This window comes from Magnolia sinica, chromosome 7, assembly GCF_029962835.1.
Source record: "Magnolia sinica isolate HGM2019 chromosome 7, MsV1, whole genome shotgun sequence".
Lineage (NCBI taxonomy): Eukaryota > Viridiplantae > Streptophyta > Magnoliopsida > Magnoliales > Magnoliaceae > Magnolia > Magnolia sinica.
In genome coordinates, this window is record NC_080579.1 from 81,520,269 (window position 1) to 81,592,357 (window position 72,089).

Consider the following 72,089-nt stretch of genomic DNA (forward strand, 5'->3'; position numbering starts at 1 on the left):
AAATCCTCTCAAGTCCATACAAAATCAGTGCCCACTGATCGGGAGACTGACGTCCACCAGTGCTCATCCTCACCATGGAGGAGAAATACGGCTAATCGGACTCACCGCTCGGTCGTGCATCCCATCGTCTCAAATATCTTCTTCACATCGGCGTGCCATCTCTCAGCTACGGTCGGGTCTGGCTCACCCTGGAAATACGGGGGATCGAGTCATCAAAACTCACGAAGGAGGGCACTCGGGCCGTCCTGCTCTGCCTGGGCTGGTGAAACAACCGGGTGTCTGCTCTGACCCTGAAGTGCGGCAGTCACAACCTGCAACATCTGCTGTAACTGGGAAGCACTCATGGATACGGTCGGATCCGCACCGGTCTCTGGTGGAGGACCTGCATCCATAGGCTGAGCAGTAGAAATCTCTAGTGGTGGAGAAGGGATCATAGGTGGTAGTGTGGGAGCCACAGGTGGTGGAGCCGGAGTCTCAGGTGGTGGTGCGAGAGTCGATCAGGTCACTCTCCTGCGTGGCATGTTCTACAGAAAAGAGCGAAGGTGCCTATCAACTTAAAGCTCGCGAAGGCACGCACGTTACAGGTCTGTAATAAAAGATCGCTAGGCTATCCGAACTTAGGACTTAAATCATTCATAGTAGACATGTAATGTTGTTCTTGGTTATTCTCGAGTTATGCTCTGATACCAACTTCTGTCATGCCCCAAACTCAGAAATCGGGCTCACAAAATTCTCGATCGTCGAATCCGGCACCGACAGCCTCCGTAGAACCCCATTCTCGGCTCTCATCGCCCATTCGCCAGGTTCCGTTCCTGGATGGCTACGAGGAGAATTTTCCCCATCAGTTTGATTCGTAATAAGCATAACCAAAGGCATAACCCACAAACAATAACCAAAAACTCCATTACATTTTCACTATGATAAAAAACTTTACAAGTACAATGAGCATAAAGGGAAATACAATGATGATGAACAAAACTCTAAAATAATCAACCACGTGCCCAAGCCTCAACGCTGCTGCGATCCAACGTCACCTGCACGCAACAGTCGTGCATAAGCTTATAGAAAGCTTAGAGGGTGGTGAAAGTGTGTGCTCAAGGTGGTAATGCAGTTATGCAGTATCAGAGTAATGCGAAACATGCTGATGAAAGCCAAGAATACCATTAGCTGTACCAAGGCCATGTGGTGCAAAGAATGATGTCGGTCATACGAAGGCTATGCAATGCGAAATGCAACTCAAGCATACAAATCCTCATCTAAGTCCACATATCAATACAGCTCAAAATCTGGAATATCACCGGGGTCTAGTACACTCCAAGTCAGATTGCCGCCCCATCACGCGCAATAAGGTGAGTGGAAAAGACCTCACTATTCGCCTGCCAATATCGGGTTCGGCTCGTCCATAGCGGACCCTTTCCTCGAGCTGGTCAGACTCAGCCTAGCATTGCCCCCTACTCTCGGGCGGGTAAGGTCGCACCCCCTTCCAACCGACCATGACACAGTGGAAAGCGCAACCGTCTGGTAATCGACACTCGGCGCTCATGCACCCACTCGGTGTAGACGTTGGAGCAACCTCTTGGTACCATAAGGGTTTAGGAACTTTTACCCAGGGATATCTATAGCACCCTATATAGAACAAGATTTTCGGTATCCAATCCTGCTAACCACGATACGCCTGTGGAGGCTATGGCCTTGATGTCACTAGGGCGTATGGTAACCATGTCACACAATGCGAATGCATGAATCACACTATTCAGTCATGCAGAAATCTTGCGCGTGTCGTGCGCTCATGTAGGGCAACACCGCCTATCTAGGAGTCTCTAAACAATCTACCCGAAGGCATTTGCTATGATCAGTCATTTCTCATATCAAGCATACATATGATGCGTATGATTATGAATCATGGAACTATACTAATCATGTTATGAAGTAATGCATTATCCTTACAACGCAAATGGCCTAGACGGCCTACACACAACGAGTACAGGCCTATCAATGGGCCCTAGGGAGAGTCGTAATGTGGACGTTTAACCAACATTTAAACGTACAATGTGGACGTCAAACCAACATTGCTCCCAAGGCACGACTACAATAAACATCATTACCTAAACCATGTTGGGATCACACATTGGAATGGACCTTAGGTACATCCCATTGGGCCTTAAATACATCAAATGGGCCAAATCACATGGGCCTTATATTCATCAAGTGGGTCACATCAATGGGCCACACCAATGGGCCTTATGTACATTACAATGGGCCATAACCCGTGGGCCTTAAAATGCATCAAATGGGCCTAATCTCATGGGTCTTATGTGTATCAAATGGGCCACACCAATTGGGCCCCATATGTACATCAAATGGGCCTCAACCCATAGGCCCCAATACATCGAATGGGCCTCATAACATGGGCCTTACATCCACATCAAAGTGGGCCCCAATGGACTGCCACAGATAAATTAAGATGGGCCTCATCCACATACTAAGGTGGGGTCCACTTGAGCTATGGATCTGGCTCATTCTTTATGCCCATGTCATAAAATAAACTTTTTAAAATGGGTGGACAGGTTGGATGCAGCACCTGCCTCATGATGGGGGTCCACATGAAGGCCAACCATCAAATATTTTATATTTATATTATAATATATAATCTATATAATATCTACACACACACACACACACACACACACACACATATTCACACCCGCCGTCCCACACGTGGGGGATGGGTCCCACTGTCCAGCCCTGGACGGTGTGGTGAAGACACATGCACCATGGTGGACGGTGTGAATAAAACAAATACATCACTGTGGGTCCCATGTGGGGCCTACCATAATGCTTATATGCCATCCATTCTGTCTATAAGGTCACGCAGACCTAGATGAAGAGTAAAAACAAATTTCAGCTTGATCCAAAACTTTTGTGGACCCAAAAAAAAGGGTTTCAGTGGTAGAGTTCAATTCACACTATTTCCTATAATGTGGGCCACCTGAGTCTTGGATGGACCTGAATTTTAGAGGGTGGCCCACTGCCCTGAGGGCCCACTATATGAATGGTTTGGATGACTAATAAACATCAAGGTGGGGCCCACGGCTAGGGCCGTGGGTGGTGTCCGCCCGCTCGTCCCTGTGCACAGGCAGCGCCTGCTGCTGCTGCTATATATATATATATTTAATTTCAAGCCTTTTTTTATGGTTTTCACAGGTGGGGTCCACATCTAGAGAATCCACTCCGTCCAATGGCCCTCTATGGCTCCAGACAAGCAAAACAAGCCCAATGTTGGGCATATTTTGGCGTATAAAAATATTAGGGAAGGTTTCAATGGTGAAAACCACCATTTGCTACGGTATGGCTCGTCAGGACCTCGGGTTGACACCATTTTTCGGTTCAACGCCTAAAATGAGGTTGGGAAAGGAATGGACGGCGTGGATTGAAGACATACATCAAGGTGGGGCCAAAATAAGTGGGCCACCCCCATTGGCTTGGAACCAAGCAAATATTTGTGTTTTCCATGCACGTCCAGCGTCCCTAGACGCTGGACGGTCTGGGCCTCACACGCACGAGGTGGGCCCTGTTTAAGTGGGCCGCCAAAGGGTAGGTGGTGTGGGTGCAATACATATAAGGTGGGCTCCACTTGAAGATGGTTTGGATAAAATACATGTTTCAGGGTGGGGTCCATCCAAGTGGGCCATACAACCCTGTTATGATCACATAAAAAAATGAAATAGAGAGGGAGAGAGAGAGAGAGATAGAGAGTAGGACACGCATGATGGAGGGACCCCGACACTATGGGCCCTCCCTTGCAACCAAACATACATCAAGTGGCTCCCATTACAAATGGGCCCATTAAATCAAAATCCAACGGTGGAGATCCCTTCTCCACTAAAATAGACGGTCTAGATAACCCTAGGTATGCAAGGAAAATAAACATCATGATGGAGTCCATAGAGAATGGCCCCATTATGGAATGATCATGATGATCCAAGTGGGCCTTCGCCCACATCTTAGGGTCCAAAGTGAGATCCAAACCATTGATCGGTTGGCCTCACTTGGCCCATCTTAAAAAAATTAAAACTACCCTATCAAAGCACTCACCGCTTGATCTTATTGCTCCCTTAGCTTCCTTAGCTCCTTAGTTTTGATTCCAACGGAGGAGATGGGGTTTGGATGGTTGAGATGGGAGATGAAGGGGTAGGAAAGGTGGGCCACACTTGTTGCTTGGAAAAGTTAGAGAGGCTCATATGTATGGATTTTCTCTTGCTTGGGAGAGTTGGTTTGAGAATGAATGAGAGAGAGAGACTTGTAAAGGGAGAGAGATGGGTGATGGATGTGTTGATGTGGTGAGTGATGGGTGTAAGAGCCCTTTTTGACTTTTGTGGCAAATGGTGTAGGAAAAGTATGGGCTTTGTAAAAACTTTTTGACTTTGGGGTTGCTTGGGGATGGGTGAAAGGTGATGTGTACTTGACATGATGGGATTGATGGGTTGATTGATTGATGTGATATCTTGTAGAGATTCTCTCAAAATTTGTACGCGCGGCGTTTTCTTCGCACCGACATTGGCCCACATCTCCTGGCCAGAACATCGCATCGGCGGACGAGTCGCAGCATCGGAACCGCGGCAACGGCGTGGTCGCTATGGTAAAGGTCTTAGGTTGAGTAGACTCGGGTTGACGGCATGAGAATTAAGGTCGCGTGCAAATACTAGTTAAGGGTCGAAGGTTATCGAAATTCAACCGAAAAAATCGCGAAAGTCTATAGAACGGTACGATATAGGATACGGGGCTTACAGCTGGGCAATCAACAAAATTATCATCAAATATCAGTTCCTAATGCCATTGTTGGACGACATGCTTGATATGTTAGAAGGGCCAAGGTATTCTTTAAACTAGATCTAATGAGTGAGTATCATCAATTTCGTATATGACTCGGTGATGAGTGGAAAACGACATTCAAGACCAAGGTAGTGTTGTATGAGTGGCTAGTCATGCCTTTCGACTTATCGAAAACACTAAGTACTTTCATGCGTTTGATAAATCAAGTTCTAAAACTGTTTATTGGCCGATTTGTGGTAGTATATTTTGATGACATATTGATATAGAGCTAGGTTGAGACGGAGCATAGGAAACATCTTAGGTAGGTGCTAAAGGTCCTACAAATTAACAAGTTGTACCTGAACTTGAAGAAGTATAGTTTTTTAACGACCAGCCTGTTGTTTCTAGAATTTGTTGAAACATTCATGGACATTCGTGTGGACGATGAAAAGGTGCAAGCCATTGGAGAATGGCCGAATTTGACAAACATTCATGAGGTGAGGAGTTTTCATGGGTTGTTGACCTTTTATCGGCGATTCATGTGAAATTTCAGTACAATAATCGTGTCTATTACAGATAGCATGAAAAAAGGACCGTTTCAGTAAACCGATGAAGCTGACAAGAGCTTTCATGAGATCAATCACCATTCATCTACAACACTGGTCTTGGTGCTTCTTAATTTCGACAAGCTATTTGAGGTTGAGTATGATGTTTCATACATCAGAATTGAAGGAGTATTATCACAGGAAGGCAGACCGATAGCCTTCTACAGCGAGAAGCTCAGCAAGCCCGAAAGAAGTGGTCGACGTATGAGGTTGAGTTGTACACAGTTGTTCTTGCACTGCGACATTGGCGACATTATCTGATTTAAAGAGAGTTTATTTTATACACTGACTATCAAGCATTAAAGTTTATTAATATTCAGACTAACGTGAATCGTGTGCATGCTAGATGGGTTGCACTTTTAGAGAAATTCACATCATTTTGAAGCATAAGTCAGGGCAACAGAATGAGGTGACTGATGCACTTAGCCGTCGTGTATCATTACTTATTATAATGAGCAACGAGGTGGTCGGCTTCGACTGTCTCAAGGAGTTGTATGCCGAGGACAAGGACTTCAAAGATTCTTAGATGAAGTGCCAAGAAGGTCACCCCGGTGACCTTCATATACAGGATGGTTTCCTCTTCAAAGGGAATCGATTGTGCATCCTGTAAAGTTCTCTGAGAGAGCAGATTATTCAGGAGCTACATGGAGGTGGCCTTGGTGGACACCTTGGGTGAGACAAGACGCGAGCTTTTATGGAAGATCAATATTACTGGCTGCAATTGGTACATGATGTGGAAAAAGTCGTACAACGTTGTCATATTTGTCAGACTTTTAAGGGGCAATCTCAGAATATGAGCCTCTATACCCTGTTATCTGTGCCTGACGGTCCTTGGGAGGATTTATCTATGGACTTCATGCTTGGTCTCTCACGAACACAACGTGGTATGAATTCGGTGTTCGTGGTGGTAGATCGTTTCTTTAAGATAACGTTCTTTATCCCATGTAAGAAGACCTTTGATGCAACACACGTAGCGAATCTATTCTTCAGAGAAGTTGTATGGTTACATGGGGTCTTTAAGACCATTACTTCTGATTGTGACATAAAGTTCATTAGTTACTTTTGACAGACTTTGTGGACTCGATTCGATATACAACTTCAATTTAGTAGCGCCTACCACCCACAGATTGATGGGCAGACCGAGGTTGTGAATCGTATGTTGGGAAACCTCATTCGTTGTATTTCAAGAGAAAAACTAAAGCAGTAGAATTTGGCCTTATTTCAAGTAAAGTTTGCATTCAATAAAATGGTGAACCACTCGACAGGGAAATCACTGTTCCATATTATCTACAGACAAGTGCCTTGCCACACACTTGACTCAGTCCCTCTACCCATGCTCCCATGCATGAGCATTGCAACAGAACATATGGCAGACAGGATCATGGGCATCCATGTGAAAGTGCAAACCAAGCTATATGCCTCGAACGAGAAGTATAAGGAACAAGCGGACAAGCATCGACGACAAAAAGTGTTCGAGGTGGGCGACTTCGTTATGGTCCATCTGCGTAAAGAGAGATTTCTGACCGGGACATACAATAAGTTGAAGAATAAGAAGATTGGACCTGTCCCAATCATTCGAAAAATTAATGACAACGCTTATGTTGTTAATCTTCCAAATGACATGGCGATCTCACGGACTTTTAATGTCGCGGACCTAACTGAGTATCATGAACTAGAGCAGGACGAGAACTCGAGGACGAGTTCTTTTGACGTGGAGGGGGCTGATGTAGAGTGGGTCACAGATAATTTCACGGCCAAGATGGATCAGAAAAGGCCCTGTTGACAACAGAAGTGATCCGGACCGTCGGACCTTAGATCGGGCGTATCTCACAATCCGGAATGAGTTGTCGGGCGTAAAATATATGATTTTAGGGTAGAACGAGCTACTTTAGCCAACCAACCCTACTATGCCAGATTACCCAAGCTAGATTTGTGAAATACCCCTGGATCAACAATCGTTTCCCTATTTTAATTCCATTTTTACTATAAATAGTAAGTTTTAGTTTGGTTATAACTCTTCATTCGTTAGGCTTTAGGAGTAGCGTACAACGTGAAAAGAGCATAGAATAATTAGTAGGACAGCTTGGTGAAGCCAAATAGGGCACTTACTATTTTTGGCTGAAAACCTTGCGCACTAGTAGACATCATGATCATCTACAAATAGTAAGTTTACTACTTATAGTAAGTTGCCAATTCTAGGAGTTTTACTTGTAGTTTGCTTCCGATTTCTCTCTCATTGCTTGGTATCCCTATTTAAAGGGTTGTAAACTCGTTTATTTCATTCATTAATCAATTTCAAATTTTATAGAATTTATTTTTTATTTTACTTGCTTTCTTTCTTGTGGATTCGAGAAGTTTCTATGAGGAGTCCAGAGAATTAAGTTCCGTGCATTCGGGACAGTTATCCTCTTAAGGAAGAAAGGTGCTCGACCTCATCACGTTCATCCCTGCATTAGAAATAGACAGATGCAGCCTACAAAGTGGGTCGGTTTATCCCGTATGGCCCGTTACAATAAAGATTGATAGGTTGTGCATCCCATTACGAACAATATAAGTTCCTATTGTCCAACCATGCCAAGAATGTATCTGTGCCAATCTAGGGAATGACTCCAAAATGAGGTGGATCCAGGACTTGAGTGGACCATACAACAAGAAACAACAAGGATTCATTGATCACTGTTAAATCTTATAGAAAAATTGTTTTCCTGTGTTTTCCAGAAGTAGTGCACTTTTCACACAAGCAATTCTGAAGAAATGCCAAACAGGCCACGAGAGTACACGGCACTCCTTTTTCCGGTAGAGAGTCATTTTCTCTCAAAACCAGCTACCATTCATCAGTGTAGCATGCCAACTTGGAAACTCTAAAAATAAAATAAAATAATAATAAAAGAAAGAAAAACATGTACCATTTTAGCCGTACCTGCGCAGGTTGGCCTTGCTGTCCATGTGTGGTCGATAATCATGATAGTCTGATCATTTAGTGGTCCAACATGCACGAGAACTGAATAAGCTAATATTTGGGCGGTTGACATGCCCTATGGGACCCCCTTGATCCATGGCCCGGATTTCACACGTGCGCACCATGTTAGCAGCGGCCAGTTGCCTTGCAGTTCTCATAACTACCATTACCACCTAACATTCCCATACCCGACAGCACTGGCACATGGATTTTCTAATGTATTGGAAATGCTGGTATGGTGAATGTATGGTAGCATCTCAATTATAATACCATGAGCAATGCTAATTGCACCCGCTTGAGTGCGTTTTCCTGCTTGCCTCGCACGTGGAACCGAGTCCAACTTGTGTGAGACTGGGCAAGTTCACCAAGCTCCATGTATCTAAAAATCGGGCGATTATGATCATCGAGTGGGCCACACAAGTGCAAGGATTTTGAACCAGTGGTCAATTTCATTTATTTTGTTTGGGTATGACCCACCTTATGATCATATAGACCTGATCTTTTAGATATGGTCCACATTGTTGGGATCGTCTGATGAGTGGATCAGATCTCACACAAGTGTACCTAGTTTCCACATGTGAAGCGAGTGCACTTTGAACGATCACTCGTGCTAGTGCAATAAGCATTCGCTAAATACTATTGTGAGGTTCTTTTGAGAGGGATAAGCCAAAATGCACATACTGCTATTGGATTATTTGAATGGCTGCTACAATACGATAAACAGATACGTTGAAATATGTTAAGTACTATGATTGCTTTAGGAGAAAATGATCTCTCACATCAAGCCTTAAAATCCGCTAAGTAATATGATTGTCTTGAAAACTTGCACAGGCTAAGGAAACTGTTGGTCACATCTGACTCACAAAATCATTAAATTATGAAAATAAACAAAGCTTAGGGCCCGTTTGGCCGGGTGGATTGGAAGGGATTGAATGGCATTAGGGTGGATGGCATGGATTTCAAGGTAATGATGGTGTTGTCCGTGGATTGTCTTAAGATCCATGGGATTGCTATATCGAGGCTGTTTGGCACACCTGGCCAATCCTGGGATTAAACCTTCCCATCCTTTTCAATCCCTCAGAGCAAACACATCCCAAGCAAATTTGAAGGGATTAGGGTGGATTGGATGGGATTTAAAGGTAATGATGGTGTTGCCAGTGGATCATCTTAAGATCCATAGGATTTCTATATCCCAGGATCAGGTCACCCAGTCTGTTTGGCATGCCCAGCCAATCCAGGGTTTTAACTTCCAATCCCTTCCAATCCGCCCGGCCCATTAGGGACTAGAGCTGGGCAACGGACTGAGTCAGATCGGATTCAGCCCAACATGACCAGGTTCGAGTTATGCATGGCCTGACCCGAACTCGGTCAGATTCGGGACCGAATCCGGGTCCTTTGACCCAATCCGATCCTAAACCCTGCTGACTTGGATCGATCCGAGTCAGACTCGGTCAGGAAAACCGAGTCGGATCGGATTGGCCCAGGTTTGGATCACATTATATACAGTGGTAATGAAGATGTAGATGTTTGGCTGATGAATGAATTCACTTTTGAAGAGCTGAAAAATAAAACAAAACCCACAAACAAGAGCAATTACACCAGTTTTTCCTCTACCTATTGAAGGTGTTCTGCAGGGAGAGACTACATGTGTTGTTGTTGCAGCCAGGATGAGGTCCTGGGAAGCAATCCTCACAGCTGAAGCAATCGCCACAGCTGTTAGCATTGGCTAATGAGCATTGAGAAGAATGGCAACGGGACAGACGGTAATAAGATGACACGTAGCCTGAATCGCAATCAACCCAAAGGAATCGACCGCTGAGATCGATGACTAGCTTTACAGAGACAAGTGGGGTCCGTTGATTAATGTGGGCCACGTATTGGAGGGTTATGGCGTCTTTGAGTACTGGAAGAACGACGACGTCTGGTTGGAATGATGTTTGAGCGTGGTTGGAATGATGTTAAATCTGACATTTTCGTCTGGTATGCAGTGACAGATAGTACGGTTCTTTCTTCCGCGCCTTTTTTTCAAGTGACTACGCGGTCCTCTACTTTACTAAAAAGAGCAGAAACGTTGATACTCTGGAAGAATGTGATGCTTGATATACAGGCACTAATAAATTCCTTTGGCTTAATACTCTGAAAGAATGCGATGCATGATACACAAGCACTAATAAATTCTATCTGAAACTTTTAGAGGATGACCCGTTTACATCAGGTCCATGACACACGTCCTTTTGATGTGTGACTGCACATCAACCATCACAGTATGCACGCAAAAGAACCATATCTCTCTTCCTTGAGTGCACACGCCTCGCACGTATAAAGTAAGAAATCATGTGGAAGATCAGCACCACTCGTCAATCAATCCTAACAGTTCAGTGGCCAGATGTAGATAGAAAGGCCCTTTTGATCATCATGTGGGCCATACCTGGACGAATAAGAGAAATTGACATCTTTAAAAAGTTGTCAGCCCACTTCATGAAAAGGGCCGAGGCGTGATGCGGCGATCAGATCTGACTCATCTCCGCAATGAATATATGTTGACAGAACACTCCCGTACCATGCACTATAGATACCTACCAGGGTTCCTTTTTCTACCTTGGGAAAAAGACTTAACATACATTAAATCCACACCGTCCATCAGGCACAGAACCCCTTTTTTGCTTTAATGCCAAAAATCAGTTGTTTCAACACTAACATAGGCCACATCAAAAAGTTTATTCGTAAATCATCTAAATTCATATGATATGGCCCACCTAAGTTTTGAAATGATGTGATTCCTTGGGAATTCTTTAATTCTGGTGATTTACAGAAGATGAATGGATTGGATGGTATTTAAAAATCATGATGAGCTCTAAAAAAATAATGGTGGGCATTCCGTCTTGTAGTTTTGGGTTATGAAGATTTTTAAATGCAACGTTTAGCACGAAGCGTCAGTAAGGATGGACGGCGCGGATCTCATGAAAATTCCACCCACGTGATACGTGCGGCCCCCCGACCTCACCCAACAAGGTGCAGCCCTTACCGTGGGCCCACCTTGATGTATGTGTATTATATCCACACCGTCCATACGTTTTTCCAGATCATTTTTGGGTATTATCTCAGAAATGAAGCACATATAAATCTCAGGTGAATCATGCTACAAAAAACAATGGTGACTGCAGAAAACAATTATGGGTTTTTCACAGAAAACCCACCAAAAAACAAAGAACAATTACGCCACTTCCTCTGCTACAGAAAACAATGGTGACTGCAGAAAACAATTGTGGGTTTTTCACAGAAAACCCACCAAAAAACAAAGAACAATTACGCCACTTCCTCTCTTCTTTTTATTTAAGTGCTGGAAGAAGGAAAAAAAAAGAAGAAGAAGAAGAAGAAAGAAAGAAAAGAAAAGAAAACTTACTTGGCAGCAGGCTCATTTGCAGCAGAAATCTAAGGCTTCTTCTCATGCAAGACGACGCCAACTGCGGACTTCTGCGATGAGCCACAATCTTTCAACGCGGAGAGAACAAAACGCCCCCTTTCCCCAAATCAACCTCAGACCCATTCCCCAGCAAAAACCCACACTATCTTCGGGTGCGGGTAGGGTAGAGAAGCCGAATACGATTTGGAGATTTTTAGGGTTCGGCGCGGCGGCAAGAGGTGCGGTTAGGGTAGGGTAAAAAAATAGTCGGGTAAGATAAGTAAAAGTTATATATATATATATATATATATATATATATATATATATATATATATATATATATATATATACACGGTCCGGATCGGGTCGGTTCGGAACAGGGCCTATCTGGATTCGACCCGAAAAAAATTCGGATCTGGATTATGCTACCCGATCCTGTCCGATCCTGACCATCGGTTCTATTTGAATCGGGTCTGATCGGGTCTGATCGGGTCGGATCCACCTGTTCGGGTATAAAATGCCCAGCTCTATTAGGGACCAAAAAAATCTTAAAATATATCACAAGACAACGACCATGCTACACCATGTTTTAAGGACTAGCTTCATATCCACAGTACACTTTACAAATGTACACGTCAATCCAGCTGTCCAACTCATAGCCTCACTTGAATGGGACATTCATAATTTTTTTATTAATTTTTTTAAATTCCACATTGATTGGACCATAGTTTAAAAAACTCAGAAATAAAATAAAAATAAAAATAGACCCAAGTCATTCAAGTTGACTCGAGTTGACCCAATTTCACCAAACCGGAGAAAAACTCAACTTAGCACGAAAAATCTAGAACCTTGTTATCCGGTAAAACATGTTCATATAAAAGAAAATAAGGCTTGACAAAATTAAAAACTAGAGACACAAAGAAAGAAAATAATAATAATAATAATAATAAGTACATATGAGTTTCAAAAGGCACAATTAAGTTCCCTAGTCAACTTCGTATGATTAGTTAAGTTTTTATGTTTTTAAACAATGGATCATAAGATCATAACCAACAAATTGTTGGCTTTCAAATCATTACAATTTCAAGAATACTCCATCCAAAATGAGTCTGAAAGAGGTGGGAGGGCTTTTAGTTAGAATGACTTTTCCGGCCCGGGCAAACGATCTATTCACTAGGATGTGATGGATCTAAAGTTCAAGTAGTCACAGCTTTATTGTTCCAGTCCCTCCAGTCTTTTCAAAGGGCTGGTTATCCATGTAGTAGTTTTTACTACAAGTGCTCTCCCACTCATTTACCGGTGGTTGACACAGGGCCACCTATCTATCTTAAACTTAGCAATTTGGGCAGTCCCGATTCGCTTGAATGTGTGCCACAACATAAAAATGGTGGTCAACAAAAGGACCCTAAAATAAGAAGCGTGTGTTGTTATTGGCCTTCGATATATTAGTAGGGGGAAGGTAGGAGTCCTACAAAATTTTCATTTTTTTTTTCCGGTGGCTTGTGGTGGACCATACGTGCGGGTGACGAAGGGAAGGGCCATCCACCACTGTTCCCCGAAGACATTAGGAAAGAGATGGGATTAGGACTGTCACACTCAATCATGTCCTTATTTTAGTTATGGTAGTTTGTCTTCCATCTCAAGTCCCCACGTACCCTTCTCATTCAACACCCGACATCTTATTGTCATTTTGCACCCTAGAGATAAGGTTCTCATGTGTGGTGTACGTACTTTTGTGTGCCTAAATCTTTTTCTGACCTAAATGCCTTTATTATTATTATTTTTTTTCAAAAAAAAAAATTTGGACCCACATGAATTGCCTATATCTTTTTTCTGACCAAAATGCACTCATTATGTATTTATTTATTTCAATAGGAATTATGGGTACTTGAGGGCACATATGATAGCAGTGAACTGCATTTTTTATGGGTCAAGCCCATGTTTTAGTAATCCGAACCGTTAGTCTGTTGTGTCACACCCACGATTTTTTATGACCCAAAGTTCTCCTAGATATGATAATCCTAACCTATCTTTTTTTTTTTTTTTTTTCTTAAAGGTAAACGGCTATAAGAAGAGAAATATATCAGTGGTCCGCTGAAAATGTTGCCTTTTTGTGGTTTAAAAAATAATTAAAAAATGAAAATTCAAATTTTTAAAATTTCGAGATTTTCCCGCCAAAATACCTTTTTGAATTTTTAAATTAAAAAGTGCGGTGTGTGTGCTTTGTCCCACATCGGAAATACAAAGAAAAGTTTTGTGGTTTATATGAGATGTTGAGAAGGGTATTCTTACTTGGAGCTTTTTGAAAGAGATGAAACACAGGTTGCGTGTTCCAGTGCGAAGCACTGGAACGCACGCACGCGCGCCCGCTCTCGCACTTCGCACATGCGCATCGTGTCGCAGAGTGGTCGCTCCCTCGCGACCTTACGCGAACTGGTGCGACCTCGGTGCGATGGGTCTGGTCAGAGCCTTAGGGCGGTGTGGATCTGAAATGTTGGAAATGAGCCTGGGTTTTATAGGTGACTGAGAATGGTCAGATCTTAAATCCGAAACGTCCAGCCGTTTCTTAAACGGATAGCTACCTTAAAAGCCACAACGGTTCGAAAACGGACGGGCCAGGATGATCCAACGGTTAGATGTACAGATTTAATGACCAGAAACGTCTAAGATTAATGGACAACGGCCAGAAACGTTTTTCAAACGTTCTGGACCATTGAATACCACACAGCAACGGGTTTAAACCTGAGGCCTATATAAACTGGACCATTCCAGTCCGATTTCATCATCTCAATACACCATCTCCCCATCAAATCAGATACAGTCCATAGCTTCAAATTAGAATACTGTTGTCATCTCCATAGTCTAAGTCTGCCAAAATTAATCGACTGCGTTAAAATTGTTCCATAGTGAACCTATCGTGATTGCCGCACGCTAGATCCAGATAAGGCTTGTCTTATCCTGGAAGCAATTCGCCTGTAACCCATCAACAGTTGATAAGGGGGCGAATCACGCTTTAAGGACAGCGTATTTTATACGTGATTCAGCCTAGTGATAAATTTATTTTATTATTTATTTTTCGGTGTATCCAAAAATAGTTTTTCTAACAGAAAATATCATAACTACACTTGATGGAATCTTTCAATTTATGAGATTTTTAGAAAATCGTCCATCGCCTGTGGGATTCAGTGGACAAATGGTCTTGGTCATTACCAAACATGGGCCCCAGTTGTTATAAATATACAATTTACGTACACTGTGTAGAGATGCAGGGCTGCGTATTAAGGAATTCCTCATTAAAAGCTGGCGGGGAGTCATACAGCATGCAGGCATGCAACCTACAGAGTTCAAAATATCGCAATGAGCAAATGCTAGAAGCCATCTAGTTTTGTCCCAATTTGGACCACTAATGCCTACTTTCAGCCGTCCATTTGGTAGCCACAAGTTGAATGGTTCATATTGCTTGAATTTTGAGTTCTGGAACAGCCATGTCCATGGTCAAGTGATACAGACCATTGGCCTGCTTGCCCTCAATGTGGATTGACTAAGCCAATGGTCCCCTTGATGAGACAATCATAAACTTTGATTTTGTGACAATGGTCTGCAATTAAGGGCCTTTATGTTTTGCCCAATTACATGGTAATTATGTTATGTGAATAAGCCATTGATAATATTTATTTAAGTAAATATTACGGCATATAATTTAAAAGTCAAAGATAAACCAAAAAAAAAAAAAAATTATAATTATTTAATTTTATATTATATAATTATCATTTTTACAATTTCACTACTTGCATAAAAACAAACCGTTTAAGCGGTGCTTACGTTTATGGGCAGTTAATTTGTAATCACTACCCATATTATTTTTTTTTACTTTTATTACTGTAACTAGTAAAACAAGTAAGTCCCAACCGTAAATAATGTAAGATTCTTATTAGGTGAGATACATATGATCATCGGTTTAAATCTGACCGTTGGATTATTCAGGCCGAGCTATTCAGTGGGTCTGATCACTATAGTTGTGATCATTAGCTATATTTTTTTACTGTAATATAACTAGCTATAAATAAGTCCTAAAATATGAGGCTAGGATCTTCCAATTGGAGAGAATTTTTTCTGGCATTATCCAAACGGGGTGATGCCCATCAGAGCAACGGTCTGGATCATTAAACCGTGGTCCCTACTCTTCCTAACCGAAAACCAAAGTATACAGTGGATATATCTGCGGGTCGAGGACACTACAAATCATCTTCAGACAAACGGTGTGCCCAAAGAGGCGTGCTGGGCTCGCATAATGTGCACCTTTACACGTGTCACACGTGCCAACGTAGGAAGGGTGTGGTAGTCTAGTCCATGAAGGCAGGAAGGACGGTGCAGATGACTTGGAAATAAAATCTATAAGCCCAGTCCAATCATGTCCAGACTGGTACATTGTATGCAGCCCGTTGATAAGTTCGTCCAAAATCTCCCCTATTTTCCGTACAAGCATGGCACGTGCGTCCATTGGACGTCATCTATGTGTTGTACGGCTTAGATGTTGCATACACATGACTAATACGTGTGGGCCAGCAACAGCAGCACTAACGACGACAGCAGCAGCAGCTGCTGCAGTAACGACGGCATCAGTTGTAATTGCAACAGCGACGTCACAAGCAGTGACCTGTGATGGTAGCCAAGGTTTTTAAACGGCGTTATGATTTTGATAAATGATCGAGAACGGTGATTTTTTTCCCGCCTACATGTCACACGTGTAAAATATCCAACCCATGAAAATGGTGGGCCACACCATGATGGTTACCGATTTGAAAAAATCAGGCCAATCCACTCAACGATGGCGGCACAAATTAACGGTGGACAGTCAATGAGTCGATTGGCTTGGTTTTCATATCAGATGATAACTGTGGTGCGGCTCACCTTTTGAACGTTTGATATCATTCACATGTGACATATGCACGGCCACCATATTTTTAAAGAATTATTTTATTCGGTTTAAAAATTGGCTACAAAAATGGAGACTGATCACCACTTACAAGGGATCACCTAAAACCGGTTATACTCTTCACTAACCAACGTAACTTTTACTGGCGAAAATAATTTTCATAGGTAAAGATATTTTTGTTATATTTTGTTTTAAAATAGTATTAAAATTTGAATTTTTAAATTTTTCGTAATTTCCCTCCATTTTTGAAAAGTTGTAGTACTTTTGAGTTATGGGTTTTATTCCACATCGGATTTGACATAGTAAACTATCTTGTATATAAGATAGTCTTTTTGCCTAGGGCTTGAGCCCCTTTCAGGGGGCATGTGAATTTGGTCCTATGGGGGGGCTATACCAATAGCTCTAATCTATGCCATTGACCACACACGCGCGCCGAGCCGAGTCTGAGTCCGTGTGTGTGCGCGACGAGACAGGCGTGGGCGCGGGTGCGGTGTGTGTATGGGTACTCGCAGGACTGTATGTGCGGGAGTGTACTCGCGCTTTTTCGTTTTAAACCAGAAAGATGCGTCCCTTCCGGTTGGTCGCCCCTGTTGGGTTTAAACCCAATGGACCTAACCTTTTGTAAAGGGTGCTTATGCACCACTTCGGAGTCTATATAAAGACTACCGATTCCAGTTTTAAATACGAAATTATTATCTCTCTTATAAAACTCTCTCTGATACAATTTTAAGAATTTTACTGAGTTCATCGCTGAGTCAACTCAGCACTTTCGGATTAAACTGCAAGTGGTTCCAGCCCGTGTACAGTGAGTTCACCGCTGGGACCGGGTCATAGTCGTTGTATCCTGGAGGTCGATTGCTCTGGAAACCTGTTGTACTTGGGACGCTGTCCAAGGGGAGCAAATTCGATTTCAAGCCGAGTGACTCAGTCACGCCTCGACTCAATTCAATAAGTTCTTCTTTCTCAAAATTTATTTTCCTTTATTTTTTGTTCTCAATTTTTAATAGTCTATTTAATTCAACCAAATATTCCAACAATCTTGAAATCGAATTGTTGAATTACATAGACTATGGCTACAGTAACAGTAAATGCTTCTACTGAGTTAACCAAAATCGAACCGTTCGCTGGACAATGCTTTAAACGGTGGAAACAGAAACTGATGTTCGCTCTGACCACCCTGAAAGTTTCATACATTTTATCTGAATCATTTACTATAGATCCAGCAAATCATACTGAAGTAACAGATGAAAATAATTGTAAAAATTATATTCTAAACTCTTTATCCAACGAACTATATGATGTGTATGCTTCTTACGTGTCTGCTAAAGACATATGGACTGCTTTGGAAAAGAAATACATATTAGAAGATGCAGGCACTAAGAAACATGTAATTGCTAATTTTCTTCATTATGAAATGACAGATGACAAACCTGTCACAAATCAAATTCACGATTTTCAAAGTCTAGTTCATGAACTATCGACAGAAGGAATTAAGTTGGATGAAGTGTTTCTGTCAGGAGCACTAATAGAAAAGTTACCGCTCTCCTGGAAAGAATATAAGAATAGAATGAAACATAAAAAGAATGGTGTTTCTTTGGAAACCACTATCGTACATATACGAATAGAGGAGACTAATAAAATCAGGGACCAAAAAGAAAATAAAAATGAGATAGATTCAAAGGCGAATCTTGTGGAATTAAGTCGGGCAAATAATAAGAAAAAGAGCAACTGTCATAACTGTGGCAAACCTGGACATTATGCAAATGAATGCAGGCTCAAAAAGAAGAATTCAAACAATCAATTCAAGAAAAAGGAAAACTGCTACAACTGTGGAAAGCCTAGGCATCATGTCAAAACCTGCAAGCTTAAGAAAAACAAAGATAAGCCGCAGGCTAATCTTACAGAAACAGGCAATGAGTCTGACATGATAGTAGCTGTGGTATCAGAAGTCTTCCTTGTAAACAACTTGGAGTGGGTACTAGACACTGGTGCAACTAGACACGTGTGCAAGGATCGTAGATGTTTACCTCCTACCAAGTATCAGGAGATGATGAACAGGTGTTCATGGGTAATGCTAGAACGTCTCCAGTTGTAGGGAAAGGAAAAGTACTTTTGAAACTCACTTCTGGAAAGACTCTGATGATGAATGATGTTCTACATGTGCCCAACATTAGAAGAAACTTGGTTTCTGGTTCACTCCTCAATAAGGTGGGTGTTAAGTTAGTATTTGATTCAGATAAGCTTGTAATGACTAAGAATGAAACCTTTGTTGGTAAGGGGTACTGTAGCGATAGTTTATTTATTATAAATGTATCCAATGATAATAATAAGAAGACATTCAGTTCTGTTTATATTGTTGAACCTTTTTACCTATGGCATAGTAGATTAGGTCATGTGAATATAACATCTTTGAAGAAAATGAAAAGATTAGGTTTATTACCTAATATATCTAATGAAGAATTTGACAAATGTGAAACATATGTCGAATCAAAATTCATTAGAAAACCTTTTAAACAAATATAAAGATCATCTGTTCTATTAGAGTTAATACACAATGACTTAGGTGATTTTAGAAATCACATGTCTAGAGGTGGAAAAAGATATTATATAACTTTTGTAGATGATTACTCTAGGTTCACTAGAGTCTATCTGTTAAGGAACAAAGATGAAGCTTTAGATGCTTTTTCTAAATACAAAATTGAAGTTGAAAATCAGTTAAATATAAAAATTAAAAGACTTAGAACAGATAGAGGAGGTGAATATGAATCTTCTCAATTTAGAGAATTATGTGAAAAGAATGAAATAGTTCACGAAACTACAGCTCCTTATACACCAGAACAGAATGGAATAGCAGAACGTAAGAATAGAACTCTAAAAGAGATGATGAATGCTATGTTAAATAGTTCAGGCTTACCCTCAAATATGTGGGGAGAAGCAATTCTATCTACTTGTTATATTCTAAATAGGATTCTTTCTAAATCTTTTGAACAAACACCATATGAACTTTGGAAGAATCATGTTCCTAGTTACAAATATATTAAAGTGTAGGGTGTCTTGCTAAAGTAGGATTACCTGAAACTAAGAAAAGAAAGTTAGGTCCTAAAACGACCGACTGTGTATTTATAGGTTACGCACAAAACAGTGCGGCCTACAGGTTTCTAGTTTTAAAAACTAAGGATAATATTGTATATCCTAATACAATTATAGAAGCTAGGGATGCAGAGTTCTTTGAGAACGTATTCCCTATGAAATCTAAATCTAGGAATAGAGGAAGTCAATGAATCAGATATTGCGTCTACTAGTAAAAATGCATACGAGAAAGTAGTAAAAGAGATACAACCAAGAAAAAGTACTAGGGTTAGAAGAGAAACTAATTTAGGAGATGGTTTTTTCACTTTCTTAGTAGAAGATGATCCTATAACCTATATAGAAGCAATTCACTCTCCAGATGCAACCTTTTGGAAGGAAGCAATAAATGATGAGTTAGAATCTATTATATCTAATAACACTTGCGAAATTGTAGACCTACCACCTGGAAATAAACCAATAGGTTGTAAATGAGTGTTTAAAAAGAAACTAAAACCAGATTGGACTATTGATAGGTTTAAGGCTAAGTTGGTAGCGAAAGACTTTAAACAAAAATAAAGAATATATTACTTTGATACATACTCTCCTGTAACTAGAATTACAACTATCAGGGTCTTAATAGCGATAGCCTTCATATATAAACTGGTGGTACACCAGATGGACGTTAAGACAGCTTTCCTAAATGGAGACTTAGAAGAAGAAATATATATGGAACAACCTGAGGGTTATAAGATATCAGGAAAAGAAAATAAAGTATGTAGACTAATTAAATCATTACATGGTTTAAAACAGGCTCCTAAACAATGGCATGAAAAATTTGATGGTGTTTTAAAATCAAATGGTTATCATATAAATAATGTAGATATATGTGTATATAGTAAAATTTCTGGAAATGAATATGTTATTATATGTCTTTATGTTGATGACATGCTTATTTTTGGAACTAATATTAAATTAGTTAATACAACTAAGAAATTCTTGTCATCTAAGTTTGATATGAAAGACTTAGGAGAGGCTAGTGTAATCTTAGATATTGAAGTAACTAGGAAAAATGATGTTATTATATTATCTCAATCTCATTACATTGAGAAGATATTGAGAAAGTTTAACCATTTTAACTGTTTACCTGTCAGTACTCCTTATGATTATAGTGTGACTCTCATGAAGAATATAGAAAATAGTGTGTCTCAATTGGAAGAATAATTGGTAGCCTTATGTATCTAACAACTGCACTAGACCAGACATAACTTTTGCAGTAGAAAGGCTAAGTAGATATACACATAACCCTGGAAAAGAGCATTAGAATGCTTTGTCTAGGATTTTGAGATACCTAAAAGGCAGTACAGCCTATGGTTTACATTATAATGATTTTCCTGCTGTATTAGAAGGATACAGTGATGTTAATTGGATTAGTGATTCAGATGAGACAAAATCCACGAGTGGATATGTCTTCACTTTAAGTGGAGGAGCAGTCTCTTGGAAGTCTACTAAGCAAACATGTATCGCTCAGTCTACTATGGAATCCGAGTTTATTGCCTTAGAAAAGGCTGGAACAGAAGCCGAGTGGCTTAGAAATCTCTTAGCTGATATACCATTAATTGTAGTCAAAGCCTGTATTGGCCATATCTATTCATTGTGCTTGTCAAGCAGCTATAGCGAAAGCAAAGAGTAAAATATATAATGGAAAGAGTAGGCATATTAGACTCAGACACAACATAGTGAAACATATGTTGCGTGATGGAGTCATATCTATTGACTTTGTGAGGTCAGAAAAGAATCTAGCAGATCCTCTGACTAAAGGACTATCTAAAAGGTTTGTCAATGATACATCGAAGGGAATGGGGCTGAGCCAAATATATGAGCTGCCGGTGTCGGCAACCCAACCTATACAAGTGGAGATCCCATGAGATAGGTTCAATGGGTAAACAACAAGACACGAGGTAGACGATTGCACTGAGTTATATGAGCCCCTTCTATGGTGTACAGTGCGAGCAGCAACGCAGAAGGATGAGTTGTTAGAACTCTTAATGAATCCATAGTCATATATTTGGTGGTGTATACAGTTACTGCATACACTTGATGGAATTCACCTATATGGGTGTGGAGGTGGAGGCCGCTTCCTATGAGAATCTAGGCGAATTCTCTAGAGCACTCATGAAATTCAGGTAATGGTGTATGGTCAAAACGCACCGAACCGCAGAATCACTTGCAGAGGAAGAGTTGTGTGAGTGGCATGTACTTGCGATCTACATTAAAAGGATTCAGGTTCAAGACTATGGTGTCACCTGATTCCTGTAGACTTGTCTTGCTTACTCTAATGTCGGTTCAAGTCTATGGTGACACCGGCACCATTGCACAACTATTACGCTTTAATCCGAAAGGGTTTTATTTTAAAACATGTGGGAGATTGTTATATTTTGTTTTAAAATAGTATTAAAATTTGAATTTTTAAATTTTCGGTAATTTTCCTCCATTTTTGAAAAGTTGTAATACTTTTGAGTTGTAGGTTTTATCCCACATCGAATTTGACATAGTAAACTATCTTGTATATAAGATAGTCTTTTTGCCTAGGGCTTGAGCTCCTTTCAGGGGGCATGTGAATTTGGTTCTGTGGGGGGGCTATACCAATAGCTCTGATCTATGCCATTGACCACACACGCGCGCGCGCCTAGCCGAGCCGAGCCGAGTCCGAGTCCAAGTCCGTGTCCGTGTGCGTGCGCGTGCTCGTGCGCGACTCGACGGGACGGGCTGGGCTGGGCTGGGCGTGGGCGCGGGTGCGGGTGCGGTGTGTGTGTACTTGCGTGAGTGTGTGTATGGGTACTCGCAGGACTGTATGTGCGGGAGTGTACTTGCACTTGTGCTTTTTCGTTTTAAACCAGAAAGATGCGTCCCTTCCGGTTGGTCGCTCCTGTTGGGTTTAAACCCAACGGACCTAACCTTTTGTAAAGGGTGCTTATGCACCACTTCGGAGTCGATTCCAGTTTTAAATACGAAATTATTATTTCTCTTATAAAACTCTCTCTGATACAATTTTAAGAATTTTACTGAGTTCATCGCTGAGTCAACTCAGCACTTTCAGATTAAACTGCAAGTGGTTCCAACCCGTGTACAGTGAGTACACCGCTGGGACCGGGTCATAGTCGTTGTATCCTAGAGGTCGATTGCTCTGGAAACCTGTTGCACTTGGGACGCTGTCCAAGGGGAGCAAATTCGATTTCAAGCCGAGTGACTCAGTCACGCCTCGACTCAATTCAATAAGTTCTTCTTTCTCAAAATTTATTTTTCTTTTTTTTTAGTTCTCGATTTTTAATAGTCTATTTAATTCAACCAAATATTCCAACAACTTTTACCATCATTCATATAATTTTAACTTAAAGTCATCTTTTACCTACGAAAATTTTTGTACGCGAAGGGTGTTGTCAATTTTCCCACCGGCCATCTTTGCTTGAATTGCTCATCTTTACGAAAATTTTTGTAGGTGAAGGGTGTTGTCAATTTTCCCACCGGCCATCTTTGATTGAGTTAAGGTCATCTTTAAATCATATTTACCTACGAAAATTTTCATAGGTAATAACTAAAAGTCATCTTTTACCTACGAAAATTTTTGTAGGTGAAGGGTGTTGTCAATTTTCAAGATGATTGAGTTAAGCTGAAGATGAAGGCAAAAAATAGCCATCTTTACCTACGGAAATTTTCGTAGGTAAAGGATGTTTTTAAAGAGAAAAATTTCGTAGGTAAAGGGTATTTTGAATTCAAAGAATCAAAAAGTTTACTCTTGCGTAAGGAACTAAGTAAAAGTCATTTTTACCTACGAAACTATTCGTAGCTAAAGGGTGTTTTCAATTTTTAAACAAACTTAAAATCAAAAAGTTTGCTTTTACCTATCAAAGGTTTTGTAGGTAAAAAACGTGTATGAGACTTTTACCTATGAAACATTTCGTAGGTAAAAATATAATTTTTCATTTCAACTTTTACCTATGACTATTTTCGTAGATAAAAAAAGTGTATGGGACTGTTACCTACGAAATAGTTCACAGGTAAAAATATAATACTTAACTATAAACATAATTGAGACTTTTACCTACGAAAAGTTTCGTAGGCAAAAAACGTGTATTAGTTGTTTACCTACGAAATGGTTCGTAGGTAACAATATAATATTTTCTTTTACCTCTAAAACGTTTTGTAGGTAAAAAACGTGTATGAGACTTTTACCTATGAAAGATTTCGTAGGTAAAAGCTCATATGAGACTTTTAGCTACGACTATTTTCGTAGCTAAAAAAATGTATATGAATTCTTTCATAGATAAAAATATAATATTTAACTTCAATGAGACTTTTACCTACAAAATATTTCGTAGGTAAAAAACATGGTTGAAATGTTTCCCTACAAAATATTTAGTAGGTAACTTGTTACAATATAGTTCATCATATTCTTTCTGATATACACCTGTGATATAATATATTTCATCATATTCACATTCACATCCATCTAAACCCAAACATATATACTACAAGAAATTTCTCAATAACTTATCGTCATGCTTGAGCAATCAATACAGGAATGTACAAGTAAAATCATAAAACCAAAGATACTCAACAACTTATAACTTCTATTCAGAAAATAAAGTTTACTAACTTGGAACACAAAACAAATTGAATCAAGCAACAAGCACAAACACAAGTAAATATGACTAACCATCCAAGTCATCCAGCATGCACCTATACTACCCATGAGTATGTGTATCAAAGCCAAGACAGGTGGAAGTGCATAGACCAGCATCCAAAACATTGCAATGTTGTGTACTTTATTATGCGTTGTGGACCCGACTTTTTTTTTTCATCTGATGCCCATTCATCAAAGAAACAATGGATGATATTAAAAAATCTCAATCAATTGTTTCAACTTTCAACAAACATCAGTGTTTTCTAAACATAAATGAAGCTAAACAAGCAGAAAGAAACTTTGCAAGCTTGGTGCATGACTAACTTATGGATTCCGATGACTGGGTCTTGCATGTGTTCCTCGTGATTTATCCAATTTGGCAACATACACAAGACTCTCAAGTGGCAAACTCAGAAATTCTGCATTGCCAGCTGTAATAGGTCATGAGAATCAAGGCCCAATAAGTAGGGGACTTTGCTAGCTTGGTGCATGACCTGTGCAGTGCAGATGCTGCCCCATAGAATTCTTTTTTTCACCTTTGCTTTATCCTAGAGGTAAAAATGAATGGACAGCCTGGTTTGGCGATTGCACATTCCACACATCAATTAAAAGCTCTTGGGATATTGCTAACACTAACATTTCCCAATTGTAAATGGCTTATGAAAAGTATAAAAGTTACAATTTAAGGGATGTTATATCTCAAACATAACTGTAAATAGAACTATATGATTGCTTGAGAAATGAAAATTGCATTCGTAAATACATATTCAAGTTGAAGATGGTGGGACCTCCACCCAACATGGGGAAAAAACGATATATTGCTAGGCCAACTATATATATATACACACACACACACACACACACACACACACACACATATATAAAGGCCTCTCCTGTGCTAAGAACTCTTTCCAATATTCAAACAAAAGAACTGGATTCTTCAGAATAGCTTTCCTGGTACCCAAACACCACATACAATCTCTTTCACTAGGAATGTATTCCTGGAAATCGATTCACGCCTCTTTAAAGATTGCAGGAAGCCAAATGACCCCACTAATCTAGTCGGCCACATATACATGGGAAAGTATGACTAAGGACACTATTAAAAGTGGGGAATTTAGTCTATGAAACATCATTGTTTAGTCTATGACTAAGGACTAATCTAGTCGGCCACACATCATTGTTTGCCAGAGTACAAAACAACTCCAATTTTCCTAAATTTAGTCTATGAAAACGATTTTTACATCCCTAGTTAATGATGCATACACTGCCATTTTCTATCTTTTGGTATTATTTTAGTGCCGAAAGTGGAAAAAAGAGGTGTGTGCCTTAAAAACATGGGATAAAAATTACATTTTTCCTTTCTTTATCTTTGTTTGGAAAGGTAGGAAAATTATAGATGAATGATGAATCCTATTGTCAAGAAAACCCTGGAAATAAATTCAAGTAACTACAAGAAATATGGTTTTGACCGATGAAACTTTTACCTACGAAAATTAAAAATAATTTTCGTAGGTAAACTTTTACCGACGAAATAATATTTCGTAGGTAAAAGTCATCTTTACCTAGAAAACCAAAAATCGAAAAGTTTACGTAAAGAAAAATCGAAAAGTTTACTTTTACCCACGAAAGATAAGGACGTAGGTAAAAGCCATCTTTACCAACAAAACGTTTCGTAGGTAAAGGGTGTTTTGATTTTTTTAAAAACCGAAAATCGAAAAGTTTACTTTTTACCTACCAAAGGTTTCGTAGGTAAAAGACGTGAATGAGACTTGTCCCTACAAAATGTTTCGTAGGTAAAAATATAATTTTTTTCATTTCAACTTTTACCTACGACCATTTTCGTAGGTAAAAAAATAGGTCAAATGTATGAGACCTTTCCCTACGACTAGTTTCGTAGCTAAAAAATGTATGACACTTTTACCTACGAACGGGTTCGCAGGTAAAAATTTATCATTTACGGACTTTTACCTATGAATGGTTGAAATCAAAATGTTTCCTAAATAAAAGTCTCTTTTTTTTTTTTACACCTATTCCAATATAGTTCATCATATTCTTCCTGATATACACCGGTTGCATAATATATTTCATCATATTCATATTCACATTCACATCCATCTAAACCCAAACATATATACTACAAGAAATTTTTCAACAATTTATCGTCATACTTGAGTAATCAATACAGGAATGTACAAGTAAAATCATAAAACCAAAGATACTCAACAATTTATAACTTCTATTCAGAAAATAAAGTTCACTAACTTAGAAAACAAAACAAATTGAATTAAGCAACAAGCACAAACACAAGTAAATATGACTAACCATCCAAGTCATCCAGCATGCACCTATACTGCCCATGAGTATGTGTATCAAAGCCAAGACAGGTGGAAGTGCATAGACCCACATCCAAAACATTGCAATGTTGTGTACTTTATTATGCGTTGTGGATCCGACTTTTTTTTTTTCATCTGATGCCCATTCATCAAAGAAACAACGGATGATATTAAAAATCTCAATCAATTGTTTCAACTTTCAATAAACATCAGTATTTTCTAAACATAAATGAAGCTAAACAAGCAGAAAGAAACTTTGCTAGCTTGGTGCATGACTAACTTCCAGATTCTGATGACTGGGTCTTGCATGCATTCCTCGTGATTTATCCAATTTGGCAACATACACAAGACTCTCAAGTGGCAAACTCAAAAATTCTGCATTGCCAGCTGTAATAGGTCATGAGAATCAAGGCCCAATAAGTAGGGGACTTTGCTAGCTTGGTGCATGACCTGTGCAGTGCAGATGCTGCCCCATAGAACTGTTTCCTAGCATCCAATTCTTCTGGACGATCATTCTTGAAGCTGATGCCCAAGGATTATTATTTGTTAATAGCTATAAAGAAGATGCAGTTCAAAACCCCAACTGAATTAGTCTCACTTCAAAAAAGAGGTGGGGACACCCTGTGTCTTCAAAAAAAAAAAAAAAAACCCAACTGAATTAGAATTCCAAGTCTGTGTGGCAAATACCTTACACAAATATCCAAGCATCTGAGTTGGGTACTCCAGTTTTACCAAATGATCCAATTATTGTAGGTTGTCCATATCTATCATCTATATCAGAAAAAAAAAATTTGTTGGTACTCCTTAAGCTACAAAACAAGAACAAAAAGGACTGAATCACAATCTTTGCCCCATATGGTATAAATGGAACATAAGTTTTCATCAAGGATTTTATTAACATTTTTTAATTACAAGAACACAAATACTGGCATGTCGGAGTATTTTCCAGCAGCAGTAGAGGACCCATGACTTCAGGTTCCATTCCCTCCAGCTTCCCTTGAAATTGGTCTACCTAATGAAGACGGAACTCACAAAATTTTGTCTTCATTGGGTAGTTGAATTCAACCTCTATGTTGATGTAGCCGAATTCATAGAATTTCTAAAATTCTAATAGAAGCTTCGTAGATTTTCTGAATTTATATAGTTTTGCGAACCTGGTGGAAACATAACAAGGAAGAGAAGAAGCAAAGAGCCATCTAATCCTGGTGGTCAGTTTACCTCCGCTACTGTACACAAATTCGATGATCAAGACCGTTGATCTTGATCTTTCATGCAAGAGATAGAGACCCATTTCAAGTTTTTGACCGATGGGAAACAGGGCAGGAATGTAAGGTTTAGAAATGTCCAGAGACCTGAAAAACAGTGATATTACTTTTGTATGATAGTGGTATTGGTGTGGCTTTGGGAAGGGTAGAAACTGCAAACTAAGACCAGTGTATATTAACATTGCAATAGACATTTCTGAGTAACATTTGTTAGCTATAACTCTAACCACATTTCACTGGAAGAAATCATTATCCTTCATGTCTATCTTATTTGTTGGGTTTAAATCTTCCATTTGCATTAAGGGCCTACCATTGGCGAAAAAGAGACAGCATTTGATGGAAAAAATGGAAGGGCCATGATGCATTCGGTAGTACATCTGACGAGGAACAAAAAATGGATAGTACACGAGTTACAAGGGTAACCAATAAGCATTTAGAATTCCAAACAAAGAAACAATGGTTTACTACTGCATAAATATATTTTTCGGCTCGAGAAGGCAACCATTACGAACTTTCTAGCCAACAACTTTTCAAAGCATTACCGCTTTGAACTGGGATAGGTAGTGGTTGAGCAGTGCATGATCCCCAGTGTTCTTTGCAGCCACGGCACCAATGGTGCACACACCAGCCCGACCACAGATGACTATATATACAAAGATGCACACAGTAAGCAACAAGATGATAATAGTGCAATACCCGTCAAGGTCAACCTTAAAACAAAATGCTCCTTCTAGAGGCTTCTTTCACGCACAATCCACAGCATATCCCAAGATCGTTTGTTATTACACCATATAGTCACCCAGGCAATGCATATTTTTTATTTTATTTTGAAAGATCAATGCAGAGTTTTTCAATGATTTCTCATACTAAACATTCTTCAGAATCATTTTAGAGATAGCCGGGATATTGTGCCTATGCAAAGATTCACATCAATCGAGTAAGATAGGTGAAAGATATACGAAATTAACTTAGAAAAAGATTCACACAAGTAACCTGATTCTCGTGAAGCAGTATCACAAGCCCTCACAATTTCAATGCAGAGATTGAGATCATTCTTGTTCTTGGTGACTTCGTATGCTTTGAAAAGTAAGAATGCTGTCCCAAGGGAGCCAGTGTAGAGAGTGAAATCCCTGACACACCGTCCAGCCCGTACCCAAGTCTCCTTCACAATCTGAAAAATAAATAGGTAATGGGAATGATGTAAAGGCAGAAGTCACCAAGCCTTGAAAGTGAAATCCATTTTTCAGTACGAACAAATCTCAAGCTTTTTATGTCTGCATTCAATGAAAATGTGACCATCTAAATAAGGGGGTCACTAAGCCTGCAGGCATGTACAAGGCAGCTCATCTACATGCAATCATGGCATATTGGTACAAGATTCCCACTGTAACAATGCCTTGCCCAAAATATCCAACCGATTCACTTATTATGCAGGCAATAGCCCACAGTTTATGAGACATTGATGGCTACAAAAACTAGGCAAGGTTTTGCTCCGCCATCTGCCTATTTCTAACATTGTGGCCTAACCAACTCGTTTGTTGAACCAGTTCATCAAAAAGGCCAGATCCATCTAATCGACGGCTTGGATCTTGTTCCCTCATGCTGAACTGAGACATGTAGTGGCTTGTGGATGGGAACCTTGTACATGTTAAAAATGGTAATAAACTCCCATAAAATTTTTAGGAGTGAATCTTCTCTCTTGAGTAAAGCCATCCTCAAGTTCTAAAGGTAATAAACTCCCATATAGTTTCATACTTTTTCATCATTCCTCTCTATGGATTTTTCATGTTATTAGAATGGGAAAGAAGAAATAACCAGAACAAGGGAAGAGAGAGCTTTGATCGACATGAAACAAAGATACTAATCGTATGAGAAGTGCTTGACCTTTTTTTTTCTTATTAATTTTCTCAATGCAATAGGGAGATCTGGAGTAATCAAGTGCATCTGGACAAGGAGGAGAACATTGACAACAATCGATGGCCCCCAATATCGCATGCTTAGATTTTCTCCAGTGAGATATTTTGAGTGGGACTTATTTGGGGGGGATCATTGGAAGAGGAAACAACTCATCTGGAGACTCGTTGTAAGAGAGATTCTCTTGTGAAGAACAATAAGGTACAAGAAATGTGACATCTTTGGTAACAAACTTAAAAAAAGAAAAAAAGAAAAAAAGAGGACAATAGCAGTTATATCTTCTTTGAGTTTTGGCATATCCAAGAAAGACACTCTTTTAGAAGAAATTTGGTCAAAAGCTTGAGTTCTACAACAAGTTTTGTGACTGATATGTATAATCATCTATATACATTTTCCCACAACATCTTATGAGGAGCTTTTACTTGATATAGTCTACATGTGACACTTTTGGGATGGTGAGCAGATTTCAATGATCCTATAGCAGTAACATACATGAGTTAATAAAAAAAAAATGGTCCACGAATAAAACTGAGAATAATCAAACTACACATACGAAATTCAAAGGGACACTATAAGAGAGGAAGCCTCAAAATCCCAAATGACAAGAGGAAACCAAATTCACAAGAGATACATTTTGACTGCACTCTCACAATGAGAGCATTAAAATAACATCTTTATGAAGAGGGGATATGCAAAAATGAAACCGACTAGCACAAAACCACTCATAAATAGTCTACCCATGAAACTAGCATTTCTAGATTAAAGATGAGTTTGATTCTTCAATTGACATAGACACAATGTCCATGTTAAATCAGTTTTTCCATGTTATCCGTACTACCTAGAGTTCAGTACCATCTCATCAGTTTAATAACTGATATGTGGGCTGAATTTTAAAAAAAAAAAAAAAATTTTAAAAAAAAAGAAAAAAAAAAAGAGAAAGAAGAAAAAAAGAGAGAGCTCAGACCATTACAGGGTAACCATATTTGGAGATATATATCAAAATGGAAGAACTAGTCTAGTTTTGCAAGATTTCACCAATTCTCTAGATTTACGACTTCATATTTACAAAATATGAAATCCATAGCATGAAAATTTAGCACAAAATGGAATCAAGTTATATCTTTTCAGCCATGGAAGTGTTATGACGAAACTATATAGCAGTTTGAGTCATAGATACCTATAACAACTGTTATGCTTGAAGTGATGACCTCGGTCACTGATAGACCAACGAAAGCCCAAGCATACTGAGTAGATAGGTTCCCAAGGCTAAGAACTATCCCGCCAGCCATTGCAAACAAAACAGAGGGCCAATTGTCCTGCATCAGCCACCAAATTTGTACTTTAGAGGGTAAAATGACATGTTCTGTCCCTATTCATGTTTAACATAAGAGTAATGGGAAAGTAAGATCTAAGGAGATAAGTGGAAAAGTAATAAAGAGGATCTTTGTGGCTCCATTTATCAGACGGACCACAGTGGGTAGGTAAGAAGTAAGGAGATCGGTGGAAGAGTAATAAAGAGGATCTTTGTGGTACACATTCCATGTGTACAAGATCCTGTCCATTCATCAGATGGGCAGCATGTTTATGTTGCAGAAATTAGGCTGCTCCACTCATGACTCGTCTGGTGGGAAGCATGTTTATGTTGCACAATTGAATGTTTTCTCGTACTGTTGCCTTATAGATAAGTGGTCCAGCCTGATTTTTGGGCCAGTGAATGTATGTGGTGAGCCCGCCCAACGAATGGTCAGGGTATTGAATAGATGTGCTGCGAAGATCGTCTTCACTCTCTTCTTCACATTTGTCGAAAACCTTTTCATACCATGAACAAAATGCATCTCAATTGATGTAATTTGAGGACTATAAAAGAAAAGGATATACAAATTCAACAGAAAATTGGCCATGGCAGCCGGTGACAATCGACTGGAAAAAGAGCATTCATTGTTCTACTGAAGGGTATTTCTCATAAAGACCATCCAATTTCAGGAGCTGAGGATCATGCATCATGCTTATGTTCAAAACATGTTTTGGAATTCTGTTAAGGCCATAGCTAATGAGATATTTACACCTTTCACTGATAGGATATATTTGCATTCAGAGATATGTTAAGGCTCATATTTTAGGCTGCATCCAATAATAAAATATGAGCCTTTTTTCCTCACCAGATACAGTTAACATGAATGTGGCAGACGCTTGTATATTTACGCCATCTAACACAACCATTCGTATAACCATGAATGAAAGCATCATTGATTTTGCAATAGTTCATTACCAATAAATTGAAGAAAAACATTCATATCCTTCTCTTAGATGACATAAAGCTAGAGAATATTGTAGTCCAATATCTATTAACAGATCATTTGTCAATAGACAGTTACCCTCTGCTGTGCACAGAGTGCGGAAAGATGGTCTGATTGATATAAGGATATATACGTGTTCCATGGCACCTATAATTGTACAAACTTACCAATTTACTAGCCACATGTGGACACTTGGATGGTCCAATGCCAATCTAGACCGTCCATTCATTGTAGAACTCCCTACACAGTGCCACCATGTAAAAATCACACCGGTAGGATGTCCTAAGTTCCTTGCCATTCACTTATTATGCAGGCAATAGGCCACAGTTTATGAGACATTGATGGCTACAAAAACTAGGCAAGGTTTTGCTCCGCCATCTGCCTATTTCTAACATTGTGGCCTAACCAACTCGTTTGTTGAACCAGATCATCAAAAAGGCCAGACCCATCTAATCAACGGCTTGGATCTTGTTCCCTCATGCTGAACTGAGACATGTGGTGGCTTGTGGATGGGAACCTTGTACATGTTAAAAATGGCTTTACTCAAGAGAGAAGATCATCAAAAAGGCCAGACCCATTCTCTTTTCTTTCTTTTTTTTTTGTATCAAAGTCACCATTTCTAAATGTGGTAAATGTGTATGAAATCCGAAACAATCATCCGGTGGCGTTGCTTAAATGGACCATATATACCCATAAAAAACAACAAAAGACCCATAAAAACAACAGAAAATGAAAAATACCCAGATTATAATTAATCCAGTAACATTATCTCAGCACATTCCAAATACAAAACCCATAAAATCAACAAAATAAAAAAAAAAACGATAAATACCCAGAACATAATTCATCCATATCAAGCAACCAACACAAAAATCCAAACATGACGTGCTCGAAAAAGCAAAAAAAGAAAAAGAAATCTCGAAAACTACTGTTCTTCGATCCAAACAATAATAAGAAGCAGAAATCGCAACATAAATGAGAAAAAAAAAACCTAAAAATTTCTCCTATCATTTCAAATTCGAAAACAAACCCAACAAAGGAAATGAGAATCAAAGCAGTATCTGGTGATTTTAGCTTACCTGAGAGAGAGAGAGAGAGACAGAGAGAGAGATTTGCCATTAAAAACCCAACGTAGGGTCCGTGGACATCATTAAAAACTTCCTAGGGTCCAATGTAAGGTTTATTTGCCATCCAACCCTAAATCCCTAAATCCCCAAATCCCTAAATCGGTATTGAGATTGAGAGAGATTGAGAGAGAGAGAGAGAGATACCTCACGGTTAACCGAGCTTCAAAGAGAGAGAGAGAGGGCGTGCGTGGGTAGGGCGCTCGGCAATGGTCAGCAAGAGAGAGATCAGAGAGAGAGGAATAGAGATACACACAGAGAGAGAGAGAGAGAGAAGATAGAGGATGCGAGAGAGACAGAGAGGGGACAGGGTCGAGAGATCAGAGAGAGAGGAAGAGAGTCAGCGAGAGAGAGGAGGGAGAGGATGCGTGAGCGCTGGGAGAGGATGGGCGAGAGAGACAGAGAGAGAGAGAGAGGGAGTGGCGTTGGAGACGCCCTACTTTGACTGACGTCACCAAGTTTTGTGGGCCCCACTATGTTGTATTTGTTATATCCACACCGTCCATCTATTTTGAGATATCATTTTAAGCCATGAGCCAGAGAATGAGGCAGATATAAATCTGTAGTGGACCCCACTATAGAAAACAGCGGGAGAGTGATTCCCACTGTTGAACCTATCTTAAGGCCCCATCGTAATGATTATTTGAAATCTAACTTGTTCAGAAGTTATAAAATATATGAAGGGAAAACATAAATATCACCTTGATATAAAAATTTTGTGGCCTTAAGAAGTTTTTAACGGTGGGCGTCACTGTCCCACTGTTTTCTGTGCTGGGGTTCATTGGAGCTTTGGATATAACTCATGCTTTGGATTTTGCCCTAAAATGATCTCTCCAAGTGGATGGAAGGTATGGATATAAAACATACATCATGGTGAAATTAGAGGTATATAAATCTCAGGTGGACCACACCACATGAAAACAATAGTTATTGGTAATCCATCATTAAAATCGTCATAAGGAAAACTGTACTGTTTATTTGACATCCAATCTGTTTATTAGGTCATATAGGCCTAGATGAAAGGGAAAAACAAAAATCATCTCGATCCAAGACTTTCATGGCCCCCCAAAATGTTTTAAATGGTTGATGCTCATTCAACACTGTTTCCTGTAATGTGGCCCTTTTCATATTGGGATATGCCTCATTTTTTGTCTCATGCCGTAAGATGATCTTTAAAAATAGATGGATGGCATGGATTAAACACATACATCATGGGGCCCGCAGAGCACCAACCACCAATCATTGGATGGTGTCAGGGGGAGTAGCCAATCTGTTCCCCTTATTTGTGGTATAGTCCATTTAATCTTTGGATATGATTCATTTTTTAGAAAATTCTTTAAAATGATCTCGAAAAATGGATGAACAGCGTGGGTCAATCTCGAATTTTCGGTAAATTCGAAAGTCAAGTGGACCATGCCACTTGAAACAGTGTGGAATAATGACTTCAACTGTTGATACCTTCCATGGGTCCACAGTAATTTTATTTGACATCCAACATGTTCATTATCTGTTAACATAGATTAATGGAGTGGATAAAATAAATAAAAAATGGTGGGCCCCACAGAGTTTACTCTAGTAAGGGTAATGATGAGTTCTTTTATTTGACATCCATCAAGTTCTTTTATATTATTGATAAACAATTTCCATTCACAATACCAAACCTAAATCATGGACGTTCTTGATCATCAAATCATCTTGGCATATGGGCCCTAGTGGGGCAATGCATAGACAAATGATGTGGTTAATGCAAACAGCCAATGTATAGTTCAAGTACAACCATTTTTTTCATGGATCAAGTCTAAGTCCTCCTACACTTAGACTCAACCTATTAAAACTATTTGCAGACATCCTAAAAAATATAAAAGCACTTGGTGGGGCCCACATGAGTTTTGAATGCGGCTGAAACTCATTAGCCGCATACTAAAAAAGATATTGGGCATATTAAGATTGATCAACAATTTCAGTGAATTTTAATTTAAACATTTGAAGTTATTTACTCTTCAATTTGAATTAATTAGATTGTCCAAAAATAATTAAAGGTTGTTTATAATATCAAAAATACATGAATGAATAGAAAACACAAACATCAGCTTAATCTAAAACTTCTATGGCCTACATGAAATTTTAAATGGTAGAGGTTCAATCACACCACTTCCTGTGGTGTGGTCCACTTGAGCTTTGGATATGCTTCCTTTTTGTTCTTCAGACTGAAAATTTGAGATTAACCCACACTATTCATCCATTTTTCGAGATCATTTTATAGAATTATTCAAAAAATGAATCATATCCAAATATTAAATGGAGCACACCACAAATAAGGGGAACGGATTGACTACTCCCCTACACCATCCAATGGCTGGTGGTTGGTGTTGTGTGGGCCTCACCATGATTTTTAATCCCTGGGCCCACCATGGAATGGTGCATCTAACTGATGGGGTAGATGTTTGCTTCTTTTTTTTATTTATTATTATTTTTTATTTTTTAAATCTACTATAATCTAAAATGATATAATAAAAAAAAATGGATGGACATTATGGATATAATTCATACATTTCTCCAAATTGATAGATGGTGTGGATACAAAACACACATCATGGTAGAACCCATATAAACAAATTAGCTATTCCCCTTGCCACCAGCCAATGGCTGGTGGTCGGTGCTCCGTGGACCCTACCATGATGTATGTATTCCACGAGGTTCATATATTTTTCTATATCATTTTATGATATGAGATGAAAAAATGAGGTATATCCCAATCTAAAGTGGACCACATTAGAGGAAACGGTGTTAATTGAACGTTGACCATTAAATTTTTCAAGGGGCCATAAAAGTTTTGGATCAAGCTGATCTTTGTTTTTTTTTTTTTTCCCTTCATTTGGGTCGGTATGACCTAATCAACAGATTGGATGTCAAATAAATAGTAGAATGTGCCTTAGGAGGATTTTAACGGTGGATATCCAATCACTATTCTTTTCCTGTGGTGTGGTCCACCTGATATTTATATCTCTCTAATTTTTAGGATCAAGCCCTAAAATGATATATAACAATGGATGAACGGAATGGATGAAAAACATACATCATTGTGGGGCCCACAGAGCACCGACCACCAGCCACCAGGCTGGTGGCAGGGAGAGTGGCCAATCCGTTTCGCATTTTCACTTATCCTGAGAGAGGGAAACCAAAAACCCCTCCCGCCTGAAACGCCCTAACCCTAATCCCTCTCTCTCTCTCTACTTCTTGCAATGAAAAGAGGGAGAAAATGGCATGGAAGATCCATTCCATTCCCTTCATTCTCTCGCTCTGTCCTTCTCTCTCATTCCCACAGATGCCTTCATACACAACTCCTCGGGCCTGAGATTCATGAGCAGGGCAACACTTTCGTCGTCCATGGAGGCAGTGAATGCCTCTACGCCACCTCCATTTCTACCCACAACAGAAGTTTCACAGCGGGCAACAATGATTCTTATATACGGTAATTCCATCTATAACCCTCGATCCTCTTCGGATTATTCCAGGCTATGCTGCAAATGCTGCCTTGGCACACGTGTGAGTGATCTAGGATGCCGATTGAGTGGTCCTGTGGTGTGTATATTGGGATGGACCGTTCATCATGTGAATGATGTGTGCATGTTGAGTGTAGGTCGTTGGTTGTGATTTTCTTTTAGGGACGTGCAGGTGTGCCAGTAGATTTTCAGGCTGAGGGGCATTTCTCATGTGCCTGTTGCGTGAACGCTTCAGATCTGACACGGTTTTGAAAATGGAGCATTTGGGATTACTATTCCCCGGTTTTGCATTTTTCAATTGTATTGATAGATAGGATAATTCTTTAAACCCTCAACTTTCCTGATGGTTAGTCTAACCCCAAGAGAAATTAAACTTTTGAACAGGGCCAGCACGGTTAGTTCAAGATCTGGCCCAAAACCAACCTAAGCCTCTCAATGACATCTCAAAAGGCATATTGATGTGGAACAATTGGAGTTAAACTACGAGAATGTCTTTTTTCTCTCCTTTCTTTCAACCCATTTAGTTTAGCTTTAAAAAAAGAGAATATAATTATCAGTTTGATGTTTAAACTTCCAAGATTATGCCTCAAAAATTGATACTTGATTCACTATGATTAAACTTCCAAGATTATGGCACAAAATTGATACTTGATTCACTTGTGACAGTATAAACTAAAGAAAAAAATGGTGCAATCAAAGGGCTAATTCATCTTGCCAGATAAAATTGATTTCATCTAAGTTTTGCTAACAATAGTTATTATGTACTAGAGAACATAGTTTTATGGATTATGGGTTATTGAGATTATTTTCAATCCTTGTTAACATCTCTAGAAAATAATTTGGGTTAAATGAGATTAACCCATTTTTAGGTGGCAACCAAACAGGGTCCTGACATGGTCATATTATAGGTATCTAGTACTTGTGTATAGTAACCCTCAAAATTCATAAAACAGATCTACAGCCCTTAAATTTCACGTTGTTCTGACTGCCATTGTACGTGGTAAACACTACAACAAAATTCATAATGACAATCACGTTGAAACCTTCCTACAACCCATTGTGATGGTTGATTGCTATCCAACCTGTTCATAAGGTTACATAGACATGGAAGAAGGGCCATAACTTTTGTGGCCCCCCAAAGAAGTTTTCGACTGTTGGTTTTTTATCCTACTGTGAGGTCCACTTAATAGCTCATATTATAGCTGTAGACATTTGAGCTTGGATGTGATGTTTGCTTGAATTTACTTTTTTCAACATATATTCATGATTTGGTTTATTACTTTCGAATTTTATTGAAATTTAGATGTGTTATGCTTTATTGCTTTCTGTGGAAACATGGATTGGAATGGTTTAGATATGAGTGAGTATGATTAGCTAGCATCATAGTATCATAAGGTTTGTTAGTTTTGTTAGTTTTGCCAAATTGGATCTAGAAATGACCTACCAAATTGTCTTTATTTGTATAAGCATGGACGGTGGAGATCATTTGGTGTTTTCACTTCATGGAAATTAATGAAGTGTTCACTTTGTAGTAGAATTCCTCTTCATGTATTAGCTGCATTGCATTGGTAGGAATTTTATTCAATTGATGTTGTTCTTATTTTTGTTTTGGTGGGACAACAATTGGAAAGAAGCATTCCATGATTGGTGTTGTTGTGTAGCTTTTCTTCCATAGTTTTCAAAGAAGAAGAAACTTCACTGGTTTGAGCTGGAGTAACTCTTTTGGAGGGTTTGAGATTAGCAAAATATTCTTTTGGCAGGAAAGCATTCCTCTCTCTCTCTCTCTCTCTCTCTCTCTCTCTCTCTCTCTCTCTCTCTCTTAATGTCTAAGCTTGTGTTCAATGGCAAAGCAAAAGGAGAAGCTTTCTGAACTGGAGCGGCAACTGAAGAAAGTTGAGGTTACTTTGATAGGAGTATATTTGTACTGGTTATGGTTTATGGGCTGGTTGGATGTAGACCAATGGTTGGTACACATCACCACCAAACTGTTATGACATTTTCCTAGTAGTACATTTTGATGCTTCCTACTGTGGGGAATACTTGGGCAATCTGTGATGTATATGCTGAGATATGTTCAGCCCACGTGGATTGTGCGACTTGCTCATTTACATAAAAGCTAATGTGGCAATATAACATAACTGCAAATAGGCCTGGACAACTTCATCAGACCCATCATTGACAGTTTTGCACATTGATTGAGTATGAACGTTTAGGTCTTGAAAGATTTTAATATCTTGTTTTAAAATGTTAAATCCAAGTATGTAGTTGAATCTAAATCAATTTTTAGTAGTATATTAGGACTAAAGACTGTAGAGGTTTCATATACAGATGCACCATGCTCCCATTGCAGTAATCTGGCATTTTGATCACCTGACATCTTCTTCCTTTTCCATTGATAAATGACATCATTACTAAGTTTGCAGCATGTGGGACATTGGCAGTCTATAGCTATTGCCAATGTGGTATGTTCTTTTAGTCTACAGTCTCATATTGTCAATTTACTTGTCAATTTACTATCCTTTAATTGGTTAGGTCCAACTGAGCTGACAGTTCTACGTTTTGATACTTCACAGGTTTTAGGGGTCCAATTATGGATCTGTTCAAACAAGTCCAAGTATGAATTGTAAGTATCGATACTTTCTAACTTGGATTGCAACCTGTAGGTATTGCCCTTGGCTCTATGGAAGGTCGGGTTGCTATGAAGTTCTTTGATTTATTTGAGGCCTTCCACCCCATGTAAATTTTGCATGCTTTTGTTATGATAGATGGGAAGGCTACTTACAGGCACATTTGCCCGCATGGCATGTGTAAGTGTGTGGTCCAGGTTACATCCTGTGTATGTTGAGGATGGGCAAGTTTGCGCTGGTTGAAAAAAAAAGGGGGCCAGTTTGGTCATTATTGCATTTGTATTTTGAGGATGGACCTTTTGTCATTTCTTTTTCAACTGCCCTTCTCTTGTTGTAGAAGGGTGGGTCACATATAGGTAGAACAACCATTTTTAGGCAATGACATGACAAAGACCACCTGATGACTAGCTCACATCTTGCACATTTTGGCATATGGCACATATGCAATAGTCATAATAACAATGGTTGCTTATTTTCGCTGACTCACTCCCTTGCAGCTACAGTACATTTTCCACTGGAGGATGCGACAGCTATGTAAACGTGAATTTCACATGGGAATAAATATACATGCTCATAATGGCAGGGCCTACTTTCTTACCGCTAAAAGTGAATTTCTATAGCTAGGAAACAACCACAGAAACCATAAAACTAGAGCCTTCTTACTAGATGTTGTATCCATGCCAAGAGTTTTTGACTTGCATGGAAAGAACAAAACTATCAGGTGTCTTTTTGGATGAACAATGAAGCTAAAGATGACCCGAGCAAGGAATGTTGGCATTTTAAACAGCTCGATCCACTATGGGAAAATGGAAGTGCACATAAAAAATCTGTGTTCAAAATAAATGTAAGCACATAAAAGATGACCATGACAAGCAGATTCCTAATACTACATGGATCTACTTTGAGCTATTAGCTCCCCCATTTTGCGTGGTCAAAATAAATGTAAGCTCATGATATATGATTTAATTGTGGACTTGTTCTCCGTATGAACTGAATGTTTCTTTTGCATGTGCTCCTTGGACTCGGATTGCGTAGTGTGGCACACAGCACCAATGTCAGTACTGTGCACTATTGGAAAAGCTGTGGGGCCCATCATGATGTATGTGTTTTATCCACGACAAGCAGATTCCTACTACCACATGGATCTACTTTGAGTGATTAGCTCTCTCATTTTGTGTAGTCAAAATAAATGTTAAGCTGCGATTTCGTGTGTGCCACTAATTAGATTGGCAAGAGTTCTACAAACGGCTCTACCCACCAGACATTACTCTCCATCACTAATAGATTCATGTGTGCCACTAATTAGATGACAGGGCATTTGAGTACAAGTAAAACCTAAAATTCATTCTGAAAGTTTTTTTTTTCCTTATATTTTCTTCCCTTCATTTCTCTGATTTATGCTCTATGTTTCTGTCTGTTTTGTGTTATTCGAGAAGGAAAAACAGAAGCAGGAAGGACACTGAAGTGGCATATGCAGAAGGACAGAGAAGTTTACATTTTCTTCATTCTTCTTTTCACTTCTCTGACATTCCATTGTATTAAAGAAGTCTTGTACTAAGAAAGATTTGATTCACAACTTAGAAAATCACAAAGCAACAATATTTTTGTGAATACAAATTCCTCATGTTTGAAGTAATCAAATACCTGATTGGTCAAAAGCTTCTCAATCACCATCTGTCAGCATTGCCTGCAATTTTCATATTTTTATGCAATCAGGTGGTCTTTTTTTTTTTTTTTTTCTTTTTTCTTTTGTATGCTGCAGGTGGCATTGTTGGACAAGGGGCTATGATATTGACATTTTCAAACTTTATATATTGACAAATTCAGTCTTTGCATAATCTATATAACGCAATGAATTCACAATTAGCAGGGGTTGAGCAACTCTCTGATTACCTCTTAAAATAGATGGATGTGCTTAATATAGAGTCAATGCCTGTAAAGAAACAGAATGTAGCAAAAGAGTTGTTTGGTTCAATTGGCCTAGCCTATGATGGTGATGGCTTTTTTTATTTTTTTTTGTGATTTGTTTATGTTATATAGATATGTTATATGTATACAAACATGCTACAAGGATTTAATTGTGTTTATTTTATTTGTATCATGCAGAAGGCTTCCTTCTACAAATGTTCAGTCACCTGACATAAATGCACTGTAGTTCTAGAAATGAGAAGGTATTCCATTCTTATGAGTTTTTAGACCATTTCCACCTTTTTGTCTAGAGAATTCCACACTTAGATGCTCAAACTACATTTTTCTATTGTTCTTCTTTTAACACATTTGTGACTGCCATTTTCAGAAAGCCTGCATTTGGTAGTTTTCTATGATGAAGTTGGGCTAAAAAGCTTTCTTCACATCGTAATTTGTCGCAACTTGTTGACAGATGTATGAAGTCGTGCGGGATGTTGCAAACTATTTCCCAACGGCATTAATTAGTGGAAGATGACGTGATAAGGTACTGGAGCAATTAGCTACTTTGCATGGAAAATGATCCAATTTTGGACCTGTTTATCTAAGTTATCGTGCATTACATTTCCATACACTTGGCATGCATGTATTGTTCATTTGCTAGGCATTGTCATGGATGGCACATAGCCCAAATATGCTAGTCAGTGTATCGTAGCTGCCGAGTGGACTTATGGGATTACAAATGTTCTGAAGACGGGTATTGATGCTGCCAAGTTCCTTGCATATTAAGATAAGTTTACCAAATTCATTCTGTAAACCAAAGCTTAAACACTCTGCAACTGAATGTTCAAACTCAGAGCTGTTGGATGGTTGTAATGAATTCTCTATATCTTGGATCCCCATTCGCATTGAGTTTGTGTTAGCATTATCATCTATTTTTAAGCCTCCGGGCTACTTTGACCCCTTTCCATCTTGGTCACATTCTTGTTTTTTTTTTTTTTTTTTTTGGCTAACGTATATATGGGGGCTAATCCCTTCGCACTCAGTCTCTCATACAAACTCTGCTATTTGTAGTTGGCATATGGTGGTATCAATGGTTGCAGGACAAACTGTACAACTGCCCCATTGTTCGAGGCATTTGGAGTGCCCTTTCAGTCAGGTCCATATGAGTCCATCCAAAAAAAAAAAAAAACAGGGGCATGCATTGGGTACATCGCCAGTATCAGTCAAATACATCCAATACAACATAGACGCTGGAATTAGAATTTTGTTTTGTTTTTAAAATTTTTTTTTTTTTTTTTCAAAATCTCTCTTCTTTTTTTATTTTATAATAGGTGGACTGTGTGTATGTAAAACAAATGAATGGTCAATAGAATTGGACCAACAACCCATGGTGCAGGTGAACAAGTTCCCTTTCTTTTTTCTTTATCTTTTTAAAATAATGTTTGTACTATTCCCTTTTTACTTTTAAGATTGGCTGGTTTTCAAATGGCTATAGATTGTTGTTTTACCCTGCTATCTAATCTAGTCTTTGAGTACTCTTTTGAAATTTTGACCTATTGATCAAAATGTCAAAGTACTTTTGACTAGGTTCTTTAGGTTTAGAGAAAACCAAGCTAGCTTGCTGTAAGTATTGTCTGACTCAATTTGAATTGACTTGATCAAGTGAATTTGTTCATTACAAGTCAATCAAACTCAGACCCTTTTTATTTGCAGGAATATTCTTCCTATATGTCTTAGAACTGCATATTGTCATGTCCAAGCCTTTATTATTGTATGGCATCTCAATTCATGGGAGATGCATTGGCCTTCTCTGATCCAATTATATAACTAGTAGGACTTGTTGACTTGAGTTATGGTACTTTCCCTTCATTAACAGTCACGTGTTTATCAAATCTGTTTTCTTCTAACTGTGGCATGATCCAACTGATTCACATAAGTTGGATGCGGTGGATTCGCATAATATTGTGATGCATGGTAGAACTTGATAGATTTTATTGGCATCAGAGTGTCCCAAAACGGTTACGTATCGGCCGTAACGGCCGATACGTAACGGTAACGGTCGTTACTGACCCGTAACGGCTGTTACGGGCCTTAGAAAAAAAAATAAAAATAAAAATAAAAAAACCCTAACCTTTTTTCCTTTCTTTTCCTCTTCTTCTTCTCTCTCTTCTTTTTCTTCTTCTTCTTCTTCTTCTTCCTCTTCTCGGCCTGCTGCGGCTACGGCTGCGGCTGCGGTCCTGATGTGGCTGTAGCTGCGGCCTCCTCCTCCTCCTCCTCCTTCTTCTTCTCTCTCTCTCTCCCTCTCTGTTCTTTCCCTCTTTCCCTCTTTTTTCTTCTCTTCTTTCCCTCTTTTTTCTTTTCGGTTTCCCTCCTTTTTTTTTTTGGCTAAGCTGCTGTCGTTACGTGTCACGCTGAGACGAGCGCTGACACTCCTCGAGCTCCGCGTTGTACGAACGGTTCAAAGGAGATCAAAGTTTTATAGGCTCCACAGTGATGTATTTATTATATCCACACCGTTCATCTATTTTTAAATATTATTTTATAACATTACCTAAAAAATGAATCGTATCCAAAGACCGTCCAGACCACACCAAAAATAGCAGCGGAGGTGATGATTTTCACCGTTAAACAATTCGTAGGCCCACCGTAACATTTATTTTCCATCCAATCTGTTCATAAGGTCAAAAAGACCCGAATGAAGAGGAAAAACAAATTTTATATTGATCTAAAAGTCATGTGATCCCAAAAAAGTTTTCAATGGTAGACGTTCAATCCCCCATTGCTTTTTGCAGTGTGGTCCACTTGATAGTTAGATCTGTATTATTTTTCGTGTCAAGTCTTAAGACAATCTCGTCAAATGGATGGACGGTTTAGATATAACACATTCATCATGCGTGGGGCCCAAAAAATTTTGACATGTGTGCTACACTTCACAATCCAAGTCTCACCTAATTTGAGGCCATAAAAAATTGTACCAAAGACATATTAACTTAAAATTTACTGATTAAATTATAAATTGCAATTGCTAACTCACAATGCCAAAATCAAATTATTTGAATAGTTTTTAATTGTTATTCGGTGTACTCTTATTTTTTAAAATAGGGCCTTTTGGTTTTTTTCATGATTCACTATCCAATAAATGTCCACTAATACATAAGTGGGATAATGACAATAAATTGCATGAATTTGAGGCTAATTTGGGGCATAGATTGGTCCTCCAAGTCAGCCCGAAATTGGCAACGCCATCTACCTAAATTTAATTTCATTTTTTTAAAGAACTACTAGGAGAAAGATATTAAATTGTTAAGTATATAAATTAGATATTTAGAAAATTAAATATATACATTTTGTAGTCAAATTCAGGTTACTTGGTTCAAAAATTAATCAGACAGTCCGATACAGCTTCTCACCAAAGAGTGGACCGTTACACCACCATAAACATGTTCCAATTTATAAATGAATGCATATTTGGAATGCTTAGAATATTCCGGATTTAATACATATTTTTTTATATTTTTTTGGCAAAAAAAAAATTTTACGCCGTTACGCTCCCGTATCGCCGTTACGACCCCGTATCGGTTTTGGAGGTCACCGTTACGCCAACCGATACCGATACGGGACACCTTGATTGGTATAGGTATTTAACTGAATGACAAGGAAAGTTTATGGCTGTGAACAGGACATTTCAGTGAATGAAATTTGCAACAGTTTCCAGAACTGAGTTCCAGACGATGAATTCAATCCTTTCATCATGAGTATACTTGATTTTCCATTCGTCCATGCCAACCAAAAACCAAGATGTATTTATCTCTTTTTAAAGCTGAAAACCTCAATTTCCTTTTGAGAGGGCTTTGCTTCACAAACTGTGTTTTACAATAGTAACTTAATACAATGTTCTCATGGTTATATCTCGAGAAAAGCTCATTTCTTGGAAATGCTAACCTTTTTCTATTGGTTTTCATTACTTTCAGCATCTCCACCAGGCATCAAGGTAGCATTTGCATTAGAGTGTTGTGGAACAAAACATGCCTTGTTAGATAACCTAATCTCTTATGCATTTGCATTACTTGCCAGATAACCTAATCTCTTATACATCTGCATTATAGTGCTGTGGAACAAAACATGCCTTAGGTAAATAACTTGGCATTTCACAGTGATTGATCAATTCTAAATTGTTTGGAATCTTATATGATTTGTGATATTTGGGATATTTTGATAAACATGATGCATAGGTGCAGTATATGCCTTTTGTTAATGGTTGGAGCAATCAATAGTTGTGAAGCTAGTTCCATTACATTAACTAGAATTCTTTGCTTGCTTTACTCCTATTTTCAGGAAATGAAGGGTAGTTCCATTCCATCCACCACCATGCTTGTTGAAGCTAGTTCCATTACATCCACCAACCAGCTTGTTGAAGAAATGAATGGCTATTTAAATCAAATTTATTTTTCTTTAAGAACTATTGTTGCTCCTTATGTTCAATTTTTGTTTTCTCGTGACACTTCTTTGCAGGTTCATCAACATAATTTTTGCTCAAATTATAAAAACCATACTAATGATAATTTTTGTTTCTTTTTTTGTCCGTTAAATTATAGAAACCATACTAATGATGATTTCCAACTTCATGCATATGCCGCTTTTGGGATTTGAAAGTTTAATAACTGGGGAACTCATTGTGGAGCCCCAGTGTTCCTTCTCTTCTTTCCAAGTCATCAATATTCTTTTGTTTCCTATGGTGTGGCCTACCTAGTTTTTGGAATACTGCACTTTTTAGGTAGTTCTTTCATCTTGACAAGGAACATTAGAAGAATGGTTTTAATGTAATCTGCAGGTTTGTGGGAGATACGTGTGCATTGACAACTAATATTTTAATGGGGTGGATCTTATGAAAGTTCCACCCAAGGGGCTATCAGTTTGTTAGCCTGGTTCTTTTTGGATTATGGGAGATATGTGTGCATTGACAACTAATATTTTAATGTAATCTGCTGGTTTATGGCTAATGATGGGAAGATGAAGCTGAAGGCAATGCTTCTAACCCATTCCTCTTTAGAAATACATTCTAGAAAACTTCAGAACTTTGGTCTGACTTCTATTCTTGATTATACATGCAATGCCATTCCAAATCAGCCTGGAAAGTCCAATTATACCTGCAATGCCATTCCAAATATCTTTTTACAATGCACGTGATGTATTTCTCATAAGAATCTAGAGTATTACATTCTGGATTTTGAACATTCCTCAGCAGAAATTTTCAGCATCTCTACCTTATGCTAGTTCTATATGCATTACAAGTTTCAGTTAAGATGATTGCCGGAGTTTCCTTGTTGAACTACCATAGGTGTTCTTATGTTGTTATAGATTTCACAGGAGATGCATTTTCGCACCTAGCAAGTGAACAAGTTTGCCTCGCTTGGTCTAGAACGAGCTCCCCTCGGGTCAAGAGTGCATCGAGCATGTCCAAAAACCAGGTGAGTCAACTAACAACAGTCCCCCATATGTATGTTCAATTGTCACAATTTTTTTCAGACTGTTTTGATATTTGATTGTTGTTCTTTCAATCTATTCACATGTTTTTGTTCTTATTTTTTACTTGTTGCTTGTTAGTTAGGTACATAAAAGGCCATCACATTGTGGAGCTCTTCATCTGCTTGACGGACCTTCATTGAATTGTCTTTTTATTTTGAAGTCTTCCATTGTAGATTTTAGTTTTTACAGTCAGGTTTGCAAGTCAGATAAATAATGTTTCAAATTACATCATGGTTGTTTTTACTAGGTGAAGTTTGCTAAGCCCACACATGGGTAGAGCCTTCTGCAACAACATATAGCTGCATGTACCAATATAACATAAGGTGCGAGAACAGAACTTTCCATTCAAATATTGCACCAATTGCAAAAGTAGTGTTTTCCCAACATGAAATAAAAATAGATGCACAAGACATTGAACACATAAGCAATCTTTTCTGTCCATTTGGTGTATTTGTTTGGCTTTTCCAAATCTACCAATCTATGGGTCACACTTTGTAATATCTTACTGGTTGGATGTTTCTGAGTGCCCAAAAATAGTTGGACAGCAAGTTTTAGAAAGGCCCACTCATTCAATGGTTGGGATCATAACGTGGGGTAATTTGAAGATAATTCTCATGTTTGAAATGTCCATGCCATATTTCGCATTTTACTCCAATGTTACAAACTTGAGATTTAAAACTTTCTGAAAGAAAGTTGATAATTGAATACTATCTGTTTTGGAAGCTATGTATTGCTGATTTTGTTCAGGCCATGACTGTCCAATAGGTTTGAGGCACCTATGGATCTAAAGAAAGAGTGGGAAAGATTAATATTTGAACAAAAGTATGGGGAAGCATTCACTTCAGCCCATGAATTGTTGGATGTTTATTTGGTTTTTAGATAATGCAGATTTTGCTTAGTTTTTCAGAGTTTATAATTGAGAAGATGAGCATGTGCTCTTGAAGTATTGTCTCTCTCTCTTTTTTATGACATCTCATCCCTATCTTTTTCTATATTTTTAGTTCTTCAATTTTGCTGCATAACTTTTCTGTATGATGATATTCGTTGTAGGAAGCTATTCGTTGGGGTACTGATTATCTTCTCAAAGCTACTGCTCATCCAAACACCATATATGTGCAGGTTTCTTTTTCTTTTTCTCTAATTCTTTTTGGGGTTGGATTTGCTTTCCTTTTCTTTTTCCTCATGTGGGATCTCTGTTTCTTTTTAGAAAAAAGCTGTTTAATTTGTATTTTCCGGTTGTAGGTAAAAGTAGTTACACAGTTATCAGCTACGAAAACGTTCGTAGGTAAAAGTCTTACCATCAAAGTTTTAACAAAGTTTATAGCTACGGAAACATTCATAGGTGTTTTCGTAGGTAAAGGTCTTGCAGTTTGTACCTACGAAACATGTCGTCGGTAAACGTGTTAATAAAGTTTGTAGCTACGAAAATGTTCGCAGGTAAAAGTCTAAACACCGTTTGTACCTACGAAACAATTCGTAGGTAAAAGTTTTAACAAAGTTTTTAGCAGCGAAAAATATTCGTAGGTGAAAGTTTTAACAAAGTTTTTAGCTACGAAAACCTTCGTAGGTAAAAGTCTTAACACTTTGTTGGTAAAAGTCTCAACAAAGTTTTTAATTTCGTTGGTAAAAGCCTTGCCATTACCGACGATAACATTTTTTCGTCGGTAAAAGTCTTTAGCCACGGCTTTTTACCAACGAATTTACTGACGAAATATTTCGTAGGTAAAACAATTTGCCTACGAAATAATATCATTTACCTACGAAATGTTTCGTAGGTAAAAGTGAAATTTTTTGTAGTTAATGTTAATAAAAGTGAAATTTCTTATAGATAAATGAAACGATTTTTACATCCCTAGTTAATGATGCATACACTGCCGTTTTCTATCTTTTGGTATTATTTCAGTGCCGAAAGTGGAAAAAAGAAGTGTGTGCCTTAAAAACATGGGATAAAAATTACATTTTTCCTTCCTTTATCTTTGTTTGGAAAGGTAGGAAAATTATAGATAAATGATGAATCCTATAATCAAGAAAACCCTGGAAATAAATTCAAGTTATGTTATTTTGTTTGTTCAGCATAGTTGTTTTCTATGAAAATGTTAGAAGGTCAATAGTAAAATGATATGAATTCTCTTGTAACTGTGAAAATCGACAACTAACATATTCTTGAAAGAAATTAATAGCCATGTTTTTTCTTTCAAGCCAAACTTTGAAATGGAAAATGATTCCCATAGCTACTTTTTTTATATATCAAACATATATAGAAAGTAGATTTCTATGGAAACCAATTTCTTGTCTATGGTTTTCAATGTTCCTAAACAGCCCCAAAAACCATTCGGTGAAGATTATACAGTTGTTATTGATAGATTCAGTGGAAGTGCAATGGATCACTCCTCATGAATGCTTACCTGTTCAAGAAGAACATTTAAACTTCCCCTTGACACATGATGTGTTTCTCCAAGGACGGGATTGAACGGTGTTAAACCAAAGATCGCTGGCCAAACTGTCGATATATTCCATGCAACAACGCTCGTGAATCTCTCTAGAGCGTTCTTTCCATTAGCACACCTGCTCAGCGTATCCTCACCAATGCAGTACACAGACTCACCATACAACTGAAGTTGTGATTTCGCCAGATTGAAGATAGGAGGAAGCTACATTGGCAAAAACAGAAACCCATAAGTCTAAAAAGCAAATGTTTGGGAGCCCCAAAGATTGATATTTACAATTTGTGATAAAAAGTCATCGTGGCCTGTTTGGATGACAGTTAAATTAGCCCAACTCACTTCATAGCTCACTTCTTCCATTTTTTATTGTTGCATGTCCACTGTAGATGTAATGCAAAATGCAAATAAGTGGCATCCAAACACATCCTAATAATAGTTTCCTAGTGTTGTGAGTAGCACTTAAATTTTAGTTAACATTTCTTTCAGGTTCAACCTGAAAGTAGTAATGTTGTTGCAATTTGGAGCCCGACGGACCCTCATTATGAAGACTAGAGAATGATTATTCAATTACTCACATTCTATTAGACTAGTCATTGTAATTCCGTTCAGGGTGCACCCAAACAGGCTGTTATCTAAATCCATGGGTCAGCTAAGGGCACCTTCAGGTCATCAGCCATCTTTAATACTGCACTTCAGGTCCATGGTTTGCATCACATCCAAATCATTCAATTCCTTAGGTTGAGTATGTGTATGGAAATTGTCATACACTTTTCTACTACTACAATTCCCAAATGAAAAATGCTTAAGGAAAACTAATTGATCTGATTTGCACCACATGGCACATTACTAGATGGGCGGATAGTGGCTGTGAAACAACTCTCAGTAACATCTCACCAAGGAAAGAGTCAGTTTGTAGCGGAGATTGCTGCTATATCTACCGTCCAACAACGAAAACTCGTGAAGTTGCACAGATGCTGCATCGAGAGAGCACATCGGCTACATGTTTTTGAGTATCTGGAAAACAAGAGCCTCGATCAAGCTCTCTTTGGTACGTTACTGTCCTCTCCTTTCTTAATGAAGTTATATACTGGATTATGCAATCAGTGATGTTTTTGCATTGTAAACCCATCAAATTTTTTTTTTTCCAAACTTAAATGGACAATTCAGATCGATTGATTAAACCATCCAAGTGAATAGATGCAACTAAGAGCACTATAACTTGAAAGTGCTTTGAGAGCACTGGAGCATTTCTCTGTATGAATTATGGGTTATCAAGATATTTTTTTAATCCTTACCACTGAAGAAATGGCCTGGACCTCGCACCCACATGCCAGTAGTGGCACATGGGACGCAGAGTACAATTCAAAAGCCTACTGTGATAGGTAGATGTAGGAGAGCTTGATTGTATTATATTTCAATGCTAATGGCTGTCATTTCCTTGCAGGAGAGAGTAAATTGCATCTGGATTGGCATACCTGCTTCTAGATATGTTTGGAGACAGCAAGAGGTCTCGCATTGTTCACGGGGATGTCAAAGCCAGTAATATTCTGCTTGACACAAATCTTAATCCAAAGATATCAGATTTTGGTTTGGCTAAGCTCTATGATGACAAGATGACCCACATCAGTACAGGCGTCACAGGGACAATGTAAGCATTGATGACACTTCCCATTAGCCTTCCTCTCTTAAGGGCACGTTTGGATGTTTGATTGAACTAAATTTCAAGAACCCAACTCAATGTAGAGTGAAAGACTAAGGCAGAAGTCGTTCCATTTCAATTTTCAATGTTGGGGTTGGTTTGTCATTATGAATGCAGTGGACTTTTACAGTTTGGTAATGTCCACTTTGATTTGAATTATTGCAATGCAAGTCAATTGAGCATCCAAACACAACCTTTCTTATTACGTGACGTACAATTAAAAATGCCTCGCATATATATTCCAAGATGCAAATTCATGTAAATGTACCACCCCGGAGTGGGTCCTACCTCTTATAATCGTCCAATAAGATTCACCCACAATGATTTTTTTCGCTATGGCTGTTTTACATAAAGCAAAATCCTCCAGCCCCAAGTGGGTCCCACTTCTTATCAGTGTCCAATAAGATTCACCCACAAAGATTTTTTTTATTTTTTTGCTATGGCTGTTTTCTAGAAAGCAAAATCCTCCGGCCCCAAGTGGGCCCCACCTCTTATCAGTGTCCAATGAGATTCACCCACAATTTATTTATTTATTCATTAGCCATGGTTTATAGAAAACAAAATCTTCCACCTGGAAGTAAATGAAATAAAATAAAAATTGAAAACACTATCATAAGGGCACTGAAGTCATTTTCCATTACAAAGTCTGTTATAATTGATCATCCAGTGTGAAACAACTACAGTGAAATCTTGCTATGAGTGAATGCTATAATGAAGTGGACAGCAGTGGGGTTTGCCCCCACATGTCTGACCTCCTTAAATGTCTGTGGGGTCCATTTCAGACACCGATTGGGTCATTGCAACCACGTTCGCATACACCCAAACTTCGCTTCGGTGATTTTAAAAAGAAAACAAACAAACCACAGTGAAAGATTGTTATAGGTGGATCCGATCGACGACCATCCAGTCAGGAACGGATAGTAATGCAAGGCAGCTCATGATCTCAACCACTCTTAAAATGTCAAACCAGCTAGGTCCCACTTCTGATGACCATTAGATCACCATAGCGATACAAGATTCACCCATAACGAATTACCACAGTAGAGTATTAAAAACTAAAACCTGCCATATTAAGAATCTCGCTACAGATGAGTCCTGACAACTATCTGACCATGATTGCACAGTGAAAGTAACACACCGCACCTGATGGAAACGGATTGGCTACTCCCAATGCCACCAGCCAATGGCTGGTGATCGGTGCTATGTGGGCCCCACCATGATGTTGTATATATGTGTTTCATCCATGCCGTCCATCTATTTTTCTAGATCATTTTAGGGTATGAGACAAAAAATGAGGTATATCCCAATATCAAGTGGACCACATTACAGGAAACAGTGTTGAATGAACGTCGACCAGAGAAAAATTTTTGAGGGCCATAAAGTTTTGGATCAAGCTGATCTTTGTTTTTTCCCTTCATCTAGGTCTGTATGACCTAATCAACAGATTGGATGTTAAATAAACAGTACAGTTGGCCTTAGGAGGATTTTAATGGTGGATATCCAATCACAATTGTTTTCCTGTGGTGTGGTCCACTTGAGATTTATATCCCTCTCATTTTTTCAGATAAAACCATAAAATGATCTGTAAAAATGGATGAACGGCATGGATGAAACATATACATCATGGTGGAGCCCACGGAGCACCGACCATCAACCACCGGGCTGAGTAGCCAATCCGTTTCCCCACCGGATCTCCCCACCAATTAAGATCCCACAACAAGTGAGACCCACTACTCAAAACTGCCATAAACTCACCCACAACGAACTTCCGTTATGGGTGTTTGATAAAAATAAAAAATAAAAATAAAAATCACAGGAACACTTACCACCCTTCGTTTCTTTCGAATACACACCACCAGCTGAGTACCTCACGTAGCATTTCACCAGATAAACGTCTCCAGACACGCTCAAACCGCACCCAGTCCTCAACCGCTCAACCGCTTCAGAAACACAATCCGAACATTCTCCACCGTCCAAATCTCCCACACACTGGGCCATTCCAGATACATACCCAGCTGTCCCCACACGGTAGGACCCACTCCACTTCCCAACTCCATCAAAACCTCATCTCTCCTACTCAAAAGATCATTACCGTATCCGTTCGACGTCAATCCACATTTCTTCACCACCAACGTCTTATCTTGCATTCCAACAAACGTCACGTTATCGTACTTAACTAAACATCCCTGAAGCTGGATCGCACCGCCGCAGGAATCCAAACAAAGAATTCCCAGTTGGGTGATTGAGTTCTGGACACATTTCGAGCAATCAACGGTTGAGATGTCGCCACGGCATTGGTAGAGGCCATAGAGAGGAGAGTCTTGGGTAGGGGAGGAGATGGTGATGTTGGTGTAGGAAGAGGAGGAGGCTGAGTTGAGGAGAGAGGTGAGGAGGGATTTGAGGTTGGATTGGAAAGGTGTTCCTGGGGCGTATTTTAGCTGAGAGCAGCCACCATAGACGAAGGTGTCGATTGGAGATGAGGAGATGAGAGAGAGTAGAGAGAAGAGAGAGAGGAGAGAGAGATGGGTTTTCGGCATTTTGGTGTTTTGGGTTGGGAGAGAGGGGGTTGGAGGGGAGGTTATGGGATCTGAGGGGGAATCAGGACCGTTGGGTGTTGAATTATATGATCATTGGGTGAGGACATGTATAGTGTCCTCTGGCACCGTGTTTTTTAAATTGGGCTGGAAACATGTTGATCCAAACCGTTGATATGATGGGACCCACCTTGGATGGACAATGATCGAAAAATTCTTTTACAATGGATAATCTTAGAATGCACTAGCATATCTAACCCACCGCTAAGAAAGCGCCACATGGATGGAACTTTCATGGGATCCACCCAGTCCATCATCATCTTGACCATTGAGCCGAAAAATCATGATGATCTGAAATTTAGGTGGGGCGCACCGTAGGAAACAATTGGGATGGAACGTCAGCCATTGGTTCTTTTGGATTCCACCAGTGGTGTTTATATGCCATCAGATCCATTCATCTGATGTGCCTTTCCATCATATTTATTCAACAAACCCTAATATTCCAAAACTCAGGTGAGCCATACCGTTAGATTTAATATATATATATATATATATATATATATATATATATATATATATATATATATATATATATATATATATATATATATATATGGGAAAAGGTACTATGCGCTCGACGTGAGGTCGAGCTGTGTGGGCCCCACTGTGATGCGTGTCGACCATCAACACTGTGCATTTGATGAGTCCCCTTTAAATTATGGGATAACCCAAAAATCAACCGTATACGGAACTCAGGTGGGCCATACCATCTAAAATCATGTGAAGACACCGTTAAAACATATAAAAGCACTGGTTGGGCCCACTTGAAATTTTCATGCGTCTGAAACTTGGTCTGAACCCTCATCCAAGTGGGACACACATAATGGATGGGCTGGATTTGCAAAAAACATCTCGGTGGGCCCAAACAATGGTTATGAATGTTTTAATAGTGCACGGCCTCTCTCCACTTCTGCATGTTGTGTGGCCCACAAAAGTCACAGATTGACTTGATTTTTGAGACCTAGGCCCACGATGGAATGGTGCATCTGACTGATGGGGTAGATGTTCGAAACGCATCACGGTGGGGCCCACACAGCTCGACCTCATGGGACGGACCCGTGAGGTCAAGCGCATAGTACCTTTTCCCTATATATATATATATATATGGTGCATCAGATGAACGGGTTGGATTTCATGCACGTGACATCATTTCCCCGCGTGAGGGAAAGTTACCCCGTGTAAGTAAGCATGCGTTTCCCATAATATTAGCCGTTCGATTATTGGACTTCAAAACGACCATTAAAAAAGATAAGCACCGGCCCACATATAAGAGAGAAGGTGGTATTTGGGCATGATTCATCTAGGACCGGAATCTTTTACAACCGTTTTACGCACGGTGTCAAAACACCCATCCTCTTTGGGGACTACCATGGCATATATGTGATCCCTCCGTCCATCAGGTCCACTCCTCCATGATAGGCCATGTGGCCAAAAATCAGCCACATCCACAACTTAGGTGGGCCACAAAACAGGCTACAATGAGGTTGGGACACCAACCTTAGGTTTGTGCATGGGACCACTACATCAGCTGTGATGTACCGTGATGGTACATTGTATATGTACGGTGTACATAAAGGTTATCACCTGATCAACGGAGTGGATTTCACATATACAACGCCGTGGTCCCACATAGCTGGGGTGTTTTAGATTATTTTGTTCCATGAGATCAATGGTCCGGATGATCAAGCTGTGGGCCCCACTTGTAAAACTCAAGGCCCACTTTATAGAAACTTGGGCGGAGGATATGGTTCCAATGGTTTGAGTGGAGCGAGAACATTCTTTCTCTGGAGAGTCTGAGTACGTCTGACAGACGGACTTTCCTTAGATGGAAATCTACGTAGGATGGTCAGACAACTTGATTTTTTATAGTTGGACGGTATTACCCTTTCATAAAAATCCATTTTGGGGCCTGTTTGGATTCACCCAAAATGAGAATGCAGTGAAATTAGAGCGGACCCGCTCTGGAAAGTAGAGCTCTTTAATGCAAGAAGCAGATGAGTATGGTGGCACGCACTAATCGTTTGTTCGCTAACACACACATGAGAACTGATCACCTATAACAGGTTGCTGCCTACTTCAAATTAGAAATTTTTATAACTATTTCCCTTGAAAATGTCCAATAAAACAATTACAAAGCATAATAAATGTACCGATCGGCTGCAGGTAATTAGATCTTATGAAGAAAATACCAAAAAATTAAATTACTATTAATGGTTGTGATTCTGATGTAGAACGGGTCACAAACTTATTCTCGGCAGAACTGTAGTGAAAGAAACTTGAACGAAAGTGGACATAGTTCATAAAATCCAAGTCCAGTCCTAGGTGGGGAAAGACACAACTGGGCCTTAGGCACAAATGGTTCAAAGAAATGCATTCTAAATATGAAAAAATTGCCTTTCCAAGTGTGAAAGGTAAATCAGTCGTAACTTTTGATTCGGGTATTATTAGAGGATGCGCAACCTAAGAATCTTTACTATAATAGGTCATTCAGAGTCAACTGACTGTGTGGTGAATTACATCAGCCCGTGTAGTGAATTACAGACTTATTCTTTGCAGAATTGTAGCGAAAGAAACTTTCTCTATTTGATAAACGGAGATGGGCCCGAACTTAGAAGTCGGCAAGAAAAGGCTTTGAATAGCCATCGGAAGTTCGTTTAGGAGCCACCGCGAACGAAAGTGGACATATAGAGGTGGGCATCGAGTCGAGTCGGACAGAGTTAGGTCCAACTCGACTCGATCCGGTTTTGCCAACTACCTGACCCGAACTTGATCCGACTTGGGACCGAGTCTAGCAGGGTTGACTCAATCCGAACCGATTCCTGGCTAGCCTGACCCGAACCGAGTCCGACTCGGTTAGGGAAACTGAGTTGGATCGAGTTGGGTACGATTCGTGTTTAGTAGCTAATCCATGTCCGTCTCGATCCAGGGCGGGCCACGACCAAGGTTTCGAGCGAGGGTGGGCCACCAGCGGCCTACACGGTTGTACCAGAGGTCCCGAGCGAGGGCACGACTACACCCGCGGAGCTGAGCTCAAATCAACATAGAAAAAAAAACATATAAAATTAATCTACCTGATGAATGGACGAGGATGACCGGCGAAGATAAGGTGCTGGGCTGCTGACTGGCCTGGATTCCGATCGAGTTCGGTGTGGCGCCAGCTCGGGTAGGGTTAGGGTTCGGGTAGATAAAGGGTAAAGGTAATTTTTTTTTGACTTTATAGTACCCGATTCCGGATCGGATCCGATCGGATCGAATCGGATCGAGTTGCTACATGACCCGAACTCGACTCAGTCGGGCTTTGGATCTGAGTGGGTCTACTCGATCCGACTCGACCCTGGCTTTCGGTTTGGGTCGAGTCGAATTGGACGAGTTGAGTCGGATCCTGCCCACCTCTATTGATACAGTCTATAAAATCTAGGTCCAGTCCTACATAGGGCAAGACACAACTGGGCCTCAGGCACATATGGTTTAAAGAAATGCATTGTAAATATGAAAAAATTGCCTTTCGAAGTGTGAAGTGTAAATTAGTCGTAACTTTGAATCAGGTATTATCAGAGGATGCACAACCAATGAATCTTTACTATAATAGGTCATTTGGAGTCAACCGACTGTGTAATGAGTTACATCAGCCCGTTTCACAATGAAATGCTTCATTTCAATTCAAAATCACAATTTTACAAAAATAAAAAATTTACTATTTTTAATAAGGGACATATCTCCTTAGTTTTAAAGTTTTAGCATACATGGTCTTCTTAAAAATTGATTCTAATTATACTAGTAATTGCTTTTAATCATGCTAGGAATCATCCGGCATTATTAAATTAGTACTTTCTATTATTAGTAAAATTTACTATTTCGGATAAATTCTAATAGTTGAATTAGGATTATTAATTTGGAATTTTCTTTTTCTTTATTTGTAATGTAATCGGTAAGGCTATTAACGAGCCGAGGCTAGGACAGGTCTTGGCCCAATTTTTGAATAGCCCTATTCAAAATTTTGATTTTTCAATCATGAGCCTGCCCATTGACACTCCTAGTAATAGGAAAGTTTAAGCATTATTGAATAATAAAAATTTAAATTTCTCCTTTTATCTCATGGATTCAAGAATAATCTTATGTATTTAAGGTTTTGCATACTTGAGGTAGACATGATTTTCCTCCTAACACCCTTCCCTGCGTCAAATTCGATGATGGCCTCTTATGTGAGAGGCCAACACTTGTCTAGAGGCATGGGGATGACACATGTGTTAGAGATCCAGGCCATTCATTGGTAGTTCACATTTTAAACATGGCATATATGAAAATTTAGGACAATATACACATGTAAATTAGATTTATTTGGCTTGTTGGCTTTTATTCTAACTATTTACTTTCCTTGTATAATTTTGACTAATTAATTAATGAACTAACGTTATTTTTATTCAATTGCATGTTCAATTCTACCTATCTTATGAATGACCCAAATTCCTTACAGATGCCATTTATATTTTTGACTTGTAGCTCTTCGTGGTCACGGTGCTAAACATGCATATCATCATGTCACAAAAAGTTGGATGGTCCCACTAAGCCCATGAGGCTAGTAGGCTTAGTTTTTATGTGAACTCGCACATACTTAGGACCAACGGTTGGGACTAGAACATATTTTTAGGCTCACTAAATAAATTGTCATTCCAGCTTTGGTTTGACAACTTCTGTTGAAGCCTAGGGGAAGAGAAAACTGAGCTCGTTTATGGATGTTATAAGGTCAAACTGGCCCAAAATATGGGTCCTAGATACAAATAAGGTTGGGCGTCAAGCGATGAGGTGGCGGTGCTGCATAATGTTCGAGTGGTGAATGACATTTCCCATCTCTCTCTCTCTCTCTCTCTCTCTCTCTCTCTCTCTCTCTCTCCTTACATAGTGAAGCCTAATTGTATTAGGTTTCTATCATATGGTCTCTTTTATGGTTTATATAAGGAGGATCATAGGTAGAGAGATGTATTCCATTCAATTATTTTTTGAAAAATTTTCTGGTGGAAAGTTCTTGTATAGAAAAAGAATGAAAAAAAAGATGTAAGTATTGTACTTTTGATATTTCTTGTTTTAGTGAAGAGGAGAGCTATGCATTTCTACCTGTTGACATAAGTATATTGCCAAACCACATAAATTTCTACTCATGTCTCTTGTTTTCGATTTAGCCCCTTGGCGTTTTTGTTTAACCATTTTCTTTTATGGTTTTTCCATTATTTTGCATCGGTTGTGTGTGGGCATTTTTTTCCTGCAACATAACATGTTTCCATGATTCCCTTTTCTTTTTAATACATTTTAATCTTAGTTTACTTGGGCTTTATATACATGAGTCTCTTTGTTTGTGCATTGTCTAAAAAAAGGAACACATGCAGAAAAAGAGGGTTATTTATTGGGGATTAATCTTTTGTAAGAGATTCACTATACGGTGAAGATTGAGAGAGAGATGTAAGCCATGAGCTCTTAATTTCTCTTGTTTTAGAGAAAGAGAAAGTTCATTGTTACTACATATAGATATAAGTATATTGTCAAACCATGTAAATTCATGTGCATCTTATTTTTTATCTTTTATTTGGCTTTTAATTTTGATTTAGCACTTTTCTTTTGTAATTTTATTTTGCTTGCACAACTTTGTACGAGCATTTTTCAACAACAATTGTTATAAGAGTCAAAGCTTGAGAAGCTTTCCAGCACAAGATTGATAACAACATTTATGATGCAATTGTTTTAGATGACTGGATTGAATTGTATATTACTTTAAGATGCATAAACTAACTTTTTGGTAGTGTAAACTAGCCTTTTGCATATAATGCATTTCCTATTTTGGGAGATGATTTCTCTCTCTCTCTCTCTCTCTCTCTCTCTCTCTCTAATACATTTGAAGCATAGTTTTCTTATGCTTTCTACACATGGGTCTCTCTCTATGGGTGTGTTATCTATGAAAGGGGAATGCATGTAGAGAGAGAGGGTCATTTTCTTGGAGAAATTCTTCTACAGTGAAGAGCGGGAGAAAAAAGTAGGCCATGCACTCTTGATTTTTCTTGATCCAGTGAAAAAGAAAGCTACACATTTTTATCCTGTGGATGTAGACGTATTCCTGAACCATATAAATCTATATGTCTCTTGCCTACTGTTTCTCTCCCGCACTTGGATTTTGTTCTTTCATAGGTTTGCTTTATCTACATGAATTGTGTGCATATGTTTTTCTGCAATATGAAGTAACATTAATTTATCATGCTCATTCTCATGTCTATTAATTGATCAATCTATATGAAAATAGATAATTTATATGAAAATGGCCCATCTTAAGCCTTTTCAATCGCTGGTTAGCTTATAAATTAATGTTAAAAGTTGATATAGATGGAATTTCAGGAGTGTGGTGCTCCTCCAACTTGCGATTGTGATTACCTATTATTGTTTCACTTAAAAGCCAACATAGCCCAGGGCGTGCCCAACCAGATGGCAAAAGATTTTCTCAAGAGGAGAAATGTTAGGCCATTCTTTGCATGCACAAATGGGATCCATTGTTTGGCCATTCAACCCTTAATATGATGGACACTCAATACCATTAAATTGTACCAAATTGAAGATCCCAGCAATGAAATCTTTGTAGAAAAAAGAGAGAAAAAGTGCAATGATCCTTTACGCTTTAATGACTCAAAAGATGAAACCCTCTCTTTAATGTAGTATAATTAATATTTGCGTTGGTTTTATTGATTGTTTTTTAAAAACAGAGAGAGAGAGAGAGAGAGAGAGAGAGAGAGAGTGTGTGTGTGTGTGTGTGTGTGTGTGTCATTTTGTATTTTGAAAAGTTTCTTGTGGGAATAGTCCCATATCGAACAGAAATGAGGTTTTTTCTCATTTATATTAAAGTTCATATAGATTGCATTTGTTAGCTCTTAGATACGGTATGACAAATACAACACACGCACCCACAGCATTGTGTCATGTGTGCCGGTGCTCGGACTTATCTACATGAGTGATATGTATTCTCTCTCTCTCTCTCTCTCTCTCTCTCTCTCTCTCTCTATGTGGAAAACAAAAAAGCTTTGCTGGTCTTTTTAATTACAATTAATCTTTCAATTATTAATTTTGTTTTCATTGTATATTGAGTATCAAACCGTTGTGGTGTAGTTTTAGAATAATGTGTGAATTGTCTTTAGGGGATCGACCTTATTCCTTGCCTCCGCTATTTTTTTCTTTCCATCATTATTATTATTTTATTGAAGAAATCAAGTGCACATGTTTTAATTTCTTTCTTCTTTTGAATCTTAATTATTATTCTGCTTTGGATTACACTTATTGTATATATATTCTTGGTACATGAACAGCACTATGAAGTACCACAGGTAATGTATTTGTTTTATCCCCATTATCCATCTATTTTACCTGTTCATTTTAGGGCATAAGCTCAAAATTGAAGCATATCCGTGCTCAAGTGAGCCATACCACATGAAACACTGAAGATAATGACTTCCACAAACCTTCCTAGGGTTATTTGTCATCCAACCTGTTCACGAGAGAACACAAACATGGATGAATGGAAAACAAAAGTATCAGCTCGATCCAAAACTTCTATCACCTTTCAGAAGTTTTCAAGTACAGGTGTTCAATTCCCACTGCTTCCTATTGTGTAGTCCATTTGAGCATTGGATGTGCTTCAATTTTGGTCTGATGCCCTAAAATGAGCTAGAAAAATGGATGGATGGCATGGATAAGACACATACATGATGTGGGCCCCACAAAGTTTACTCCATACACTATCCGCTCCCTATCCTTTCAACTTGACGATTTTTAGAGCAATTTTATCGTTGGTGTCAAATAATGGACGGATTAGATTTTATATTAACTCAAATGATAGTACTAAATTGTGGAGCTCAGTTGCTAAGCCGCTGTCCCAAAGTCAGATTGGTTAAACCACTTTAACCTTTGATTCATGGACAACTGATCGCTTAAATAGGGCCGTTGGATAGTTTTCATTATTAAGTGTCCAATCAATTCCACCAATCTGAAGAAGGTATTGTTTGGTTCACGATACATTTAAACATGGACCAACAACTTGGACGGTTTAATTACTTGTTTTCTAAGGATGCAATTTTAAAGGAAAAAGTGCCTGCTTATCATCCATCACACTCTATCAGAGTATCAAAAGCTTTTATGACGAGAAAGAGAAGCTTTCCTTAATGGTGCGGTTGTATGACGTCAGCTATGTTGGATAATAGTTGGTGGTCCCCATCACTCACCGGGCTTCTTTTTCTTTCATCAGGCATGATGCCACCACTCAACGTATAAGACATCTAAGCCGTTCATTAGATGGGGTTGACCATGAAGCTTGATCCGGCTCAGAATCAAGGCTTATTGACTCATCAGAGAGCTAGTGGATTAGGTGTTAGCCGGGTAAGGGTAACACCTCTGGTAGCTGTTACCTTACCCTTACCGTGGGGTCCACCTTGATGATGTGTTGTATATCCATGCTGTCCGTCCATTTTTCCATACCATTTAGGATGTGGTCCTAAAAATTAAGCAGATACAAATCTAAGGTCCACCACACCATAGGAAACAGTGGTGATTGAATGCCCACCATTAAAATCTTTTGAAAGCTAATGGTAAGAAGATCCATAATGTTTATTTTTAATCCAACCCGTTGGTAAGGTCAACCAAATATAAATTTGATCCAAAACTTTTGTAGCCTTAAAAAAGCTTTTTATGATCGTTCACCCAAGTGGTATGGTCCATTGGAGATTTGGATCTGCTTAGATTTTACTATAACAGCCTAAATTGAGTTGAAAAAATAGATGGGAGAGTTGATATACTGTACATTAATCAAGGTGGGCCCCACACGGTAAGGGTAATATCCGCTATGGTGTTACCCATGTAAGAGCTAATCGGCTTGGATAACACCCTAGTAGGTGTTGCCGCCTGGATAACACTTTAGTAGGTGTTGCCCACTTTTTAGGGCATGTTTGGAAGCATGGATTTGGAACCCCTGGATTCGGAACTCATGAATTTGAAATCCCTTTATCCTATTTGGCACCCTATATTGGGAATCAACTTTAGTCCAAAAGTAGCTATGCATGGTAAAGTTATAGGGGATTAAATTTAATTATTAAATCAACTTTAATATCTCTACTCAGTGAACAAAGGTAATGTTTCACACAATGGTTGTAATAAGCCCGTTAAAATATATGCTTTGCCCAAAAATGATGAAATTCCAACTCTCAAAAGGGCCACAAACATAAAATTAGGTACAAGCAACTAACTAATGATTTTTAACCGTTGATTTACATGAAAAATGTTTGGACAATGCATATCATCATATTAAAGTAATTATAGTGATGCAGTTGCTAATCTAATTGTTTTGGGATATCATTAGTGCACCATATGCTCAATGGTGCAATAGCCTAGTGTCACACATGTTACATATGCAACTCTTGAAAGGATTTTAGATGTAATTCAAGCTTTCACTCTGGATTTCAAACCTTCTCGATTTGAAACCCTCATTGCTTTATGGTTCTAAACAACAAGGAGATTTTAAATCCCCTCAAATCCATAGTGACAACCGAACTCTTAATGTATTTGTTACATATCCACCCTATCTAACTATTTTTCCTATCCAATCCAAATCTCAGCCACCAAAACAGTGATGAAAGACTGGTAAAAACTTTTTGTGGGCCATAAAAGTTTTGGATCAAACCAATCTTTGTATTTTCCCTTTATCCAGGTCTTCTTGGCATTATCAACAGGTTGGCTGGCAAATAAACATTACAAAAGCCTTACAATGGGCCTTTTGGAATTTTTAACGGTGAGGCACTCGATCACCAGTGTTTCCTGTGGTGTGATCTACCTGAGACTTAGGATCTGCTTAACTTTAGAAACCTCATCCTAAAATGGGCTGGAGAAACGGATGGACGGCATGGATATACAAAACAACATCAAGATGGGCCCCACAGTAAGGGTAAAACCTACTAAGGTGTTGCCCGGGTGACACCTAATCCACTCCTTATCTGGGAGATGTTTGGAGACTGGTCCATCCACGATTGAACCCTTAAGGACAAATGGATTTGATCAGTTAACCGTGGGCCCCACTGGTACAAACTCTAAAGAATCGTGATCATGAGAACCATACTGGATGCTCTTCCAGATTGGAAGATCTTGACCATTAAAACTTAAAACCATGGTACTTTAATGCTTAAGGTCGTCCGGTCAGTCTATTTTTGGCACATCTTACATCCACATTTGGGCTATACTTGGACGGTTCGGATTGCTATATATGTATGCCATATCACCATTTTAAACATGTTGGTTGGGAAGCGGATTGGATGGTGATCCCAACACCACCTATCTGAGTTGGGTGCTATGGAGCCCACCGTGATGCATGTGCTTTATATCCAGGCCGTTCATCCGTTTTTCCAGCTCATTTTAGTGCATGAGCCAATAAATGAATTATATAAAAATCTTCGAACCACACCACAGGAAAAAAGTGGTGATCGAACGCTCACCAATCAACAGTAGGTGTCATTATCTCCACTCTTTCCTGTGGTGTGGTCCACTTGAGCTTAGGATCTGCTTCATTTTTGGTCTTATGCCTTAAAAAGAGCTTTTAAAATGGATGGACGGCATGGATAAAACACATACATAACGGTGAGCCACACAGCGCCCAACACACCTAGCTGGGTGATGTTGGGGTCATCACCCAATCCGCTTCCGGTTGGTGGACTGACCGTTCTCGAACAATGCAACAGTATGATGCTTCATGCACATGCAGACAGAAATCGTTCTAGTGGAGACTTTTTACTCAATTAAACCGTCCAGATGGTGGGACCCAGTATAGACGGACCTGATGCAAAATATTTACTGAATATATACTTATAAATGGGAGATTGATAGGTACAGACTGGACGGTCAATACTAAATGGGAGATTGATAGGTACAGACTGGACGGTCAATACTGAAAATAATCAAATGCCCAACTCCAATAAATATCCAGTAATATGGGATTTAAAAAAAGAAAAATCTCTAATCACTCTGCTTTTATGGCTATGCCCCATATATAGTGGGGCCCACTGTTTCATTTGAAGTAAATCTGTCTCCCTTGTACAATTCCTGTGCGCACGTGTACGGAGCATCACGCACTGTCCATCTTTCCAAGGACACATCTTCGGTAAAGGACGTCTGTTCACGTTCTTTTTCTCTACTCCTGAAATTGACACCAGTGTTCGTTTGCCACATTTTAATGTCACTATGTGAAAAATGGGAAAAAATGTCAGAGTTGGTTTAAAGCCACTTTAAAGACGGCCGTAAACCGTCTTAACCATCATTATTAGTCTACGGTCAAAGACCGTCCTTATTAGAGACGGTCATTGGCCATCTCTTACTGGTAATTTGAGACTGTTAAGGATCGTTTCAATTAGAGACGGTCGTTGGCCGTCTTTTCCTGTAATTTGGGACTATCAAGAATGATCTGTATTAGGGATGGTTCTTAGCTGTCTCCGTTTGAGACTGGCTAGGATCGTCTCATATGCGGTCATTTGAGACGGTCAACGACCGTCCGTATTAGAGACGGTCATTGGCCGTCTTGTATTGGTAGTTTAAGACTATCATGGACCGTCTCAATTATAGACGGTCATCGGCCGTCTTTTACTGATTTTCTAAGGCACTCAAAAAAAGCTTGTATTAGGGACGGTCCTTAGCAGTCTCTATTTGAGACTGTCAAAGATAGTTTAATAGAGACGATAATTAGCCGTCTTATTGTGAGGGACGGTCCTTAGCAGTCTCTATTTGAGACTGTCAAAGACAGTCTAATAGAGACGGTAATTAGCCGTCTTATTGTGAGGGACAGTCCTTAGCAATCTCTATTTGAGACTGTCAAAGACCATCTCTATTAGAGACGGTCCTTAGCCGTCTTATTGTGGTTATTTGAGACTGTCAAAGACCATCTGCGTTAGAGACGGTTCTAAACCATCTCTAATGCGTAAGTCAAAAATTAAGAACAAAAAAAATTATGAATTTCGAAAAACAAAAAAGTTAAAGCTTAGAAAAATAACTAACAATGTTTAAGAAAAAGATATAATTTTATAAAAATCTAGATTTTGATATTAAAAATGAAGAACTTTTAATGATGTTGATAATTTTGAAAAAAAAATTCGATAAGAAAATGATATTTTGAAACAGAAAATTTTAAAAATTAAACAAAATTGTAAAAAAATTGACAAATTGTAAAAAAATATATATTTTAAAAAAGAAAACTAGATTTTGTATTTTGAAAAGAAAAATTAAAAAGTTATATAACAAAAATGATATTTTGAAAAAGAAAATTAAAAAAATTAAACAAAATTGTGAAAAAATTGACAAATTGTAAATTATATATATATATATATATATATATATATATATATATATATATATATATATATATATATATATATATATATATATATATAAAGAAAACTAGATTTTGTATTTTGAAAAGAAAAATTAAAAAGTTATATAACAAGATTTCGATAAAAAATGATATTTTGAAAAAGAAAATTTTAAAAATTAAACAAAATTGTGAAAAAATTGACAAATTGTAAAAAAATATTTATATTTTTTAAAAAAGAAAACTAGATTTTGTATTTTGACAACAAAAATTAAAAAGTTATATAACAAAAGTGAGATTAAAAAATGATATTTTGAAAAAAAAAAAGAAATTAAACAAAATTGTGAAAAAATTGAAAAAATGTAAAAAAATATATATTTTAAAAAAGAAAACTAGATTTTGTATTTTGACAAGAAAAATTGAAAAAAGAAGGGATCTATACCAAATTGAATGGATGTGGCCTACAATACACAAGGTGGGATTAAAAACATGTAAATGTGAAAAGAAAAAGAAAAAGAAGAAGAAGAAGAAGTGTTAGCTCGAGGTTAAGAAAAAATATACACGTTTAAGAAAGAGGAGTGCAAATCAAATGTCCTCAATACCTTGGTAAAAAAGAAAATAGTCTAAATTCAACGGTAATATCAGATGGTTGAGATTATCCAATCATTGTGATATTAAAATAAGTGTTCTACCCAGTAGAATAGATGTGCCATTCAACACAATATGAGTGTAGACCAAAGGAGATTGAAGCATATAGATGTTTAAAAAGAATAGTACAAGTCAATGTTCCTCAGGATAGTCAAAAAGAAAATGGTCCAAATTAATCCAACTGCAATTTTAGACAGTTAAGATCATCCAATTAGTGTGACCTTTGGAGAGGTACAGGTATGCCAGGTGCAGGGTGGGTGAGTTGCCAACATTAAGAATTGGTACCAAATGCATACATTAGTATAGGCCATTCTCATGTTATCATTTTTCGACTATTAACTCGTCTCCAAAGCATTGAGATGTAAACTTGCACAGCTTAGATATAGTTTAAGCTGCTTATTAATTAAAAAGGAACTGGAATATAGTTTAAGCCAAATGGAATCTCAAAAAAAAAAAAAAAGACAACCGACATCCATCCAATCGTACTAAGTCCACCAATCAGGTGGCAGAGATTGTTCTATGAAAGACATTCCCAGCTCTCCACCCATCCACAGTCGGCCCCCACATATTAGCTGCAAGGACTCCAAAACAGTAAAACACAACACATAAGTCTCACTAGAAATCCTAGAACTTACAGAAACACAAGACATTGACACAGACAGAATTTTTCCCAAATGGAATCAAATTAATATCAGAGGTTAGTTTTCAAACACCACTAGTAGAATCAAACAATCTTTAAGAAGAAAACAAAATCAAACCCTACAACCCCTAGAATTCAACATACAGCCTCATTAAAACAGCAAAATCCAAAGGTGAAAAAATCATCATAAGAGCGATTTCATGACCCACCTGAGATTATTGAGTTCTTATGATTCGAAATCACATCCTAAATATATGATGGAAAAATATATGGATGGTGTCGATATACATAAAATATATCATGGTGGGCCATACACGGTTAGAGTAACACCCATGAAGGAGTTACCTAAATAGTGAAATGGTACTATAAGGTCACCTCATGGGAACTTCCCATGAGGTTTATCTGTGTGCGCCCCACCATGATGTATGTAGAATATCAACACCATGCATTTAATGTGTCCTATTTAAGTCCAAAAATTAGTCATATACAAAACTCAGGTGAGCCATAGCATCTAAAACTATGTGAAGACATCCCTAAAACATATAAAAGCATTTAATTGGTGGGGCCCACATGAGTTTTGGATGTGTGTGAAACTTGGGTTGACTCCTCATCCAAGTGGGACACGTATATAATGAATGGGTTGGATCTATGAACCACATCTAGGTGGGCCCAATAAATGATTATGAATGTTTTAATGGGAGGGTAACCCTCTCAACTACAGTATGTGGTGGCCCACCCAAGTCATGGATTGACTTTATTTTTAAGCTCGTGGCCTACCATGGAATGGTGCATCTGACTGACGGGGCAGATCCAAAGTTCAAGTGGACCCACACCATAGAAAAGAGTGGGATAGTGACACCCACTATTGAAACCTTCTTAGGGCCCACCGTGATGTTTATTTGAGATCCAACATGTTTATAAGTTAATACAGACATGGATGCGGTTGAAACTTGGTCTGACCCCTCATCCAAGTGAGACAGGATATGTGAATCACATTTAGGCAGGCCCAATATATGATTATAAATGTTTTAAGGAAACCCTTCTCTGCTACATTTAGGTGAGTTACTCGTTACCCTTACCAAAGTAATTAAACTCTGTGGGGTCCACTGTTATTTATTTATTTTATCCACTCCATTCATCCATGTTAACCGATAATTTGACGTCTAAAGAACAAAAAGGAAGTATATCCAAAGCTCAGGTGGACCACACCACAGGAAATAGTGTGATTGAACCTCTATCGTTTAAAATTTCTTGGAGGCCATAGAAGTTTTGGATCAAGCTGATGTTTGTGTTTTCTATTCATTCATATATTTTTGATATTATGAACAACCTTTAACTGTTTTTGGACAATCTGATCAGTCCAGATTGAAGAGTAAATAACTTCAGATGTTTAAATCAAAATTCACTCAAATTGTTGATCAATCTTGTTTGCCCAATATCTTTCTCATATGTAGCATGATCAGGGCGAGTAACTATAATGATCAGTAAAATAGAGTGAATGGACCTGACATGTAAAATGGGTCAAATATTCTAGTCAAAACTGCGACCCAACTTATTGACACCCTGAGACTCTAAGAATTAATGTTAGTAAGTTTTGTAGGGCTCATCATAATGTGTGTTGAACATCAACACCGTGCATTTGATAGAAGTTTTGGATCAAGTTGATGTTTGTGTTTTCCCTTCATTCATATCTTTTTTATATTATGAACATGTTGGATGACAAACATTACTATGGGCCCAAGGAAGGTATCAATGGTGGAAATCATTATTCCACACTGTTTTGTGTGGCATGGTCCAGTTGAGTTTTGGATTTACCGAAAATTTGGGATCAACACACCCCATTCATCCATTTTTCGAGATCATTTTATAGAATTATTTAAAAAATGAATCATATTTAAAGATTAAATGGACCACACCACAAGTAAGGGGAACAAATTGGCTACTCCCCCTACACCATCCAATGGCTGGTGGTTGGTAGTGGTTGGTGCTGTGTGGGCCCCACGACCATTTTTTTAAAACTTTTGAACCAGTTGGATTTCAAATAAACATTACGATGGGCCTTAGGATAGTTTCAACGATGGGAATCACCCTCCTGTTGTTTTCTGTGGTGGGGTCTACTACAGATTTTTATCTGTCTCATTCTCTGGCTCGTGACTTAAAATGATATCTCAAAATGGATGGACGGTGTGGATATAACAAATACATCATAAGTTTTTATATTTTTAAAATATTATATATATATATATATATATATATATATATATATATATATATATATATATATATATATATATATGTGTGTGTGTGTGTGTGTGTGTATATATATATATATATATATATATGGAAAAGGTTCTATACGTCGAGCTCATGGGAACTCCCCATGAGGTCGATCTGTGTGGGCCCCACCATGATGTGTGTTGTAAATCAACACCGTGCATTTGATGGGTCCCCTTTAAATTATGGGATATCTCAAAAATCAGCCGTATACAGAACTCTGGTGGGCCATACCATCTAAAATCATGTGAAGACATGCCTAAAACATATAAAAGCACTTGGTGGGGCCCCACCTGAAATTTGGATGCGTCTGAAACTTGGTATGACCCCTCATCCAAGTGGCACACACATAATGGATTGGCTAGATTTGTGAACCACATCTCTGTGGGCTCAAAAAATAATTATGAATGTTTTAATGGAGGGTAACCCCTCTCAACTTCTGCGTTCGGTGGTCTGTGGGCCCCACCATGATGTATCTGTTTCATCCATGCCGTCCATCTATTTTTATAGATCATTTTATGATATTACAAAAAAAATGAGTTATATCCCAATCTCGAGTGAACCACATTACCGGAAAAAGTGTTGAATGAATGTCAACCACTAAAAGCTTTTTGGGAGCCATAAAAGTATTGGATCAAGCTGATATTTGTTTTTTACCTTCATCTGGGCCTTTATGACCAAATCAACAAATTGGATGTCAAATAAAGAGTACAGTGGGCTTTAGGAGGATTTTAATGGTGGATATCCAATCACTATTGTTCTCATGTGGTGTGGACCACTTGAGATTTATATTCCTCTAAAGCTCTAAAATAATCTTTAAAAATGGATGAATGGAATGGATGAAACACACACAGCATGGTAGGGCCCACAGAGCACTGACCACTAGCTAGCCCAAAATTGGGCGCACGCTCAAAACAGAGCCGCGTGCGCCCAATCCCTCACTCGGCACCCTCCCTCTTCCCTCTCTCTCTTTCTCACACACACTCTCTCTCTCTCTCTCTCTCTCTCTCTCTCTCTCTCTCTCTCTCTCTCTCTCTCTCTCTCTCTCTCGGTCTCTCTCTCTCTCTCTCTCTCTCTCTCTGTTTCTCTGTCTCTCTCGGTGCTCTCTCTCTCGCGCATCCACATGAGGTATCTCTCTCTCTCTCTCTCTCTCTCTCAATCTCTCTCAATCTCAATACCGATTGAAACGATTTGGGGATTTAGGGATTTGGGGATTTAGGGATTTGGGGATTTGGAGATTTGGGGATTTAGGGATTAAGGTGGGCCCTACTGAGTTTACTCAGTACAATAAGAGCGTACTGAGTAACTCAGTATGCAATGCGATTTCCTCTGCAGCACCACCATGATCTATGGCCCCACTTATCACTATAATCCCCAAATCCATATTTTAGGTGTATGGTATGTCTCCTCTATGCACTATAATCCGTGCATGTTCTCACAGATCTGGACCATTCAACTGATGTCTGCCTCTTGTATGGACCACATTCTAGAAATGGCATCAATACGATGGTTCTGATCGCCAATCAATTGAAATGTTTATAGGCTGTTAATATCAATAAAAGAGTAGACAACTGATTCTCTTGTGGGGATCATCCACCTAGCGAGATTTTTGGGCAATAGCCAATCCAAGAGACATCCCATCTATGGGCAAGCATGTGCATTGATTTATCTTGTTCACCACATTAGGGTGATAGAACTAGAAGATCAGTAATGCTAATAATACTCTGTCATTAGCAAACATAGAGCTGTCTTTTCCTTTGTGGAATTCTACTAACTTGGATTTTGATGTACAGATCCAAATTTTAACTGGATTGTCGGGCTTAAGGAATTCGCACACCCAGCTACTCAAACTTTCTCTGCTGTTGGAACAATAGGGCCAACATTTTTCCTTGCAATTGCCATGTTTGGTTTTGTGTTTCAAGTTAGTTCTTTGATCACTGAGAAAGAACTTAAACTTCACCAGGTATTTCTTTTTAGTATTATTTTTGTATGCTTCTGACTTCTTCAAATGGGTAACTGCATCTTTAAGTTTGGTGCACCAATGAAGGCATGTGGTTATGCTTATCTACTCTACGACACTTGAAATCATCTGAAAATCTTGGTGGTAACTTGCAGGCAATGTCTATTATGGGTCTTTATGAATCTGCCTATTGGTTGTCATGGCTTACATGGGAGACTTTTCCGACACTTCTATCATCACTTTTCTCAATACTCTTTGGAATGATGTTTCAGTTTGACTTCTTCCTTCACAACAGTTTCGTGATTCTGTTCCTTGTGTTCTTCCTTTTTCAATTCAATATGGTAAGCTCTTCTGTGCAGTTCTCATTGTTTCACTGAACCTCTTTTCTTGTATGCCTTCTACTGTTCTTAATCAATGGATGCTCTTCAACTCATGCAATGCTGTTGAGGACAGAAGTTTTAGAACATGCTGCAAAACTTTAACATGCCCCTTTGGAATTAT

At 38.6% G+C, this 72,089-nt stretch overlaps 1 protein-coding gene, 2 long non-coding RNA genes and 1 pseudogene across 5 annotated transcripts; 2 read left to right on the forward strand and 2 right to left on the reverse strand.

Annotated features, from left to right (window-relative positions):
• Positions 1 to 26,643: 26,643 nt before the first annotated feature.
• On the reverse strand, positions 26,644 to 28,424 carry LOC131252147 (uncharacterized). 2 transcript variants are annotated; one of them, XR_009174212.1, is made up of 3 exons: positions 28,020 to 28,209; positions 27,489 to 27,572; positions 26,644 to 27,323 (listed from the first exon to the last, which is right to left on the reverse strand). XR_009174212.1 is itself a non-coding variant. In XM_058253024.1 (3 exons), the coding sequence occupies exons 1-3, from the start codon at positions 28,258 to 28,260 to the stop codon at positions 27,155 to 27,157; spliced, it is 489 nt and encodes a 162-aa protein (XP_058109007.1). In that variant the 5' UTR covers positions 28,261 to 28,424; the 3' UTR covers positions 26,644 to 27,154. The 2 variants fall into 2 exon arrangements, 1 of the variants encoding a protein (XP_058109007.1); XM_058253024.1 differs by having other exon boundaries at positions 27,494 to 27,572; positions 28,020 to 28,424.
• Positions 28,425 to 45,827: 17,403 nt separating this feature from the next.
• On the forward strand, positions 45,828 to 47,205 carry LOC131252148 (uncharacterized). 2 transcript variants are annotated; one of them, XR_009174214.1, is made up of 3 exons: positions 45,828 to 46,574; positions 46,798 to 46,907; positions 47,044 to 47,205. It is a non-coding gene; the product is annotated as an uncharacterized LOC131252148 (long non-coding RNA). The 2 variants fall into 2 exon arrangements; XR_009174213.1 differs by having other exon boundaries at positions 47,048 to 47,205.
• A 4-nt stretch (positions 47,206 to 47,209) lies between these two features.
• LOC131252149 (uncharacterized) lies at positions 47,210 to 48,144 on the forward strand. The gene is made up of 3 exons (XR_009174216.1): positions 47,210 to 47,288; positions 47,731 to 47,908; positions 48,016 to 48,144. It is a non-coding gene; the product is annotated as an uncharacterized LOC131252149 (long non-coding RNA).
• A 3,577-nt stretch (positions 48,145 to 51,721) lies between these two features.
• On the reverse strand, positions 51,722 to 53,725 carry LOC131252150 (plasmodesmata-located protein 6-like; annotated as a pseudogene).
• Positions 53,726 to 72,089: the final 18,364 nt, after the last annotated feature.

Excerpts from the sequence above, each read along its gene's own strand:
- LOC131252147 (XM_058253024.1), bottom strand. The coding sequence starts at position 28,260 with ATGTCTATTGCAATGTTAATATACACTGGTCTTAGTTTGCAGTTTCTA. Across the intron at positions 27,573-28,019 it reads ATTTGTGTACAGTAGCGGAG|ATGATAGATATGGACAACCT; the intron begins GTAAACTGACCA and ends TTTCTGATATAG. Across the intron at positions 27,324-27,493 it reads TCAGATGCTTGGATATTTGT|CTTCAAGAATGATCGTCCAG; the intron begins GTAAGGTATTTG and ends CTTGGGCATCAG.